The following is a 57,209-nucleotide window of genomic DNA, read 5'->3' on the forward strand; positions in this document are numbered from 1 at the left end:
GGGACATCCCCAGCTTGAAGTGGTTTCAGATTTCACATCCTATGTCACAGAAGCTCAGACAAATTACAGTACTACTGTGTCCGTGTGAACCAGGGCTATCTCTCAATGCAAGCCATTTCGATCTAGGGTACCCACAGATCAATGTATAAGCGAAAATATCTGTCGGAACCAGCTTCAAAGATACAGATTGAATAGAGCCTTATGTTTCTTAGTGAAACCTTATGAAGATTAAACTTAGTAAATAGGGACATTGTGTCTTCCAATCTATATGGATATGTATACTAACCCTAAAACGTATGCTCTTTTATAAATGTCTTTATTTTCTTGACAATACCAGACATCTACAGTTATACACATTGGCAAAATACAATGATTTGGCAAAAACCTTACAATGATTGATTCAACATCTCTTTCAGTAAACTGGCAGAAAAGTCATTGCCCAATTAAGATTCAGCAAAACATGAAGAATGCACTTCATGCAGAGATAACGTCCATGGACACCAACTTTGCACCAACTCGAATAAAAAACACATCCTACGCCACTCTCCTAATGTACTTACTCACAGAAAAGAGAATTGACATGTTTGTGCAAAGAACAAAGAAAGTTCAGACAACAAGAGAACAAACCTGTTGCAACAGATCACACTTAACAAGAAACCTCTGTTTCATACATGAAGTGAAACTGTACAATATGAAACCATACCTGGAAGTTTCATAGTCATATTCTGGGACAGTCTGGGACAATTCATGAACTCACAATAGCTCCATTTGAGACAGCCAATGAGTCATACATTTATGCGTGAATAAAAGTTATATATCTCTGCAAAATTTCAACAGGAGGGTTGAAATTAGGTCATGTCAACAGGATAAAAAACAAACTATCTGCATTCTCTTTTGTATAATTGCCTCACTTGAAGAAAAATGCCCTCTCCAAAACAGTATTACTGTTGTCTTCAACGCTGGTTCTCCGGTATAAGTGTCTCTTTTCTTTCCCCCTCATTCATAAAGCTGCTTTGAAGCACAAATCATTATTCAAAGCTGGCAACACTTGAAAGTTAAAAAGAGACTGAAACATAAAAAATATATACACATTATTCAAAAGTGTTTGGAATACCATTTGACGGTCTCGATTGAATGCATTTTATTTCATAATTTGAGAATAGGATTAGTTGACATAGCCAGAAGATCAACGCAAGAGATTGCCAGTGGCTGAGCTGAAGGCAAGCTTTTTATTAGCCAAAATCTTTGGCTGTGGCTGTAAAAATGTTATGGTTTGCTCACCCTAATAGGCTATGTGCTGCTGTTTTTTAGACTAGCAATATAGGTATTATTACCTACCTCAGCAAATTAATCAACTAGCTAGCTGTTGTTGTCAAAGCAGAGTTGGTCTACTCACAGGACACTACTCACTTTGTGCATCAATAGCTGGTGAAAATTTGTGTTAGCAATTTGTTATCAAAGCTTAGCTAGTCCATTAGTAGCTAGCTAGCTTAGTGTGAGTATAAATACAGTCCAACCAAGGTTAGCCTAGACATTACAGCTGCCCACAATATTATCTACGGTAGGTAGACTGATTGACTTAGCTATGGTCTGTGCAGCTCTCCCTCGACTGGCGGCAGGCTATAATGCACCGCTGGCGCTGGTCTGATTCAGTATTTGGAACTAGGCTATGTCCCAGCAGTATCAACCAATCACAGCCTGGAACAATGGGAGAAAAAATTCCATTCAATCAAGACTGTTGAATTGCTTTCTAAAATCTTTCTACGTTATTTAATTAATGGTAGAGCTGTGGGGTGTTTTTAAAAAGACAGTTATAGAATTCCGCTCGTCTACATGTCAGTGGACTAGTTTTGAGGATGGGACACATCATTACGAACGTCGGTCGTGTGCAGTAGATCTTCTGGGTGTCAACGAAAGTTGACGTTTCAACGTGAAGAATCGTTTGGGAAAGAAATGACAGCCGATGTTCTGTGGTCAGAGGCTATAGGGCTGCTGCCCGCTGCACACGGACGACATGCTTTATGTTGTGTCCTTGTCCCACCTTAAAATAACCTTTCAGTTTATACACATAGACTGATTGTTTTTTTTATTGTCTATATAACAAATATTTATAATCATCCTCTTTAAACTAATGGTCCCACTCACAGTAAATACAACAAAATGAAAACAACCTGAAAGTTGAGTATTTTCACCAGGTACAAACTAATCTTGCATACAAAATATTTTGAAAGTCTTACATACGTTTTGCGTTAAGATTCAACAGCAACTATTTAGGTTACTTTCTTTGAATGTTACATATATAACCGAATTGAATTGGTTAAACAAAGGTTTTGATTCAATCTGTATAGCGGAATATTCCCGGTATAGTGCGATTATAATTTAAATGCAATGTTTCCATGTTTGCGGAGACTGCATTCATGACAGACGCTGCTGCATATGTTAGATCAATCGGAAAATTACCTTTAAATTTCAATCGCTCTATACCACGGCTCCTCCGCAATACGGACTGTATCGAGCTTGAAACCACCATCTGCACCATTGCATTGGTACCTTTTTGGTGGCGCAGCTAGTTAAATGTGTTTCAAGAGGGCGAGCACGTGTGTTTGCGAGGCAGAGGTCCAAGGTTATGGTCTCGGGGTGTGCTGGAGCAGGTGGAAGTGGCACAGCTAGGCAAGCACAGGGATGTTCGTTACTGATACATAAAGCATTCACAACAACATAATAATACAAATTCATAACACATCCATGAAGGTGTAAGTAACATTTATAAAGACCTTCATAGTGTATTCATTCATAAAGCATCTACAGTAGGAATTTTAGAGATACGAAAATGTCAGGAATTGAGGTAGTTCGGAACACTGAAATGTCCTTAACTTTTAAATTCACCTTCTCAAACATTTATTATTATTACCTTAATTAACATTGATTGCATGTTACATGTGTTTTCCAACCATGTAGCCAGATACTATAAATATCTGATGTATTTTTAGAACATGTAAGCAACAGTTTGTTTGATTTAAAAAAAAGGTTAAATAAAATAAAATGTAAATGTAGTCTACAGAAGTTATATTGTCCATTCGGTTGACCGGTCAGTCTGTAACTCTGTGGTTCATATCTTTGATGGTCAGTAACCGGAAGGTTGCAAGTTCAAACCCCCGAGCTGACAAGGTACAAATCTGTCGTTCTGCCCCTGAACAGGCAGTTAACCCACTGTTCCTAGGTCATTATTGAAAATAAGAATTTGTTCTTAACTGACTTGCCTAGTTAAATAAAGGTAAAATAAATAAAATTGTGACAAGTCTTCATACAATCTATAGATTGTGTGAATCTATCTGGCTATACATTTTGGAAATTAATTTAAAAGTAAACTAAAAGTATCAATGATAACACAACATGCATAGTGATACACAAAATGGAAATAGTACAAAAATAAACAGCATTTCAGAACCAATAAAGTAACATAAGGGAATAAAACATTTTTTTGTTCTTCCCAAAATCTGCCAGTTCATAGGACTTTTATTTTCACATTTAAACAATTCAATAACGTCACTAATGACAAATAATATTACTGTATGCTTATTGAATGTACTCTTAAGGTCTTCGATGTTACTGATTTCATGGGTGTGTTATGAATAGTTTATATATGCTAATAAGAATGCTTCATGTATTCAACCTTCAAAGAAAGTGTTCCTACACTGTATTTGAACTGTAGCTACAACATACCAGCATCATAATATTGTCGTAAACATGACATACTGACAGGTATTATTAACATAAGTTTGTCACTTACACATCAAGGCTAAAATGGTTAGCTGTAGTGTAGGTAACCTGGCATTGTGTTATAAACAGAAGTGTAAAAAATCAAATAAAATGACACTCCTTGTGTTTATTTTGGTGAATTATGACATAATTATGTAAGGTATCTGCAGTTACAGTAAAGTGATCATTAATCCGTGTTATATCCTAGCACCTAATCATACCCTAATTCCAGTTGGCACATTCACATCTTATCTCTCCACTGCTGCTGTGCATGATCCAGGTGGGTGTTACACATTGCAGGTGGATGAGGTCAGAGAGCTTTTACTGGAAATGTGAAGTGCTTAGACTTGATGAAAGTGCTAAATGGCGCTAAATGTAAAAGGCCAATATCATAGATTATAGAAAAAAATGTAATGAAGGGTTAGTGGCTGGTAGGATAATGTTATGACAATATTAAACTAATGAAATTATGAATAGTTTACTTCATTAAGGTAGTGTTACCCTTTAGGAAAAACTGTCACAACATTTCTCATGGTTATGACACATTTATGTAGTCTTAATAGGTGTCAACAACTAAAAATTGCAAGTGACATTAACTGTTGTCATAACACTTGTTATAACCATTTCAGAAATGTTTGTTATATTATGACTCTTATTATGTACAGTTCAAATAAAGTGTTACCGATTCATCCATCATGCTGAGAGCTGCTTAGATGCATTGTTCAGTGGAGAAAATTTTGACAAAATTAGAATTTACACAGAATGGTATGAAAACTGAGCTTGGGGCATTTTAAAGAACTGCAATGCATTTAATGTGATAATGCCCACTAAGAAACCACTATTAGCATAATAAGTTCACTATTCTCCCCTAACACACTTTGTCAGTATTTTTTTTATATCTTTCCGTCTTTCTACAATGTATTACTGTACATACATGATCAAAGATGACTATCCATTTGTTTTGCAAATGCAACCTTGCAAAAATAAATTGAGAGTGATTTCTCAAAAACACACACATGTACAATATACAGTAGATAACAAAACTGAACTACTTTTACATTTGAAGTTCAGTAAACACTGCATAGATGACTGTATCACGATTTTTAGATGGTATTTTATCATACAATGTCTCAATTCAATAAATAGTACATAAATATTTTAATTGAAACAACTATTTCTTCAATTATTTACTGAATATTTTTTTTTTGTATTATTTAACTTTCATTTAATCTTGGGAGCCCATTGAGACCAGTGACTCATTTTCAATAGTGCCCTGAGGACAACAAATTCAACATGAACATTCCACAGAAAGAAAAAAAAATACCAGTTACCATTACAAAAACTACAATTTCAACACCACAATATTGTGTATACTGCCAGATGAAAGATGTGGCTTGTCAGCTTGATTCCCAAGTTACAGTACATCATAAAAAAACACATAGCAGCAAATGTGGTCACGTTCAGAGATTAAATATAAAAGTGTTATTTTATAAAACAAATATTAAATGCATTGCAAATGACTACAACATAAATACATGATTGAATGAAAATGCAATAGGCAAAGTAAGGCTGAGCAAATCTGGCTGGTAACAAAATAAAAAAAAGGGAATGGCTAATTTGGGCCCCTGTAACCACTGAGAAAAACATTGTTGAAGCATTGTCCATGACTGAAGATATTTTTCAAGCAATGCCTCCAACAGCAAAACAACAATTTCTAGACCTTCAAGGCGTTCCACCCCAATACCATTTATCGAGGTTATTGAATGCCTTGTACTCTTTGTGCCTTCTGAGATAATCACAAGCGAGGCATGTGTGTTCGGCCCAGAAGTATGCCTTTTTCACCTTAAAGTGCCGTCGCCACTCAAAGTACCTGAGGTACATTTCCTCATTTTTGTCCAAGAGCAGGAGATAGTCAGCCAACTCTTTGGGAGAGGTGAAGTCATCCACATGGATAAAAGCATCCCCCTGGACAAAGTTCTCATAGTTCTGTCTTGGCGGGCCTAAAACCACAGGCACCGTCCCTACAGAGAGTGGGTTATACAGTTTCTCGGTGATGTAGTCTTTGTGAATTGAGTTCTCAAATGCCAAGTAGAATTTACAACTGGCGATGGTAGGAAAGTAGTCTTGATCCGCAATGTACTCCCCAAAGGCTTGTCCGTAAGCGCGAACCTCAATGTGTTTGTATAGCTCGTTGTAGTACTTCACTCGCACATGATCCGGGTTCCAGTTGCTGACAATCCAGCAGATCAATTTGCTTTTGCTCGGAGGCACGAAATCCTCGTCCCCTTGGGCCGTCACGATCGACCCATAAGGCACTTCGATATCAGCATCCTGGCGATAGTTCAGAGTTAAATTGAACAGGTTTTCGATACCGGGCAGCTGAGAGGAGTGAGATGGTGACTCGAGATTCATCCATATCCACTTTTGGAAGGAGGGACGCTGAAGGGGGGGCAGGTTGGAGAGATCAGTACAGATATCCCTGTGATGTATGACGACACCATCTGACTTATTATATAGGTTCCGATCTGCTGTGATGAAACAGCCTTCAATGTTGAACAGAGAGCTGCAGACACCCAGGTCATAGGTCTGTCCAAAGGGCCAGAGCCAGACGAGTACAGTGGTCAGGTTTTTGTCACTCTTGGCGGAGAAGAGGTTTTTAACTCGGATTGTGGATGCTGTTGACTCTACGGGACCTGATAGCCAGCTAGTAGATGGTTTAAAGTACATCAAAAACAGAGTCACAAAACAGCCCAGTAGGAAGGTGCCAACTAGAAGGGGTCGTAGAATTCTGTGGAAAGGTGCAGATGGCATACTCTGTCCTATAAAGATACGTAAAAAAAACAAAAATTAAACTCAATAAATCTGTGAATTCCTTATTTAATCAGAATGACTCTTTCCAGTGAATAAGAGGAAGAGAGGAATGATGACAAAAGTTTGAGATTGTTTGTAAGTGTCTGTCCTTGCCTTTATACAGTACGAGAGGGCCAACAATGTTAAACAATAGCTTTTACATTCTCTTGTCACGTTCAATGAAATGTTTGGCAAACATTTTTGTTGTGGCTCGTGCAGTGTGAGAAGTGTGTTGAGGCAATTTGTGAATGGGCACACTAGATTAGCTCGCCCGGATTGCAGAGTCGGCAGAGATTCAACTAGGGACCGATAAAATGGCTCCAAATGTGAATCTTCGCTGGGCAAGGTAAATCAAGTGTGCCTTTCGAATACCTGCAATAACCAATGGATATAAACATAAACAAACTATGGTGCAAAAGGTACAGGGCCTATGAAAGTCTGCTCTGCTGTGAACCGAGTATGGTGATGATTCATAATATCTTCTCAGATGATTGTGAGGAGCAGCTGTCTTACATACCTCAAGTCCAAACTTCTCTGTCAAAGTGGAGAGACCACGTCCACAAATACTACTAACAGCCCTCTTTCTTAACTTGCACTTTCTTAACTTGCACTTTCTTAACTTGTACCATGTCGTGCAGTGTGGTTTGAATAAAGACAGAAGGACATGGAAGCTTTTTAAAGTACAGTGCTTCCCACTGGGCAAAGATTGGTTGCATTAACGTTGTTTCCACTCACTTTCATTTAAAAAAAATGTAATCTGATGACGTTGAATCAACATGAAAAATGGATTGGATTTTTTAAAAGTAATCAATGTAAGGGGATTTTGTCTTTTTCACCCAACTTTTAACTTAAATCCATTGACATGGTGAAATGTTTGGTTGATTTCACATTAGTTGACATCTCAAGCAAATGTTAATCAACATTAGACATTGAACTGACATCTGTGCCAAGTGGGTTGGGCTAGTTTGCGATTGGTAAAAAAGCATTGTCTCTCCCTGGCAGTCTTACAATTCTAATTTGCACTGAGAAGTACATATCTAAAAAGGTAATGTAACATTGAATCTGCATTAAATTGTTTTACTATTAGTTCAAAAGTATCAAAGAAAAAAATAACTATTCCACACCTGGTAGATTTGACTTTGTGCTGAAATCCAGGCAAGGAAAAAAGTCATGGGATTCTGAAGGGGCAGGTTCTACATTGGCTCAGTAGTAGTGTTTGAAGTAGTGTTTGAACGAGGTGTTGCTGCACACAGTTGGAATGAGGTCCTTAGTCATCTAGTGATTTTGGTCTGATGTTGAGTTCCCAGGTCATCTCATTGATGTATCCTTAAGAATAAAAAGAACAAAGTGGGGTTACAATAGTTTGTTAAAAGGGGGTATCCGAAAGCACCCTAACTGTTTCAGTTTTAACCATGTTTTGAGGCTATACAGTGTTTGTTTACAATCACATTGTTTACAAACAGAGTAAAACAAGCTTTCATTTTGGGTTCTGATGAGGTATGACAGATGAACTAAGCTGATGAGGCATGTATACATTATATATTCTTCAAGAATCCATGGGTAGATCATTCATTTACAAGTACAAAAATGGATAGCAACTAAGTATCCTAGCTTTAAAGGGATAATGTGTGTTGCTTCAAATACAAGCTTGTTTTTGTAGCAATCTCAGATTGCCCATTTAAAGTGCAAATATTGAATTGCTATATTAATATAATTAATTATATATATTAATTGATTCTTAAAGAATATAGAACTTATATGCCTCATCAGCTTAGTTCAACTGTCATAGCCCATCAGAACCTACAATATAAGCTTGTTTACACCAATGTTTGAAAACAATGTAAATGTAAAAATAAAAACTGTAAAGCCTCAAAACATGGTTAGAACTGAATCAGTTATAGTGCCTTCGGAAAATATTCAGACCCCTTGACTTTTCCCACATTTTGTTAGGTTACAGCCTTATTCTAAAATATATTAAATTGTTTTTTTCTATCATCAATCTTTTTTTTATTTCACCTTTATTTAACCAGGTAGGCTAGTTGAGAACAAGTTCTCATTTACAACTGTGACCTGGCCAAGATAAAGCATAGCAGTGTGAACAGACAACACAGAGTTACACATGGAGTAAACAATTAACAAGTCAATAACACAGTAGAAAAAAGAAGAAGTCTATAAACTTTGTGTGCAAAAGGCATGAGGAGGTAGGCGAATATTTACAATGTTGCAGATAAACACTGGAGTGATAAATGATCAGATGGTCATGTACAGGTAGAGATACTGGTGTGCAAAAGAGCAGAAAAGTAAATAAATATAAACAGTATGGGGATGAGGTAGGATGGGGATGAGGTAGGTAACTTGGGTGGGTTATTTAAATCTAAGCACAGTACCCTGTAATGAAAAAGCAAAAACTGTTTTTACTCAGTACTTTGCTGAAGAACCTTTGGCAGTGATTACAGCCTCACGTCTTCTTTGCACAACTGTATTTGGGGAGTGTCTCCCATTCTTCTCTGCAAATCCTTTCAAGCTCTGTCAGGTTGGATGGGTAGCGTTCCTGCACAGCTATTTTCAGGTCTCTCCAGAGATGTTCGATCAGGTTCAAGTCCGGGCTCTGGCTCGGACCCTCAAGGACATTCAGAGACTTGTCCCGAAGCCACTCCTGACTAGTCTCCTAGTCCCTGCCACTGAAAGATATCCACACAGCATGATGCTGCCACCACCATGCTTCACCATAGCGATGGTGCCAGGTTTCCTCCAGACGTGACACTTGACAGTTCAATCTTGGTTTCATCAGACCAGAGAATCATGTTTCTCATGGTCTGAGAGTCTTTAGGTGCCTATTGGCAAACTCCAAGCGGACCATCATGTGCCTTTTACTAAGGAATGGCTTCAGTCTGGCCACACTACCATAAAGGCCTGATCGGTGGAGTGCTGCAGAGATGGTTGTCCTTCTGGAAGGTTCTCCCATCTCCACAGAGCAACTCTAGAACTCTGCCAGAGTAACCATCAGGTTCTTGGTCACCTCCCTGACCAAGGCCCTTCTCCCCCGTTTGCTCAGTTTGGGCAGGCGGCCAGCTCTAGGAAGAGTCTTGATAGTTCCAAACTTCTTCCATTCAAGAATTATGGAGTCCTTCATTGCTGCAGACATTTTTTGGTACCCTTCCCCAGATCTCTGCCTCGACACAATCCTTTCTCGGAGATTAACAGACAATTCCTTCCACCTCGTGGCTTGGTTTTTGCTCTCACATGAACTGCCAACTGTGGGATCTTATATAGACAGGTGTGTGCCTTTCCAAATCATATACAACCAATTGAATTTACCACAGGTGGACGCCAATCAAGTTGTAGAAACATCTCAAGGATGATCAATGGAAACAGGATGCACCTGTGCTCAATTTGATGTCTCATAGCAAAGGGTCTGAATACTTATGTAAATAAGGTATTTCTGTTATTTATTTTTAATACATTTGCAAAAATTTCTACAAACCTATTTTCACTTTGTCATTATGGGGTATTGTGTGTAGATTGCTGATTTTATTTTATTTTATTCAATCCATTTTAGAATAAGGCTGTAACAAAATGTGGAACAAGTAAATGGGTTTTCATCAAAACAGAGGCGGGGGTATCTGCTTTGTTAAGGATTCTGGCTTTAAATCAGGGTAGACTTGCACCACTGGAATAACTTGGTGATACTACTTTACATGTTTGACTGGCCTGATACTGAACTTGATTCATCTCAGTGTTAACCTATTGAGTTAAAGCCTAGGCCCTAGGTATACGTTCTGGGAGCTAACACAATTCTTCAGGTCTTAGGCAAGAATGCTCATCACACATGCATACTGATAGTTCAATGAAGCACCTACTCCCCCACTACACATTAACTGAATCACTGTCAGAAAAATACAGTTTTCAAATATCCATGTCACACACATCAATAGCATGCATATGAGAATGCTGCCATCTTAAGGCTGAGTGAACACATAATGTTCCAAGCTCTTGTAAATTGAACACACACCTGTGACCTGCATGTTACATAAGAAAATAAAAAGCAAATCAAATAATGCCTGTGTAGAATTAAACTACTCTTTTCATATATTCCATATTTTCTTGAAACAGTTACAAACAAATGATTCTAGTTAAACCAGTAACTTTCCAATTTCCAGAGTCTTCACAATTTTCTAGCTTATTGCCTTATGGCAGCACTATTTTTCTATACAGACAGGCATTTGTGACTGAGCAGTGGTTAAGAGAGTATGTTCATCAGCCATTAATGGACTAGGATAGACAAATTCACCTCATTTTAAAGGCTTACAGTATCAATGCATTTTCATGTACACCAAATCCTCTTACATGACAGGAATCCACTTTCTGTAAGTATTAGAGTGATACGCTGTGCTTAAAAGGTTGAAATGCATAAAGTTGGATTTAAGGGAAAGCTATAGTATGCAAAATAGGACTGTATTCAAATGATAATGAAGAAGGTTGAATGGAAGCAGACAAATAAACTGTGAGGGTGAGACATTTAGAATAATAGTTCATCATTCACAGGTGGCATAGTTAGGTCTCCATGGTGATCAAAACTAAAGTTAAAGAAATACATTATATAGAGAAATTGCTATGGCTCATTGCGCATATTTTCATTTGGTAAATGTATAAGTTTATGCAGGGGTCAAAATGTTTTTTCAAACTAGTATGACAACTGAGGGGTGGGGGTGCAATGGTCTTGTGTAGGCTATTGGCTTTATCAGAGGGCGGGATAAAACAGGACCATTTGCAGATTGGCTATTATATTTTTTCCTGCATTTCTCGTTTGGTTTGGCTACACTGGCGAAAGGTTGAAACGAGCAGTATCAAAAGTATGAATTAATTTTCAGCAGGTGCAACTGAAGGTCATTTAAAACCCAGTTATAGCCTAAACACGCTTGCAATGAGTGTCATTCCACATTGTTGTTTGTGTGTAAAATCAAATCTATTGGTAAAAAATGTAGCCTTATATTATTGTAGCCCTATTCCCTCTGGTTAACAAACGCCCTTTTACGCACCAACAGAGCTTCAAATCATGTGGGCCATATATAAGCATCTTTGAGAACACTGACAGGCGTGTAAACATAGGCTACTCCTTATCGTCATTCATAGGGGGCAAATCATCGAAGACAAATGCCTATAACGTCAATGACCTTAATACAACAGTGTATTTTTCTTAATGCAAAAATGGTGACTTGAATAATGAGATATATGCATTTCCTTCGGATTCTTCTTGATGTTTTATTTATAATTAGCTAGCACATCTTGGCTTGCGAAACGAGGTACCACTGCTTTGACACGGTGCGGAGAAAAATCAATTTTACTCACCATCTCGACAAGCATGTATTAAAATATGCATATCTTCCCATTGCTTTTCCGGGTCGTTCCCTCATACATACAGTCCTACATGCCGAAAACGTTAAGGATGCAAATAAATATTTGCGCTGATGGCAATATTTGCAGGAATTGGCCAGGATTCATAGGAGCCGAAACCCATAACGTTCCCGCTTGCTTGCAATGTAAGGAGGCTATATAAAATCCCCCTCCCATGCGAACTAACTGAGGTTACCAGAATTCGAAAATGACTGTTATTCTCAATTCAGTAAATTTGAGCAAATGCATCGTTTCGTTAAATATAAGGACGCCATGTAAGGCATGTGATGCGATGTGGAATAATTCCTCACTGGCTGCCCATGCGCTACCTTCCTTGCCCCTATTTACCGACAATGCAGATATAGGCTGAAAGTGTATTCGTGATACCGAATGTAGGTAGTAGCCTAGCAGAGATTCTATCAGTTGGGCATGCGTTCTAAAAATGCATTATTGAATGTCATGTGTATCATACATTCCTCATCTTTCAATTAGGAATGCATGTGCAATATTGACGCTGCTCATACAATTATTTGTTCTCAGGTGACGTGGTTTTCCAAGTAAATTATTAAAATGACATATAGCCTACAACATAGGCATAACCTATATGTAAACCCATACTCATTAAATTGACAAGATTCGTGATCAATTAAAGTTCACTTGATTGGGGTTTATTAAAATAGACTATCTACATTTTTCGGAGATTCAGTAGTGATTCGTAGGACGTAACCCAGGTTGGTAATGTTAATATGACAATGTTTGCCCCTTTTGTTAACTGTCCTGTATTTAAAGAAATAAGGAAGGAAAACCATGAAATAACAATAGTAGCCTAAATGTACACAATGTTTATTTTAATTAAGGATGTATATATGCGTGCATTATGGTTTACAATTAACAGAAACTTAGCTGCTTAGTCATTGGTATGTACAGTGCCTTCAGAAAGTATTCACACACCTTGATATTTTCCACATTTTGTTGTGTTACAGCCTGAATTTAAAATGGATTATATAGATATGTTGTCATCAATGGCCTACAAAAAAAACATAATGTCAAAGTGTAATTATGATTTGACATTTTTACAAATTAATAAAAAATTAAATGTTGAAATGTCTTGAGTGAATAAGTAAGTATTAAACTCATTTGTTATGGCAAGCCTAAACAAGTTTAGGAGTAAAAATGTGCTTAACAAATCACATAATAAGTTGCATGGATTCACTCTGTGTGCAATAATAGTGTTCAGCATCATTTTTGAATGACTACCTCATCTATGTGCCCCACACATATCTAAGGACCCTCAGACAAGCAGTGAATTTCAAACACAGATTCAACCAAAGACCAGGGAGGTTATACAATTCCTCTAAAAGGCACCTATTGGCAGACAGTATATACAGTAGTGCAATAAAGTAGGAACTGTGACATTGTGGTGTTTTGTACAGACCCAGGTTAAGAATTTCCTAGACAAAAAGCATATTTAATTCAGACCCTCCTTTAAAAGTGCTTTTTAGCCCAGGAAGGGGTTTAAATCTGGGTAGCCCCTACCTACAGTGAGGGGGAGGAGTATTTGATCCCTTGCTTATTTTGTACGTTTGCCCACCCACTGACAAAGAAATTATCAGTCTATAATTTTAATGGTAGGTTTATTTGAACAGTGAGAGACAGAATAACAAAAAAATCCAGAAAAACGCATGACAAAAATGTTGATTTGAGGGAAATAAGTATTTGACCCCCTCTCAATCAGAAAGATTTCTAGCTCCCAGGTGTCTTTTATACAGGTAACGAGCTGAGATTAGGAGCACACTCTTAAAGGGAGTGCTCCTAATCTCAGTCTGTTACCTGTATAAAAGACACCTGTCCACAGAAGCAATCAATCAGATTCCAAACTCTCCAACATGGCCAAGACCAAAGCGCTCTCCAAGGATGTCAGGGACAGGATTGTAGACCTACACAAGGCTGGAATGGGCTACAATACCATCACCAAGCAGCTTGGTGAGAAGGTGATAACAGTTGGTGCAAATATTCGCAAATGGAAGAAACACAAAAGAACTGTCAATCTCCCTCAGCCTGGGGCTCCATGCAAAATCTCACTTCGTGTAGTTGCAATGATAATGAGAATGGTGAGGAATCAGCCCAGAACTACACGGGAGGATCTTGTCAATGATTTCAAGGCAGCTGGGACCATAGTCACCAAGAAAACAATTGGTAACACACTACGCCGTGAAGGACTGAAATCTTGCAGCGCCCGCAAGGTCCCCCTGCCCAAGAAAGCACATATATATGCCCGTCTGAAGTTTGCCAAAGAACATCTGAATGATTCCGAGGACAACTGGGTGAAAGTGTTGTGGTCAGATGAGACCAAAATGGAGCTCTTTGGCATCAACTCAACATGTTTGGAGGAGGAAGAATGCTGCCTATGACCCCAAGAACACCATCCCCACCGTCAAACATGTAGGTGGAAACATTATGCTTTGGGGTGTTTTTCTGCTAAGGGGACAGGACAACTTCACCGCATCAAAGGGATGATGGACGGGGCCATGTACTGTCAAATCTTGGGTGAGAACCTCCTTCCCTCAGCCAGGGCATTGAAAATGAGTCGTGGATGGGTATTCCAGCATGACAATGACCCAAAACAGATGGCCAAGGCAACAAAGGACTGGCTCAAGAAGAAGCACATTAAGGTCCTGGAGTGTCCTAGCCAGTCTCCAGACCTTAATCCCATAGAAAATATGTGGAGGGAGCTGAAGGTTCGAGTTGCCAAACGTCAGCCTCGAAACCTTAATGACTTGGAGAAGATCTGCAAAAGAGAAAGGGACAAAATCCGTCCTGAGATGTATGCAAAACTGGTGACCAACTACAAGAAACGTCTGACCTCTGTGATTGCCAACAAGGCTTTTTCCACCAAGTACTAAGTCATGTTTTGCAGAGGGGTCAAATACTTATTTACCTCAATAAAATGCACATCAATTTATAGCATTTTTGACATGCGTTTTTCTGGATTTGTGTGTGGTTATTCTGTCTCTCACTGAAAAATAAACCTACCATTAAAATTATAGACTGATAATTTCTTTGTCCGTGGGCAACGTACAAAGTCAGCAGGGGATCAAATATTTTTCCCCCTCACTGCCCAAATATAAGTTATACATTAAAGTACAAATCACTATAATCATATAAAGCAGGACAAATACCACACAATTCAAGGCTGCCCTTTCACTAGTTAATCCGTAAAACCATAATAATGTTACCATACAGGACAAAAAGTCAATATAAGTTTCTGTTTCATGCACTATTGTTGTCAAATTCTATAATCTATATTGTGTAAGACAATTTCTGGTCAGATTTAATGTTAGGCCCTTACTTTTTGTATCATTCTAGCCATCTCTTCCTTTCATTGCTAAATATTGCTGCCCATTTGCGAGTTACCTCTAAATAGACAACAGGCTTGTGTGGTAAGTAGTCTAGGTACACAGTCTGGCTTGTTTTTGGAATTGCCATCTCAATCTGGGTTCCCTCATGCCATTCATTAAATGATGTTATAGATATAATATCAGCACCTGCTTCTAGGGCTGCACTAAGGGCCATTTCATAGTACTTCCCATTAATGCGGTTGCGTGTATTCTGGAAATTCCAAGGCCTAATACTGGTGTCAATATAACCTGGCCCCACACTCGGAATGAACAACAGGTTGTTGTCTTCACAGAATGTTTTAATGGACTCCCAATTGCGGTGAGTGGAGCCATAGGAAAACCCATTAGTGGCAAAGTAAGTGTAGACTCCGTCGAAACCTGCCGTGACAATATCCCTCTTGTGTTTCTCTTCAACAAGAAGGGCTATGAAGATACCATCATAGGGAGTATCTCTAATGCTACTGCTTTTGGTGTGTTTAAGGAGTTTTGCCCACTGTTCTGAGTTGAGTAGATAGGAATCGTAGACGTAGAATAGAGGAAGAAACTTGCCAGTGTTTGTTCTTTGCCTGTAGAATGCAGGGTGCTCACCATATCTTCAGATAGAATGACAGGATTACAAATTAAGTACCATTTTACAAATACTTACAAAGATTAAGAAATAGACATGATCCGATTGAGTTAGGCATTGGGCTGTTCAATCATATACAAATTCATAAAGCTGGGGTAATATTTTAAACATTGCATATATAAGGTATTACTGAACAAATAAATGAGTTAACCTGGGGTAAAAACTTATGTTGAATAACAATATAAGTGGAACTCTATTGATACTGACAAGACGAAAGGCCAATCAGAAATATAAAATAAGGAATTATGTAATACTTACTTCTCTATGATGTACTTGACATTGTTAAACATACTTGTTTCATCTCTTCCTTTGTATGGTTCAATGTGAAAAGCAACCTGTATAGTAAACACAAATCAACAGTAATATGGAAAAAAAAGGCAATGGATTTGAGAACTGAAAAATTGCTTTCTTTTTATGTTGTCAAAGAACACATGTACATTGGGGTCCAAAAGTATTCACACCATTGATAAAGATGAGAAAAATGACTATTAAATCATTCAAATACTGACCTATATGGTGTGCTAAAAAAAATGCTCAGAGAAAATAGATTTAGTTTAACAAGTAATAATTTATTTCCTCAAAAGGTAGAAGTCGAAATGATTGACACACGTTTTCAATAACTCACCTAGCGAGGATAACAGCACTGAGCCTTTTTCTAAAATATTTTAGGAGTTAGTTAGCGGGGGGGGGGGATCTTCGACCATTCCTCACAGAATCCTTCCAGATCCTTGATATCCTTTGTCTGCGCTTATGGACTGCCCTCTTCAAACCACAGGTTTTCAATGGGGTTCAAGTCCAGAGACGGAGATGGCCATTGCAAAGTGTTGATTTTGTGGCCAATGAACCATTTCTTTGATGTGTGCTTGGGGTTGCTGGAAGATCCACTTGCGGTCAAGTTTCAGCCCCTTGGCAGAGGCAACCAGGTTTTTGACTAAAATATCCTGGTACTGGGTAAAGTTCATGATTCCTCTAACAAGGGCCCCAGAACCAGCGGAAGCAAAATAGCCCCATTTATTTGTATTTTGACAGGGAAGACATATTGAGACCTGAGTCTCTTTTCCAAATGCGCCCTGTATAATACAATATAAATTACACATTAAAAACAAAATATATATTACAATACAAAAGCACAACCATCCTAAGCACAAATAAAACATCACAAATCACTCAGAAAAACAGTTACATTCCTCCACAAATAAATTGCCAATCAATATTTTAAAAATTGCCCAAACGGCACCAGAACATCAATGTTAAATCTATTTCGAATTTTGTTCCAGCAATACGGTGCATTAAAACTAAAAAAGTATTGAACTAGCTCGGTGGAGACCCTAGGAACCAAGTGTTAACCAATCCTGTGAACAAGTGAGTCAACTCAAGTGATCCACCACCAAGCAAAATAGCCCCATAACATTAAAGATCCACCACCATATTTTAAAATAGGGATTGGGTTATTTTCTGCTCATGCATTCTCATTGACATCAAAGAGTTGTATTTTCTTGTCATCCAACAAATGTAAACACCTGGAGTTTGCTAAACTGCATTGGCATTTGCCACTTAGATTGGAACCGGTGCTGTGGTCAGATGACATGAAAATAGAGCTCGTCGGGCACGCACACTAGTGGTGGGTTTGGCATCAATGAGAAACCATGAGCAGAAAATAACCGCATAGCTACTTTAAAATTAGGTGGTGGATCTTTGATGTTATGGAGCTCTTGTTAAAGTCAACGGCATCATTGCAGCAACTTTTCCTGGACCCCATAATAAATACAAACGTCACCCAGTATCAGGATATTTTACCAAAACCTGGTTGCTGAAACTGGCCACAGGTGGATCCTCCAGAAAAACAATGACCCCAAGCACACAAAGAAATGGTTAATTGGCCACAAAATCAATATTTTGCAATGGCCAGCACAGTCTCTGAACTTGAACCCCATTGTAAACCTGTGGTTTGAATTGAAGAGGGCAGTCCCTAAGCACCAAAAGATATCCAGGATCTGGAAGGATTCTGTATGGAGGAATGGTCTAAGATCCCTCTCAATGTATTCTCCAACTCATAAAACATTTTCTAAATAGGCTCAGTACCATTTTCCTCACAAGGTGCGATATTGAAAGGTATTGAAAACAGGGGTGTCAATCATTTTGACCCCTATTTCCTCTAATCGCTTTCCTTAAGCAATTGTATTAGTACAAAATAGAATATCCCAATTTCTTTGAGCATAGAATATAGCTCAGTATTTTAATTACTTATTTTGTTCAGTCATTGATTTGATTGATTTCACCCTGTCGCTGGCCACCTTTGGGGAGGGTGTATAGTGTGAAAGGCCGAAACACCCTAGGAACCAAAGGTACACTACTGACGATGCGCTCCCCAAATTTCACCACGCTCACTGTTCATTAACTCTTGGAAGTGCTTGCACAAAGGATGGTAACATCTCATCCTGTGTTCTTGGAATCTGCTCATCTTTATAAAGGTGTCAAGAACTTTGAACCCCTGTATATGAGCAATGCTTGCTCTTTTCATTGATTATCATACACACCTTTACATGATATGCATGTGCCACCTCCAGTATCAAAGGCACAATGTCATCTGTTGGCTCACCGTTTTCATCCTTCATGCCAGGTGGATACCAGGAAACAGCAAGAACACCTAGAAATGCACAGACTGAGTTATTCAACTGATGAATGGCACGGCAGACTTGGGTCTTACCGTAGCAGAAAAATACTAAATTAAATGTATTACCAACATCAAAACCTTACCAATAGCTCCTGCTCGCAGTTGCTTCATGTGAGCTTCAATAACAGAGTGGTCCCTGGAACTATAAGCTCCTAAAGCAGGATAGAAGTTAGCCCCAATGTCATCTGGTGGGCTGTGTCTCCCTCTTGGGTATCCTGCTGCCACCTTTGAATCCCAGTGTGGCAGAAGAGGGTGGTCCCAGTGAATGTACTTTCCATCAAACTGTGTGTTGCCATACCATGTGTAGTAAAAGGCATGAATATTGTAGTTTGGAGCAGGGAATTGCCTGAGGGCAGCCTCTACGTTCTTGACCCTCTCAGAGTCTATGTCATTCATTTTGGTCAGTGCTTCAGGGACGACACTGTCAATATTACCAAGCATTTGAATGTCATTTTTTTCAGGTCCTTTGATATTAGGGGACAATTTGGGACCAAAGATGCTTCCAGATGGAGAATATGCTGGTGTAAAGGACTTTAAAACAACCGTTACTATGAATATGAGCAACACCAAACCAATAAATGTGGAGCAAGATCTTCGTCTAAACCTTGCCATTCTTCAGTTAATGCTTGTTGTGATCCACTGTCCATTCTTGGGAGACCTGTTAACATTAGGGGTTTTTGGGCTTATTGTTGTCAATGAAACTTGGCTGGTCCATTCTACAAACTGAAATGCAGAAACAAAAAAACAGGTTGACTAATTATCCATTCATGATAGGGCAGGAATAGCCTACTGACAACTAAAATGAAAGTGACAGAATAGGGACAGGACAGTGTTCCCCCAAAAAGAGTGAGGATTGTTTCTAAAATGAAGTTTAATGGTGGCAGACAATGGCACGCTAACCCAATGTTAACTTGTATGCCTTTCCCTAACTCTTACTGAAACTATACCTGACTATAACTTTCATTAATTCTGACCCCTATGTCTACACTTTCTGCAGGTTAAATATCCACTTCCTTATTATTATCTAGTGTCTACATTAGCAGGCCTATTAGCATGCATGAATGCTACAATTAAATAAAAACAACAAAACAGGTCCCTGCCACTTGTGTTGGTGTACAGCTGGGGTATATTGCTAGGGAAATGTAACAGACGTGTAATGGAGGTAAGGAATGTGACTTTCTTCTACAATTGTCCATGTAATTTTTTATTACCTAAATATTGATTTTCAGTTTTAGCGTGAGAAAGAATCAATAGTCAAATTCAACACCACTAAAATGTACCGACAGTGCTCTCTAGATCCAAGGACTGACTGTCCATGAGATCCAAAAGGTATCCATATTTTGACGATACTTACATTTGAGTCATTTTGCAGACGCTCTTATCCAGAGAGATAAGGATTACGTGCCTTTCTCAATGGAATATCGACACTAGCAGAAGCTTTTTTCCAAGAGAGATTTACAGGGGCAATTAGGATTACGTGTCTTGCTCAAGGCCACAGGCAGATTGCGAAATTGATCTGTTTGTGGATTCGAAAAAGCGACCTTTAGGTTACTGGCCCAACGCTCTTAACCGCTAGGCTACCTGCCGACCCGTTTAATTACATTCGTGTTGCTTGTAAACAATGAATAAATAAAATCGTATATTTTGTGTTATGATGAAGACAGAAAGTTGTAGTAAAATCGTGAGCCATACTTGTATTCTTCAAGAAGCAATGGGTAGCCTAAATATCAAGAATTGAAAGAACATTGCAGCTTCCCAATTCACAGACACTACGTGCAATGTGCTAACGTTAACAGTTTAATAGTTTCTTATTGCATGTCAAGTGATATGCCGGGAAGGCAAGATTGCAATGTGAAAGTATTTTGTTATGATTATTGTTTAGTTACATTGTTACAACAACCAACATTTCAGTGCGCTATGCGGAAATCCTCATTGAAATTATACTACCGGAAGATTACTAAGTAAGAAACGCATTTGCCATAAAGTCGAAATGAAGCTATGTTCTTGCAAAATACGACAATTCAACTAGCAAGGTTAACATTACCAACATTCATTTTCTTGCTGTTGTTCTCTCCGGACATTGCTGCTGTTGTTCTCTCCGGACATTGCTGCATTGAAATTTAGACTGGGCAGGACAGCAGAAATCCGAATGAGCTACATAGCGTATTATCTATTTTGTCCGAAGCACACTAAAATGTTGGTTTCACTGAATTCGACATTAGGTCACAGGGTACCTACATACGCAAGACAATCTACTTGTGAATTGACGCTATGCATTGTTCCTGTTCAAGATTTGTCATAGCCTACCTTTAACATTGTGTTGGTGACATGTGACGGGTTTCACGTGCTGCGTAAATAGACGGCGTATAGATCTACAAGTCATCTTACCTAATGACAAAGCACTCTATGATCCATCTATGTTATTGAAGATTTGTGAGTCTGCGCTGCGCTCAAGCTAACAAAATTGAACTAGCAAATGAAAAACAGCAGTCAAGAGTGCATTACCAAAGCATGTCGCCCTCAATCTTTCAAGAAGACGTATTGCATTAAACCAGCCGGCAAAATATTAGTTATGAATAAATATTCTATTGTGCATAGTGTATGTAAATGGTTTGTTTACTTCCACGAGCAAACGTTTCTCTGTGATACCACAGAGAACCCTCTACATTACGCAAAAAATGACACCATCTTTGTGGCGTCATAAAGGAAAGACAATATTTTCGATCCTCTCATAAGAATACTATCCCATTTTGCCAGCTAAAGCCAGTGGTGAGTAAAAGCATTGATATATTCTAATGTACTTCACCAATGTATTTGGACTAGGGACACATGTAACTAATTATTGAAATACGGAATTATCAAGAATCAAATGCATTAATCCACCTAGCCCCAACTGTGAATCCGATTCCACGCTGAATACAGTTTTCACTCTGGTGCAATTTTCCCAAGTAGCCTACATTGTCAATTTTCCATGGCTTATTATATGTTAGAATGACTTACTAGGCAAACAAACAAATTCACCAACTCGTTCACTGAACCAAATCACTTGTTCAATTAGAACACATTTTCTTCTTTTAACAATGCAATACTCACATGATTTTGTTGCCTTTTGATAAAATACATTTAAGGCTAAATCCAACTCCGGAATCAAAATTGTATAATGCCTTCCATTGAGTAAAATGACTTTGAAAAGTCATTTTCGAGACTTTGAAATCCACTCATTTTCAGTTTTGAATGAAAGTTGGAAATATGTATTTTTCTGAACTTTGCGACGATTATTTTTTTGAACTTTTGCGACCATTGCCACATTTCAGGCTTCAAACATAAAGATATAAAACTGTATTTTTTTGTGAAGAATCAACAACAAGTGGGACACAATCATGAAGTGGAACGACATTTATTGGATATTTCAAACTTTAAGAAATCAAAAACTGAAAAATTGGGCGTGCAAAATTATTCAGCCCCCTTAAGTTAATACTTTGTAGCGACACATTTTGCTGCGATTACAGCTGTAAGTCGCTTGGGGTATGTCTCTATCAGTTTTGCACATCGAGAGACTGAAATTTTTTCCCATTCCTCCTTGCAAAACAGCTCGAGCTCAGTGAGGTTGGATGGAGAGCATTTGTGAACAGCAGTTTTCAGTTCTTTCCACAGATTCTCGATTGGATTCAGGTCTGGACTTTGACATTCTAACACCTGGATATGTTTATTTTTGAACCATTCCATTTTAGATTTTGCTTTATGTTTTGGATCATTGATGGAAGCTATACTGTTACACTGGCAATACTAAAGTGCCTACAAAAACATCCAATCGTCAAAGGTATATGAAATACAAATCGTATAGAGAGAAATAGTTCTATAATTACCATAATAACTACAACCTAAAACTTCTTACCTGGGAATATTGAAGACTCATGTTAATAGGAACCACCAGCTTTCATATGTTCTCATTTTCTGAGCAAGGAACTTAAACGTTAGCTTTCTTACATAGCACATATTGCACTTTTACTCTCTTCTCCAACACTTTTTTTTGCATTATTTAAACCAAATTGAACATGTTTCATTATTTATTTGAGGCTAAATTGATTTAATTGATGTATTATTGTCAGGACCCGGTTACAAACCCGGGTCTCCGGAGTGAGAAACAGTCACTTAACCAACTGAGCCACGAATAGTCGGCAGAACCCAGAAGATGAGGCAGACACAGCAGTACTTGAGACGGTGTATTTAATGAAGTAAAAAGTTCTTCAGGAAAACATGTAACTCCACAACCTCAAAAGGAATCCTACAAGAACAAAGGTAATCCTCCAAGACAAGCACAAAAAGCCTCAAAAGATACTCAAAAAACAAACAAGAACAAAAAACAGAATTCCACAAGAGAGTCCACCGGGATCAACAAGAGTTCTCAGAGTACTAGGGCTGGGTGCTAACATACAAACACAGAGCAAAGAACGGAGGAAAACAAAGGGTTTAAATACAATCAGGGGAAACGAAGCACAGGTGCAAATAATAATGGGATCAAGGGAAAACAAAAGGTCAAAAGGCACAATGGGGGCATCTAGTGACCAAAAACCGGAACACTGGCCAAATCCTGACATTATATTAAGTTAAAATAAGTGTTCATTCAGTATTGTTGTAATTGTCATTATTACATTTTTTTATTTTTTTATTATTTTTTTTTTAATTGGCCGATAAATCGGTATCGGAGTTGAAAAATCATAATCGGTCGACCTCTAGTGTACATATATATAACACAGGGATGTAACCCAAACAAAAGAGTGAGGTGTAAACCTCTAAATAATACACTGGGCGAGACCCATAATAACAAGTGCACAATAACAGGTAGCACAAACTCCGATACAACAGCGCACAGGTACTCACCAACGGACATGGGACAATAATCGACAAGGACAATGGGGAACAGAGGGCACATTTATAGACATAATAATCAGGGGAAATTGGAACCAGGTGTGCGTAATGAGACAAGACCGTCTGGGGTTGGTGGTAATGAATCCGGTTCAGTGATGCCTAGAAAGCCGGTACGGAGCTGGCAACATAATGAGCAGCAGTACCGGGTGATCCATGACACTAGGGCAATGGGTCTGCCTGCTCTGCTCTGCTCTGAGAAGATGGGGGAGGAGCAGACGGGCCGAGAATGGAGAGGAGAAAAAAACACAAGGATGTCAAAAGATAACAGTGGCAGCTGTACAGATAACTCATCCAAAGGGTTTTAACTTCTCAAACACGGCAGAAAGCTAACACATTATGATGCCCCGTCACCTTATTAATTCAGCCACTAACTTAGATAACTAGCAAGTTAAACTTAGGAAATCTTTGTTTTTCACACAGGAAAAATAAATTAATGCATAACAAATATCTTGATGTGTTTTGTAAATGCAGAACTAAAATGCTTCATGTTGGAATTTCTGCTCCGCATCAGACTAATTCTGTCCTTCAGTTACACTTCCCCACAGATGAGAATTCAGGAACGGGCATTCTATCAGCCGACAGCACTCTGACTGATGTGTAGTTACTTTTCTCCAATACTTTTCTCATGTAGTCAGCCTTTATTTCTCTGGAAATTTCACGATTAATTTAGAAGATTAACTTGTATCTGGCTACATTCATTCTATGATAAACATTGGAAATATGATGCCCATGCATAATTTTGGCAAAAAAAATACTTTGCTTTTTCATTGTTAGCTCATTTACTCTTGTGGTTGCCAGGAAAATAGCATTGCACTTCAGTTGTCATCTGATGAACATTTAACAATTTTCTAGAGAATGTGTTGCACTAATGTATTCTCTGTGAAGTGAAAATATAGTTGCACGTCCCTGATCACTCTTATTGAAGCAAAACAACTCTTGATATACTCTCCCAATATAAAACCCTGTCAATACACAGCACAACTCACCTGCTCCCACTTTCTTCCGTTGTGCTATTTACAAAAAGACACGTGACTGGCTCAACTGTTCTGGGGAAGCTTCATGATGTAAAATAATGTGACAGGTAACGCATTCCAGATTTTCAGATTTTCCTCAAAACGTTAAATGGATTTCCCAAATAGCATTGATCCAAAACCCTCACTCCGTCTAAACATGATTGTAGTGGTTTCCTATTTTCTACCACAGCTTCACTACTTTTGTTTCCCTTTTTTTAGCTACTGTAACCCACTCATTCTTGCAATTTCAAACAAAACCTCAGATTCCGCCACCTTTTCCCTAGCCACCCCTTTTCTCCCATCAGCCACCACTACTTAATAAACTCATCAAAAAAAGAAACGTCCTCACTGTCAACTACGTTTATTTTCAGCAAATTTTACGTGTGAATATTTTTATGAACATAACAAGATTCAACAACTGAGACATAAACAAGTTCCACAAGACATGTGACTAACATAAATTGAATAATGTGTCCCTGAACAAAGGGGGTTTCAAAATCAAAAGTAACAGTCAGTATCTGGTGTGGCCACCAGCTGCATTAAGTACTGCAGTGCATCTCCTCCTCATGGACTGCACCAGATTTACCAGTTCTTGCTGTGAGATGTTACCCCACTCTTCCACCAAGGCACCTGCAAGTTCCCAGACATTTCTGGGGGGGAATGGCCCTAGCCCTCACCCTCCGATCCAACAGGTCCCACACGTGCTCAATGGGATTGAGATCTGGGCTCTTCGCTGGCCATAGCAGAACACGGACATACCTGTCTTGCAGGACATCACGCACAGAAGGAGCAGTATGGCTGGTGGCATTGTCATGCTTGAGCATCATGTCAGGATGAGCCTGCAGGAAGGGTACCACATGAGGGAGGAGGATGTCTTCCCCTGTAACGCACGGTGTTGAGATTGCCTGCAATGACAACAAGCTCAGTCCGATGATGCTGCAAAACACCACCCCAGATCATGATGGACCCTCCACCTCCAAATCAATCCTGCTCCAGAGTACAGGCCTCGGTGTAACGCTCATTAATGTGAATCTGACCAAATCCCCTGGTGAGACAAAACCACGACTCACGCCAGTGAAGAGCGTTAGGCAATGTTGTTGCCGGTGATGTCTGGTGAGGACCTGCCTTTACAACTGGCCTACAAGCCCTCAGTCCAGACTCTCTCAGCCTTTGCGGACAGTCTGAGCACTGATGGAGGGATTGTGCATTCCTGGTGTAACTCGGGCAGATGTTGTTGCCAACCTGTACCTGGCCCGCAGGTGTGATGTTCGGATGTACCGATCCTGTGCAGGTGTTGTTACATTTGTTCTGCCACTGTGAGGGCGATCAGCTGTCCATCCTGTCTCCCTGTAGTGCTGTCTTAGGCATCTCACAGTACAGTATTGCAATTTATTGCCCTGGCCATATCTGCAGTCCTCATGCCTCCTTGCAGTATGCCTCATGCACGTTCACGCAGATGAAGAGGGCATCTTTTTTTTGTGTTTTTCAGAGTCAGTAGAAAGGCCTCTTTAGTGTCCTACGTTTTCATAACTGTGACCTTTATTGCCTACCGTCTGTAAGTGGTTAGTGTCTTAACGACCGTTCCACAGGTGCATGTTCATTAATTGTTTATGGTTCATTGAACAAGCATGGGAAACAGTGTTTTAACCCTTTACAATGAAGATCTGTGAAGTTATTTGGATTTTTACTAATTATCTTTGAAAGACAGGGTCCTGAAAAAGGGTTGTTTCTTTTTTTGCTGAGTTTAGTTAAATATATTTGTATATATATTTTTTAGTTCAAGTAAATAGTAACGGTATTGAAAAAACATTTCTTGGCTATTTCGAAATACCCCAGTAAATCGCCCCAGCCTAGAAATGAGTAGCCCTTATGCTACAACCGCAACAACCAGATTTTTTGGACTATTAGAGAACATGTGGTCAGATGAAGAGAAAGCAGCTGGAGTAGCAGTGTTCTCTGAGTAATCCATGTCTCCCATCAGGACCAAAAGGTCTAAATCAAATAAAAATTGTCACATGCGCCGAATACAACAGGTATTACCGTGAAGTGCTTACTTACAAGCCCTTAATCAACAATGCAGTTAAAAAAATAGTTAAGAAAGTATTTGCTAAATAAACTAAATTAAATGATAAAAAGTAACACAATAAGATTACATAACAATAAACTGTTTCAATGTGCGGGGGTACAGATTAGTCGGGTTAATTTGTACATGTAGGTGTCATGCAGGTGAAAGAGGACCCAAAAGCGACTTGGCGAAAACAGAGTCTTTAATCCAGTAAAGTAAATACAAACAAAAACACAACTTTCACTCGAAATGACGAGGACAAACTGGAGACTCGATCTTGAACAGCAGGTGAACAGCAGGTTGCCTCGGGAAGGCACTTGAACCAGACAGACTCAGACACCTGCTCACCACGCAGCATCTGAGGAAAACACGACACGACAGGGCGATACACAAACACAGCACGGTGAATTCTAGACAAGGAACCGACAGGACAGGAACGGAACACAAAGGAAGAAATAGGGACTCTAATCAGGGGAAAGGATCGGGAACAGGTGTGGGAAGACTAAATGATTGATTAGGGGAATAGGAACAGCTGGGAGCAGGAACGGAACGATAGAGAGAAGAGAGAGCGAGAGAGTGAGAGAGGGAGGGGGAGAGAGAGGGATAGAAAGAGGGAAAGAACCTAATAAGACCAGCAGAGGGAAACGAATAGAATGGGAAGCACAGGGACAAGACAAGATAATAAATGACAAAACATGACAGTAGGTAGGGGTAAAGTGACTATGCATAGACAATAAACAGTGAGTAGCAGCAATGTAAAAACAAAGGGGGGATCCATGTAAATAGTCCGGGTGGCCATTGATTAAATGTTCAACAGTCTTGTTTTTTTAATATATTTTTTTTATTTCACCTTTTTTTAACCAGGTAGGCTAGTTGAGAACAAGTTCTCATTTGCAACTGCGACCTGGCAAAGATAAAGCATAGCAGTGTGAGCAGACAACACAGAGTTACACATGGAGTAAACAATTAACAAGTCAATAACACAGTAGGAAAAAAAGGGGAGTCTATATACATTGTGTGCAAAAGGCATGAGGTAGGCGAATAATTACAATTTTGAAGATTAACACTGGAGTGATAAATGATCAGATGGTCATGTACAGGTAGAGATATTGGTGTGCAAAAGAGCAGAAAAGTAAATAAATAAAAACAGTATGGGGATGAGATAGGTAAAAATGGGTGGGCTATTTGCCGATAGACTATGTACAGCTGCAGCGATCGGTTAGCTGCTCAGATAGCAGATGTTTGAAGTTGGTGAGGGAGATAAAAGTCTCCAACTTCAGCGATTTTTGCAATTCGTTCCAGTCACAGGTAGCAGAGAACTGGAACGAAAGGCGGCCAAATAAGGTGTTGGCTTTAGGGATGATCAGTGAGATACACCTGCTGGAGCGCGTGCTACGGATGGGTGTTGCCATCGTGACCAGTGAACTGAGATAAGGCGGAGCTTTACCTAGCATGGACTTGTAGATGACCTGGAGCCAGTGGGTCTGGCAACGAATATGTAGCGAGGGCCAGCCGACTAGAGCGTACAAGTCGCAGTGGTGGGTGGTATAAGGTGCTTTAGTGACAAAACGGATGGCACTGTGATAAACTGCATGCAGTTTGCTGAGGAGAGTGTTGGAAGCAATTTTGTAGATGACATCGCCAAAGTCGAGGATCGGTAGGATAGTCAGTTTTACTAGGGTAAGTTTGGCGGCGTGAGTGAAGGAGGCTTTGTTACGGAATAGAAAGCCGAATCTTGATTTAATTTTCGATTGGAAATGTTTGAGTCTGGAAGGAGAGTTTACAGTCTAGCCAGACACCTAGGTACTTATAGATGTCCACATATTCAAGGTTGGAACTATCCAGGGTGGTGATGCTGGTCAGGCGTGCGGGTGCAGGCAGCGAACGGTTGAAAAGCATGCATTTGGTTTTACTAGCGTTTAAGAGCAGTTGGAGGCCACGGAAGGAGTGTTGCATGGCATTGAAGCTCGTTTGTAGGTTAGATAGCACAGTGTCCAAGGACGGGCCGGAAGTATATAGAATGGTGTCGTCTGTGTAGAGGTGGATCAGGGAATCGCCCGCAGCAAGAGCAACATCATTGATATATATACATAAAAAAAGAGTCGGCCCGAGGATTGAACCCTGTGGCACCCCCATAGAGACTTCCAGAGGACCGGACAGCATGCCCTCCGATTTGACACACTGAACTCTGTCTGCAAAGTAATTGGTGAACCAGGCAAGGCAGTCATCCGAAAAACCGAGGCGTCCAGATTGTCAAGCCCAGCTGATTTGTACGGGTCCAGGTTTTGCAGCTCTTTCAGAAAATCTGCTATCTGGATTTGGGTAAAGGAGAACCTGGAGAGGCTTGGGCGAGTAGCTGCGGGGGGGGCGGTGCTGTTGGCCGAGGTTGGAGTAGCCAGGCGGAAGGCATGGCCAGCCGTTAAGAAATGCTTGTTGAAGTTTTCGATGATCATGGATTTATCGGTGGTGACCGTGTTACCTAGCCTCAGTGCAGTGGGCAGCTGGGAGGAGGTGCTCTTGTTCTCCATGGACTTCACAGTGTCCCAGAACTTTTTGGAGTTAGAGCTACAGGATGCAAACTTCTGCCTGAAGAAGCTGGCCTTAGATTTCCTGACTGACTGCGTGTATTGGTTCCTGACTTCCCTGAACAGTTGCATATCACGGGGACTGTTTGATGCTATTGCAGTCCGCCACAGGATGTTTTTGTGCTGGTCGAGGGCAGTCAGGTCTGTAGTGAACCAAGGGCTATATCTGTTCTTAGTTCTGCATTTTTTTGAACGGAGCATGCTTATCTAAAATGGCGAGGAAGTTACTTTTAAAGAATAACCAGGCATCCTCAACTGACGGGATGATGTCAATGTCCTTCCAGGATACCCGGGCCAGGTCGATTAGAAAGGCCTGCTCACAGAAGTGTTTTAGGGAGCGTTTGACAGTGATGAGGGGTGGTCGTTTGATTGCGGCTCCGTAGCGAATACAGGCAATGAGGCAGTGATCGCTGAGATCCTGATTGAAGACAGCGGAGGTCTATTTGGAGGGCCAGTTGTTCAGGATGACGTCTATGAGGGTGCCCTTGTTTACAGATTTAGGGTTGTACCTGGTGGGTTCCTTGATGATTTGTGTGAGATTGAGGGCATCTAGCTTAGATTGTAGGACTGCCGGGGTGTTAAGCATATCCCAGTTTAGGTCACCTAACAGAACAAACTCTGAAGCTAGATGGATGGCAATCAATTCACAAATGGTGACCAGGGCACAGCTGGGTGCTGAGGGGGGTCGGTAGCAGGCGGCAACAGTGAGAGACTTATTTCTGGAGAGAGTAATTTTCAAAATTAGTAGTTCGAACTGTTTGTGTATGGACCTGGAAAGTATGACATTACTTTGCAAGCTATCTCTGCAGTAGACTGCAACTCCTCCCCCTTTGGCAGTTCTATCTTGACGGAAGATGTTATAGTTGGGTGTGGAAATCTCAGACTTTTTGGTGGCCTTCCTGAGCCAGGATTCAGATACGGCAAGGACATCAGGGTTAGCAGAGTGTGCTAAAGCAGTGAGTAAAACAAACTTAGGGAGGAGGCTTCTGATGTTGACATGCATGAAACCAAGGCTTTTTCGATCACAGAAGTCAACAAATGAGGGTGCCTGGGGACATGCAGGGCCTGTGTTTACCTCCACATCACCCGCGGAACAGAGGAGGAGTAGTATGAGGGTGCGGCTAAAGGCTATCAAAACTGGTCGCCTAGAGCGTTGGGGACAGAGAATGAAAGGAGCAGATTTCTGGGCATGGTAGGGCATAATGCACAGACAGGGGTATGGTGGGGTGCGGGTACAGCGGAGGTAAGCCCAGGCACTGGGTGATGATGAGAGAGGTTGTATCTCTGGACATGCTGGTTGTAATGGGTGAGGTCACCGCATGTGTGGGAGGTGGGACAAAGGAGGTATCAGGGGTATGAAGAGTGGAACTAGGGGCTCTATTGTAAACTAAAACAATGATAACTAACCTGAACAACAGTATACAAGGCATATTGACATTTGAGAGAGACATACAGCAAGGCATACAGTAATCACAGGTGTTGAATTGGGAGAGCTAGCTAAAACAGTAGCTAAAACAGTAGGTGAGACAACAACAGCTAATCAGCTAGCACAACAACAGCAGGTAAAATGGCGTTGGCTAGGCAGGGAGGGTCGGATTAACTACACACAGAGCCTGAGTGTGGCTGGGGCCGATAGATAAAACATAAACAAGCAGAATTGAGTACCGTGATTAATGGACAGTCTAGCATGCATCAGCTATGTAAGCCAAGTGATCAGTGTCCAGGGGGGCAGCAGTGGATGGGGCAGGGAAGCTGGACTGGCGAGTGTTATCCAGGTTAAAAAACAGTTAGCAGTGGCTAACAATGACTAAATAGCTTGTAGCTAGTTAGCTGGTTAGCTTCTGGAGGTTCTTGAGTGTGTTCTAAAAATTAAAAATAATGGCGATTCCGTATCACATTGGGTGAGGCAGGTTACCGGAAGGTATAAGCAAATTAAAAATCGAAAAGAGTTAGAAAATAAATATGGGTCCAGTGAGTGTTTGGGACGCAGCGATTCAGACGGTTAGCAGGCCTGTGCTAACAAGCTAACAGTTAGTAGGCCAGGGCTAAACAAGGTAGCAGTTAGCGGACCGGGGCTAAACAAGCTAGCAGTTAGCAGGCCGAATTAGCAAGCAAAGAGATAGCAAGGGCTAGAAAGTTAGCCTTTGGGGGACGTCGCGATGGGGTGAGTCTGTATATTCCTCTTCATGCGGTGACATCGATAAACCGGTCATGGGTCCGGATATTGTAGCCCAGGAGTATGCTTCGGTGGTAGTACAGGAGCTCTGGCCGGGCTAGCTTCAAGCCAAGTGGGTGGAAACGCTAGCCAGGAGTAATCATCTGGGGTTGCGGTTAGCTAGATAGCTAGTTGTGAGGAATCCAGCTGAAAATGTTCAGTTTGCTTTGGGAATCCGGTGGGAATCCGGGGATAAAAAATAATAGGTCCGTTATGCTCTGGTTAGAGTCGCGTTGTTCGAACTGGCGAGAGCTTTCCAAGCTAAAGGTTAGCTGAAGACCGCTAGCAATGGTTTGCTGACTGATAGCTGGTAGCTAGCTGGTAGCTAGCTGGCTAGCTTCAGTTGAGGGGTTCCGGATCCAAAGTAGATATAAATACTTTAGAAGAAAATAGCTACATTGGGTGAGGCGGGTTGCAGGAGAGTATTTAGAAGTTGAGGTTTAACAAAATGTTTTAAAAGATATGCCAAGAAAAATACGTTAAAAAAATATTTAAAAACGATATATACAAGGGACACGACACGACAAGACGTTCGACTGCTACGCCATCTTGGTGGTAGAATCTGTTAAGGAGCCTTTTGAACCTAGAGTTGGCGCTCCAGTACCGCTTGCCGTACTGTAGCAGAGAGAACAGTCTATGACTTGGGTGAGTCTTTGACCATTTATTTGGTTCTTCCTCTGACAACGCTTAGTATATAGGTCCTAGATGTCAGGAAGCTTGGGCTCCCGAATGGTGCAGCGGTCTAAGACACTGCACCTCAGTGCAAGAGGCGTCACGATAGTCCCTGGTTTGAATCCAGGCTGCATCACATCCAACCCTGATTGGGAGTCCCATAGGGCGGCACACAATTGGCCCAGCATCATCCGGGTTTGACCAGGGTAGGCCATCATTATAAATAAGAATTTGTTCTTATCTGACTTGCCTAATTAAATAAAAAATATATTTATATTTATTTATAATAAAAAAGTAAATGAACAGAATTCTCACATAGGTGTTCCTTTTATCCAGATGAGAAAGGGCAGTGCGAAGTGCGTTTGAGATTGTGTCGTCTGTGGATCTGATGGGGTGGTATGAGAATTGGAGTGGGTCTAGGCTTTCCGGGATGATGGTGTTGATGTGAGCCAGGGCTACTCTAGGGACTGAAAGGCAGCAAAGGCTGAGATGAACTTTGTGTTCTTGACCGCAGATTGGCAGCTCCAAACACTGGCTGTGCGAAGGGTCTGCTAAATTAGAAGGGTTGCAGTAAAGGGGTGGGGAGCATCTTTAAAACCTACATGGAGAGGAGCGAAATGTTAAAAAAATAAAATAATAATAACTAGGTAAGACACTTAAGTGAGAGAGTAGAGCCTTCCTCTCTTTCCTTCCTTGAATAATCAGCAGAACCGTGTTAGTTTTGGCAAGGAAACAACCGCTGACACATCCGCTGCTGAAAAACAGGTGAGACTGAGGTACTTACAATAATTGCTAATTGCCTAGCAGAGGTGAAGAGAGCACACCTCCCGGTACTAATTGCTGATTGCCTAGGAGAAGAGAAACCACTCCTTCTCCAATACAGCCACTGATTACCAAAACAACAACGATCACAATTACCTTGCCCCTTAATCGTAGTTGATGTGTCAATAATCATCTGCAAGTTATGAGAAGTCAGCAGTTCACACACCAAGTAGGCTACTGGGAAGTTAGCAATTAACGTAGATGACCCTAGATAGACAACAATTCTACTGGAGATAACAGGAGTCCTCTACTATAGATTGATGCAGGTACATCTGCTTTTATTTTTTTTTGCACGTTACTTGTGGAATAATCTCAAACTTTCTAAGATTCAATGAATTGGTGCCTCTAGGGCAATTCAGACTGCTGATTTGAGAATCGTTTTACGTTAATTAGTATGTATTGATATTTATTTGGGGGGGTAATTACAGGGCTCATCTGTAAAAGAGAACTTGGCCTCAGCATGACTCCCTGTTTAAAATAAAGTAGAATTTTTTTTTTTTAATAAGTGTACGACTTATAACTTAGGTTGTTAGCCCTATAACTAAAACTAAGTTCTTTACAAGCTTGACTAAAACTACCATCCAGTGACCTGCACTGTATCTGTGTTAAGATACTAAAAAGTGATTTGTATCTCGTATTTTTTTATTCCATGTACTGTGCTAACAGGGGCAATGGAGGTCAGAGTGCGGAGAAAGTCACTGCCTGCAACGCTGAAGAGCGGACTGGCCAAAAGAAGTTGCTCTTTTCGTGAGATCGAAATGGGTCCCCAAGTGTCTGAAAGTTTTGAAAACCTTGTGTTTGGTGGAGTGGACAATGGGCAGGTGGGTCAGAAAATAAAGTACAAGTGTACTGGATAAAAAAGAGACAACCCACTGGACACATGTCAGTTCAATCCGTTTTCCATGTTGATTTACCTGAACCACATTGATTATTGTTTGTTGAAATGATATGGAAACAACATTGATTCAACCAGTTTTTGTCCAGTGGGAATGTTGTCTGGCGATCACTGATATTTTCAGCACATCTCAGAATACTGATCTTATGTTTAAATACTTCATCTATAATAATGTAGCGTATTCCTCTCCACAGTGCTTCCCTGATTGGCTGAAAACCTGTGACCTGCTGCGCTGGCTATTGGACAGTGGCCTGGGCCGACGGCTAAGGAGCAGCACCCTTGTCAGCTGGATCCAGACTAGTGACCTGGGGTTGTGGTTAGGCTCACACTGCCCAGCCCTCACCAACCTCCTGCTCCTCAAGGTGACACTGTGGCTCATCCTGGTGTGGATTCTCGCTGACCTCCATCTGGGGTTGCCATGTTTCCTCCTTGCCATCACCTACTGGCTGTACGACGGGCCGCTACGGAAAGCTGTAAATAGGGCCAGGAGCCAACTCCAGGGCAGTGCACATGCTGTCCCTGAGAATGCCACTGGCACAGTGCAACGGAGGAGTGAGACACCACATTAGGCTAGACAGGGGAACATTGGTAGAGGACTTCCAATCATTGAGCTTCAGAACGGTGTGTGCCAATAGCCTGGCGGAAATTAAAAGTGCCACCGCTTGAACATGTGTACTAAGGAATATGCTTCTCAATATCCACACTCAGCTGTGAATTTCAACATTTTAACAGACGGGGATTTGTTTTGCAAGAGAGCAAGCAGCTACAACAACTAAAACTAGAAAATGTCAACATTCTTTTAAGAAAATGTCTGTGCTTGCTTTAGTTTTAAATTGTCTTAGATTTATAGTTAGATGTTTAGGTAGTATAATCAGGTAGTATAATTACTCTATTTAGATGTTTAGGTAGTATAATTACTCTATTTAGAGGTCAACTTGCATTCAAATAGTCTGGAATTATTTTTGACTGGGTAGCAAATTTGTTGAAATAGATGCTCTATCAGTCCTTACCCACCTCCTTTTGCCAAGGATGCACAGGAGTATCCTTTGTCGAAGCGTTTATGATGATAGTCTGCAAAACTCTGCCAAGAGATAATGATTTTTTTAGTTCAAATAATTCCGGGGGATTTTCTGAAACGTTTGCTTAAAGACGTCCTCCAGCGATTTTTTGTTGTTGTTGACACAACTGCAAACTTTGAGAAGTAATTTGGGACCAGACCCATGTTCCCCTCAGCCCAATGAACAAATGTATGTATCTCCTAAATGTATCTCCTAAACCAGGGGTTGGCAACCCAAAGTCATTTTTCAACTTCCGGCCACATATATTTCAATAAAAAAAAAAATCAAAATAAACCTTATGGAATAGTGAGAACTATGAAATGACACACACAGGCACAGACACACATAAGACATGCACTGTTACAAACACAGATTTTGTATTGTAGCTATGTGATAGTAGAGTAGTAGCCTGTTGGAACACAATGTGTTATGAAATGTAATGTCAAGTAATATTTTTTATACCTGCCTTAATGTTGCTGGACACCTAGAAGTGTAGCTGCTACCTTGTCAGCAGCTAACGGGGATCCTTAATAAATACAAATACTTTAGTGGGTCTTATGTCATATAATTTTACATATTTGAGACAATAATTTGAAAAAAGGACCTGACCAGATGCTGATTTTATATATACAGTACCAGTCAAAAAATTTGACACACCTACTCATTCAAGGGTTTTTCTTAATTATACAATTTCTGCATTTTAGAATAATAGTGAAGACATCAAAACAATTAAATAAAACATATGGAATCATGAGGTAACCAAAAACGTGTTAAACAAATCAAAATACATTTTATACGTGAGATTCTTCAAAGTAATCAGCTTTGCACACTCTTGGCATTCTGCAGTAGTGAGGTAGTCACCTGGAATGCATTTCAATTAACAGGTGTGCCTTGTAAAAAGTGAATGTGGAATTTCTTTCCATCTGAGATATTAACAAAAATTCAAGATCTTAGTGATTTAACATAATTCAGTAGGTACCATATAGTATATACAATGTACCCTTACATCTTCGTGTTTAAGTAATCAGCTTTCTCTACCTTATAACAATAAGCATTTGTGCCAATTGCACTGCCTTTGCACTCTGCCATGGACCATATACAGTATGTTAAAAGGGCCAGCTCCTATTTAGCAGTTACATCACCCTTATTCTAGTAGTTGTTGTATTTGCCCAACACCCCTTATTTTCACCTAAGTACAAGTCACGCTACTTGTATCAGCCAATCACAATTCGCCATTCCCTGTGCACCTCACTGAACCCTGCTGTCAGATTGAGTTCGCGGTCAGAAGTGAATGGACTCGCTGGACTGTTCCTTAAGTTTACCTGTATCTGACTTGTGATCAGTGCGTGCATTTAAGTGTATGTACTGTCTGATATGTCATTACTTCTCGACCTCTGAATGCTCAGCTATGAAAAGCCAACTGACAGTTACTCCTGAGGTACTGACCCTTTACAACCACTGTGATTATTATTTGACCCTCCTGGTCATCTGTGAATGTTTGCACAAGAGTCACTATAGTTGAGTTATAGTAATAGGCATTAATTAAATATCTGAGAATGGATTTCTAAATACAACCGTATTTAATTACTTTATAAAATGAACAGATTCACATACAAGACATAAAGCTTAAACAGCCATCACTAACATAGAGAGGCTGCTGCCAACATAGAGACTCAAATCTCTGGCCACTTTAATAAATTGACTTAATAATGGTATCACTAGTCACTTTAAATAACGCTACTTTAATCATGTTTACATATCCTACATTACTCATCTCATATCTATATACTGTATACTATACCATCTACTGCATCTTGCCTATGCCGCACAGCCATCGCTCATCCATATATTTATATGTACATATTCTTATTCACCCCTTTACATTTGTGTGTATAAGGTAGTCATTGTGAATTTGTTTGATTACTTGTTATATATTACTGCAGTGTCGGAAATAGAAGCACAAGCATTTCGCTACATTCGCATTAACATCTGCTAACCATGTGTATGTGACTTTGATGTAAGATATGTAAACATTATTAAATTGGCATTATTTAAAGTGGCATTGTTTAACTGACTAGTGATCCATTTATTAAAGTGCCCTGTGATTGGATCTCAATGTAGGCAGCAGCCTTTCTGAATTAGTGGCCTTGAGATAGAAGCTGTTTTTCAATCTCTCAGACCCAGCTTTGATGCACCTGTACTGACTTCGTCTTTTGGATGATAGCGGTGTGAACAGGCAGTGGCTCGGGTGGTTATTGTCCTTGATTATCTTTTTGGCCTCCCTGTGACATTTGGTGCTGTACGTGTCATGGAGGGCAGGTAGTTTGCCCACCGTTGATGTGTTGTGCAGACCCGCACCACCCTCTGGGGAGCCTTGCAGTTGAGGGCGGTGCAGTTGCTGAATGAAGTGGATTTAACAAGGGATCATACAGTGGTTGCTCCTTTAAAAGTTGATGTGTTGTGCAGACCGTACCACCCTCTGGGGAGCCTTGCAGTTGAGGGCGGTGCAGTTACTGAATGAAGTGGATTTAACAAGGGATCATACAGTGGTTCCTCCTTTAAAAGTTGCGTAATACTGCGGCACACCTTGCATGCTGCCGCAGCATTCTGTGGCACGTCATTTAATTCTCAGACATTTTTTGTTATTGCAAGTTATTGTTAGTTTGACCACCAGAGGGCATCTTTGAGAAGCATTTGATAATATTCCATATTGGCATTACCAGAGAATTTGAAACCTTTTTTGTAATAACATAGTATTTGGGATTGATTTTAAGACATTTGGCTTAATTAATTAGATTAATATTATGGTGTTTCTATTCCGAAATCCCTTTTCAACGCGTGTGTTATTCAATGACGATTCAAGCCATTGACTCACTGATGAATGAAGATGATGAGCGATCGGTACAGGCAATCTAATCTGTGGGCATCAAGGCTTCTGTAAGAAATGTTTTATTTATATGTATATATATATATATTATTATCTTTTTAATTCTCAGAACATTAACATGTGTGTTTGCTTATTTTGTACTGTTCTGTAGTTTCGATCCAATGATTTGTCTGACAAACAAAGAACTTTGCGTGCTGCAGGCCCAGGCATGGATCAAAGCTGGCGAGACGTTCAATTAACGTCATCTTCACAGACTAATCAACCATGGCCCTTGAGCAATTTGCTCAAAATTGCCACAGAAAAAAGGAATATCAAGAAGATTAACGAAAGCATACAGATGTTGATGAAGAAATGCTGTTTTGAGTTAGAAATGTAACACTTTAGAGTACTTAAGCAACGAATACATTGCAAATTGAGGGATTTTCACAACAGTAGCTGGGCTAGAGTACGACCCTGCCTCACACAGGAAGCGGCGCAGGTCCTAATCCAGGCACTTGTTATCTCCCGTCTGGATTACTGCAACTCGCTGTTGGCTGGGCTCCCTGCCTGTGCCATTAAACCCCTACAACTCATCCAGAACGCCGCAGCCCGTCTAGTGTTCAACCTTCCCAAGTTCTCTCACGTCACTCCGCTCCTCCGCTCTCTCCACTGGCTTCCAGTTGAAGCTCGCATCCGCTACAAGACCATGGTGCTTGCCTACGGAGCTGTGAGGGGAACGGCACCTCAGTACCTCAAGGCTCTGATCAGGCCCTACACCCACATAAGGGCACTGCGTTCATCCACCTCTGGCCTGCTCGCCTCCCTACCACTGAGGAAGTACAGTTCCCGCTCAGCCCAGTCAAAACTGTTCGCTGCTCTGGCTCCCCAATGGTGGAACAAACTCCCTCACGACGCCAGGACAGCGGAGTCAATCACCACCTTCCGGAGACACCTGAAACCCCACCTCTTTGAGGAATACTTAGGATAGGATAAAGTAATCCTTCTCACCCCCCCCCTTAAAATATTTAGATGCACTATTGTAAAGTGGCTGTTCCACTGGATGTCATAAGGTGAATGCACCAATTTGTAAGTCGCTCTGGATAAGAGCGTCTGCTAAATGACTTAAATGTAATGTTAAATGTCTATAAAAAGTCTATTGTCCTGCTAATAGGAATCATTTGCATGATGGGCTACATTCTTTATTGTAACCACAATGTCACACAATTCGTATCTACCTGTACCTACCCAATTACTTTTCGAGTTTGGGAATTACAAATGTGCGCTTTCTTTTTAGTTACATTGTTTTAGTTCGAACATGCAAACTTTTTCTTAAAATTATTTTTTTTATGTAGGATGCTACATTTTGACCAGTTGGAATTGTAAGTAGGCCTAATAAAAAAAAATCATACTTCTATTAGGCTGTTTAGCCTCATAGTCTACCTCAGCCAGTTAAGTTATTTTATATAGTTCTAGGCTCCGAAAGAAATAGACTCCAATTAAGCCCTCCAAATTCAAAAGGCACTCGCACATCTGAGCTATCTTTTTTGCAGGGGCATGGCAACAGGCAGATAAGATGAGGAAAAATAGGAAGGAACCCGCACCCTGCTCTTGATCGTATCACTGATCTTTAATAAGCTGTACTTATCGGCCTCACTGCCTTCGTCAGAGCTTTTGTGAGTTTTTGAAATTAGCACCCTTATGTAGACCTAGCCACACCCACATCCGTTCCACGCATTGAAAGGGTTTGGAGGTGAAGGAAAAACAAATAATTGCTACCAAATATAACAATATGCATTTCATAAATATTCAAATAAAGTGTGTACATAAAACATTAAACACATATGTACAACCACAATGAGGACACCGACCTACCAAGCAAGTTTTTATAAATCAGTGGGTACAGTGTAAAAAAAAACATCAGAGTAATCTGAAATAGGAGCATCATTTATGTTCAAATTTATAACATAACATACATAGGCATTTCATCATTAAGACCTTCTGGAAATAATGTCTGGAGGGTAAAAATCCCAGAACATTCTCTTATAGAGTATTATTTATATCACCTCCCCTGTCTGATATCTTAACTTTCTCTATGCCACAAAATCAAAAGGTGGAAATGTCATATTTTAGGTCATTAAAATGTACTGCGACTGGATAATCCCTGGCGTTTCTTTTAATTGAACTCCTATGTTCACTGATTCTCTGTTTGAGAGAACGAGAGATTTTACCTACATAGCACAGCCCACATAGACATTTAATGATGTAGAAAACAATGGTGGTGGACCACGTAATAATGTCATTTATTTGGAACCGTTTTCTTGTATATGGGTGGCAAAAATATTCACACACATCGTATTGTTGCACTGTGCGCAACCTCTGCATTTATAGCTACCATTTGGAAGACGGCGCCATTTTGAGGGCTACCATTTGGCTGATTTTCTTTTGTGGCTGGCAGTTGGCATGGACCAATTTATCACTTAAATAAAACATGCTTGTGTTTCTTGATCACATCTCCCAATTTTCGTGAGTTCAAAGTATATGTAGTTGTGAACATTACGGAGTGTTCTTTAGCTTTAACGGGTCTCTTTTGTAGTAGTTCATCTCGTGTTTTCCCCAATGCCAAATTAAGAGCCTCATCCACACATTGTGGAGAATAGCCTCTTAGAAACCTGCATTTTCTAGTTAGTCCTGAAAATTATTTGTTGCAAGTTTGGGGGGGTCACACCTAGCTCGGTTATTAGACAATCCTTTAGTAAAGGTTGAATATTCTATTCTATTCTATTCAGCTAATAGCCCCTCCTGCTATGCTTGTGAAAAAAAAAAAAAATATTGTTCCCCTTTCCACGTTAAAGATTCCAAAGTTTTTTTAGCCACAAATGGCTCCAACCCCAATGACTACATTTGGGCACAGGCTGGAATGTTGCGGGTTCAAAACCTGCTCCCTGCTTACTATAATGAATGAGTTCGATAAACCTGGTATTGGATGTTGCTGGAAAAAAGCTAAATAATGATTTTGGTAACTTAACTTTATGACAAAAACAATATGCACAATTGTTTTTCTCTACATTAACTAACATATTCCTCTCAATTGTATTTTTTTTGCATGACTCGTTATGACATTATAACAACGTACATTTGCTTCTCCGTAATGTTTTGTCAGCCATTTCTGCTGAGAGGGACGGGTGGCCCGCGTCAAATTCGTTGTTGGAACCACTCAATATGATTGGTAATATAAAAACCTTGGGACCCAAATAAAAACCTTGGGACCCAGTCCATAGCATCAATGCCTTCCTCTTGCAGGAACTGCTGACACACTCCAGCCACATGAGGTCTAGCATTGTCATGCATTAGGAGGAACCCAGGGCCAGCCACACCAGCATATGGTCTCACAAGCGGTCTGAGGATCTCATCTCGGTACCTAATGGCAGTCAGGCTACCTCTGGCGAGCACATGGAGGGCTGTGCGGCCCCCCAAAGAAATGCCACCCCACACCATGACTGACCCACCGCCAAACCGGTCATGCTGGAGGATGTTGCAGGCAGCAGAACGTTCTCCACAGCGTCTCCAGACTGTCACGTCTGTCACATGTGCTCAGTGTGAACCTGCTTTCATCTGTGAAGAGCACAGGGCATCAGTGGCAAATTTGCCAATCTTGGTGTTCTCTGGAAAATGCCAAACGTCCTGCACGGTTTTGGGCTGTAAGCACAACCCCCACCTATGGACGTCAGGCCACCCTCATGGAGTCTGTTTCTGACCGTTTGAGCAGACACATGCACATGCTGGAGGTAATTTTGCAGGGCTCTGGCAGTGCTCCTCCTGCTCCTCCTTGCACAAAGGCGGAGGTAGCGGTCCTGCTGCTATGTTGTTGCCCTCCTACGGCCTCCTCCACGTCTCCTGATGTACTGGCCTGTCTCCTGGTAGCGCCTCCATGCTCTGGACACTACGCTGACAGACACAGCAAACCTTCTTGCCACATCTCGCATTGATGTGCCATCCTGGATGTGCTGCACTACCTGAGCCACTTGTGTGGGTTGTAGACTCCATCTCATGCTACCACTAGAGTGAAAGCACCGCCAGCATTCAAAAGTGACCAAAACATCAGCCAGGAAGTATACCTCACACTCAACGTCAACAAAACAAAGGAGATGATTGTGGACTTCAGGAAACAGCAGAGGGAGCACCCCCCTATCCACATCGACGGGACAGTAGTGGAGAGGGAGGTAAGTTTTAAGTTCCTCGCCGTACACATAACGGACAAACTGAATTGGTCCACCCACACAGACAGCTTTGTGAAGAAGGCGCAGCAGTGCCTGTTCAACCTCAGGAGGCTGAAGAAATTTGGCTTGTCACCAAAAGCACTCACAAACTTCTACAGATGCACAATCGAGAGCATCCTGTCGGGCTGTATCACTGCCTGGTACGGCAACTGCTCTGCCCACAACCGTAAGGCTCTCCAGAGGGTAGTGAGGTCTGCACAACGCATCACAGGGGGCAAACTACCTGCCCTCCAGGACACCGACACCACCCGACACCACTAACATTGAGTGGTGTACTCGATACTATCTACTGCATCTTGCCGATGCCGTTCTGTACCATCACTCATTCATATATCTTTATGTATATATTCTTTATCCCTTTACACTTGTGTGTGTATAAGGTAGTAGTTGTGGAATTGTTAGGTTAGATTACTCGTTGGTTATTACTGCATTGTCGGAACTAGAAGCAAAAGCATTTTGCTACACTTGCATTAACATCTGCTAACCATGTGTATGTGACAAATAACATTTGATTTGAGGCAGTGATTGCTGAGATCCTCTCTCTCTCTCTCTAAGAACCTGAGCCCTAGGACCATGCCTCAGGACTATCGAGCCTGATGACTCTTTGCTGTCCCCAGTCAACCTAGTCATGCTGCTGCTCCAGTTTCAACTGTTCTGCCTACGGCTATGGAACCCTGACCTGTTCACCGGACCTGCTGTTTTCGACTCTCTCTCTCTCTCTCTCTCTCTAACACTCTCTAACTCTCTCTAACTCTCTCTAACTCTGAATGATCCGCTATGAAAAGCCAACTGACATTTACTCCTGAGGTGCTGACCTGTTGCACCCTCTACAACCGCTGTGATTGTTATTATTTGACCCTGCTGGTCATCTATGAACATTTGAACATCTTGGCCATTTACTGTTGTAATCTCCACCCGGCACCGCCAGAAGAGGACTGGCTACCCCTCATAGCCTGGTTCCTTACTAGGTTCCTGCCTTTCAAGGGAGTTTTTCCTAGCCACCGTGCTTCTACATCTGCATTGTTTGCTGTTTGGGGTTTTAGGCTGGGTTTCTGTATAGCACTTTGTGACATCGGCTTTATAAATAGATTTGATTGGTTGATTGATTGATTGTAGATGCAACTATTAAAGTAAATGCCCAGTTTTTATAGATTTCTACCTAGAATGAATTACAATATGAGTGAAATAGTTTTCCTTCCAAAACATGTGAATGAAGTATTTTAAAAATCAGCTTTTCTGTATTATAATGGTGTGGGAGTACCCCAACAACAGAAAGGTGTGGGCATATACCAGTCATTGAAAATATTAATGGAGTAGACCACTGATTGGCCAGCTCATCCTCCAATAGACCACTGATTGGCCAGCTCATCCTCCCGAGTGTCACGCCTTAGTAATTTGTGTTTTCTTTAATTATTTGGTCAGGCCAGGGTGTGACATGGGTTTATGTTGTTGTATTTCGTATTGGGGTTTTTGTATTATTGGGATTGCGGCTGAGTAGGGGTGTTGTATGGGCTTGGCTGCCCGAGGCGGTTCTCATTCAGAGTCAGGTGATTCTCGTTGTCTCTGATTGGGAACCGTATTTAGGTAGCCTGGTTTCGCTTTGTATTTTGTGGGTGATTGTTCCTGTCTCTGTGTAGTTTCACCAGATAGGCTGTAATAGGTTTCACGTTCCGTTTGTTGTTTTTGTATATGTATAAGTTATTTCATGTATCACGATCTTTGTTCATTAAAGACATGAGTAACCACTACGCTGCATTTCGGTCCGACTCTCTTTCCACAAACGAAGAACGACGTTACACCGAGGAGTATTACATCATACTACATGAGGAAATAGCAAGCATTTTTAAACAATCTGTTTAAGATAGAAGTTTGAGGTGGGGTGTTTTTTAGTGTTTTTTCTTCCAATTTATGTTTTGGCCACAAAAATGGGTATAAGATGAGTCAACAAGATAATTTGGGTATGAGTTAGCAGAATATTAACTTTTAAAAGTGCAATTTGCACAGAGAAGATACTTTTTAATTTATTTTGATTTTGATTGAACTGGTTCATTAACGTATTCCAGAATCCAAGTCAATGATTTTAATGAATGGGTTCGAGCATTCTGCACTTAAAGCATGTGGCCACCGTGGAGCAGTGTTACCTCACAACTTGTTACACTTCGCTTACAAAAGGCTTGAATTCAATCATTGTGGAGAGAGGTCTGTAACTTTGTGTGTGCTTCCATATGTGGGAGCTTTTGTGCATTTGTTATTTTTCATAGATTTTTCATTGAGTATAGTGAGTCATGAATAATATTTTCAGTGTTGACTGAGAGCTCTTTTGTGTGCCTCTGTTAGGTGTGTATAAGGGAGGCGAAGTCAGGTGCAGGAGAGCAGAGTGAAATAAATAGGCGCACTTTAATTCCGTTCTACAAATGACATACATGAAAACTCTATGTGCACAGAAACAATAATCAAGTATAGCGCCAGACAAAATCACCATCTAACAATAAACAATTACACACAAAGACAAGTAGGGGAACAGAGGACTAAATACATTCAGTATGATTAGGGAATGAAAAAACAGGTGTGTATGGGACAAGACTAAACAAATGTAAAGATAAAAAATGGAGCGGCGGTGGCTAGAAAGCAGGTGACATCAATCGCCGAACGCCGCCCGAACAAGGAGAGGAGCCGACTTTGGCGGAAGTTGTGACAGCCTCACAATTCTGATGGGCTATTCATTTCCATGTTGTATTTTGTGATCAAAGAACTGACTTGGTTATCCGTTTGTTGTTACACATCTCAATTCAATCAAACCTGATTAGCACAATAAAACATTTTTGTAGAACGGTTTGGGTACTTCCCCTTACTTACAGGTAGATGCTTCCAGTTTTCAGCGCAAGACACGTGTACACTAAGATATTGTACAGGCACAAACATTGCTATGTCACATTGTAATCCAGCAGTGTTTTAACCAACATACTGTAGGAGGTAGGTCAATGTTCTAAAAACATATGTAAATACTGTAACCTAAAGTAATTGCTCAATTACTAAAGTAATTGCTCAATTATTAATTAAGTGCCTAAAAGGATACATGTACAAATATTACCCTGTTCTCATAAGTTAAACTATTATGAATGATTTATATAAATATCTTCAATGAAGTAAAAAGTTTCATTTGTGGTAAATAAAATTACTGTCTTGTCTAAATGTTCATTATAGTGACAAACATCTGGGATGATGTAATCAAACAGGAGTAGTTGTGCTGAAAAAATCTGCAAACTGTGTGTGTAATTGTTTGCATGGAAGCTAAACTAAACCAAACTTGGAACACACACTGTTAGAATATCTGGTGTTATACACTTTTGCACAGTTCAGTCACCGAATTTATGGCAAGTCGAACTGAATAGAAATTAAGAGGGGTCTGACATGGTTGAGAGCTTTGCTTGATCGGTTTAATGTGTCTTGGTCTCACGCCCTGACCATAGAGAGCCCTTGGTTCTCTATGGTGTCGTAGGTCAGGGCGTGACTCGGGGGTGATCTAGTATATCTATTTCTATGTTGGTGCTAATATGGTTCCCAATTAGAGGCAGCTGTTTATCGTTGCCTCTGATTGGGGATCATATTTAGGTAACTATTTCCCCACCTGTGTTTTGTGGGATTATGATTGTTTGTTAATGTGTTTGGGCACTACGTCCGCACAGTCTTTGTTATTAACAAGTTTTGTTATTTTGTTTTGTTACACTTAAATAAATATGTGGAACTATACTCATGCTGCGCCTTGGTCCGCTCATTTCCAGGATCGTAACAGAATATCCCACCAACAAAGGACCAAGCAGCGTGAAGTGCGTGTCTCCAGTCTAGAGAGAAGTGCGTGTCTCCAGTCTCCAGAGAAGATTAGTTGTGTGTCGTCTGCATAGCAATGATAGGAGAGACCATGTGAGGTTATGACAGAGCCAAGTGACTTGGTGTATAGCGAGAATAGGAGAGGGCCTAGCACAGAGCCCTGGGGGACACCAGTGGTGAGAGCGCGTGATGAGGAGACAGATTCTCGCCACGCCACCTGGTAGGAGCGACCTGTCAGGTAGGACGCAATCCAAGCGTGGGCCGCGCCGGAGATGCCCAACTCGGAGAGGGTGGAGAGGAGGATCTGATGGTTCACAGTATCGAAGGCAGCCGATAGATCTAGGAGGATGAGAGCAGAGGAGAGAGAGTTAGCTTTAGCAGTGCGGAGCGCCTCCGTGATACAGAGGAGAGCAGTCTCAGTTGAATGACTAGTCTTGAAACCTGACTGATTTGGATCAAGAAGGTCATTCAGAGAGAGATAGCGGGAGAGCTGGCCAAGGACGGCACGTTCAAGAGTTTTGGAGAGAAAAGAAAGGGATACTGGTCTGTAATTGTTGACATCGGAGGGATCGAGTGTAGGTTTTTTCAGAAGGGGTGCAACTCTCGCTCTCTTGAAGACGGAAGGGACGTAGCCAGCGGTCAGTGATGAGTTGATGAGCGAGGTGAGGTAAGGGAGAAGGTCTCCGGAAATGGTCTGGAGAAGAGGGGAGGGGATAGGGTCAAGCGGGCAGGTTGTTGGGCGGCCGGCCGTCACAAGACGCGAGATTTCATCTGGAGAGAGGGGAGAAAGAGGTCAGAGCACAGGGTAGGGCAGTGTGAGCAGAACCAGCGGTGTCGTTTGACTTAGCAAACGAGGATCGGATGTCGTCGACCTTCTTTTCAAAATGGTTGACGAAGTCATCTGCAGAGAGGGAGGAGGGGGGGGCAGGGGGAGGAGGATTCAGGAGGGAGGAGAAGGTGGCAAAGAGCTTCCTAGGGTTAGAGGCAGATGCTTGGAATTTAGCGTGGTAGAAAGTGGCTTTAGCAGCAGAGACAGAGGAGGAAAATGTAGAGAGGAGGGAGTGAAAGGATGCCAGGTCCGCAGGGAGGCGAGTTTTCCTCCATTTCCGCTCGGCTGCCCGGAGGCCTGTTCTGTGAGCTCGCAATGAGTCATCGAGCCACGGAGCGGGAGGGGAGGACCGAGCCGGCCTGGAGGATAGGGGACATAGAGAGTCAAAGGATGCAGAGAGGGAGGAGAGGAGGGTTGAGGAGGCAGAATCAGGAGATAGGTTGGAGAAGGTTTGAGCGGAGGGAAGAGATGATAGGATGGAAGAGGAGAGAGTAGCGGGGGAGAGAGAGCGAAGGTTGGGACGGCGCGATACCATCCGAGTAGGGGCAGTGTGGGAGGTGTTGGATGAGAGCGAGAGGGAAAAGGATACAAGGTAGTGGTCGGAGACTTGGAGGGGAGTTGCAATGAGGTTAGTGGAAGAACAGCATCTAGTAAAGATGAGGTCGAGCGTATTGCCTGCCTTGTGAGTAGGGGGAAGGTGAGAGGGTGAGGTCAAAAGAGGAGAGGAGTGGAAAGAAGGAGGCAGAGAGGAATGAGTCAAAGGTAGACGTGGGGAGGTTAAAGTCGCCCAGAACTGTGAGAGGTGAGCCGTCCTCAGGAAAGGAGCTTATCAAGGCATCAAGCTCATTGATGAACTCTCCGAGGGAACCTGGAGGGCGATAAATGATAAGGATGTTAAGCTTGAAAGGGCTGGTAACTGTGACAGCATGGAATTCAAAGGAGGCGATAGACAGATGGGTAAGGGGAGAAAGAGAGAATGACCACTTGGGAGAGATGAGGATCCCGGTGCCACCACCCCGCTGACCAGAAGCTCTCGGGGTGTGCGAGAACACGTGGGCGGACGAAGAGAGAGCAGTAGGAGTAGCAGTGTTGTCTGTGGTGATCCATGTTTCCGTCAGTGCCAAGAAGTCGAGGGACTGGAGGGAGGCATAGGCTGAGATGAACTCTGCCTTGTTGACCACAGATCGGCAGTTCCAGAGGCTACCGGAGACCTGGAACTCCACGTGCGTCGTGCTGAAGTAGGCTAGCTGGCAGTGGGTGCGTTGTTGACACTACACTAATCAAGTCGTTCCGTTGAGTGTAATAGTTTCTACAGTGCTGCTGTTCGGGGGCTAGCTGGCTAGCTAGCAGTGTTGATTACGTTACGTTGCGTTAAAAGAACGACAATAGCTGGCTGGCTAACCTAGAAAATCGCTCTAGACTACACAATTATCTTTGATACAAAGACTGCTATGTAGCTAGCTATGTAGCTAGCTACGATCAAACAAATCAAACCGTTGTACTGTAATGAAATGAAATGAAAATGTGATACTACCTGTGAATGCGACCGGGTTGTTGAGTTCTATTCAGAAGACGTTGGCTAGCGTTGGCTAGCTGTTGGCTAGCTAGCAGAGTCTCCTACGTTAAGGACGACAAATAGCTGGCTAGCTAACCTCGGTAAATTAAGATAATCACTCTAAGACTACACACTCTAAACCTAAACAACGCAATTATCTTGGAACGAGATAATACCAATCAATCGATATAATCGAGAACTATGGTTGTTGTTGTTTGTTGTCTTTTTCATGTTACTTTTTTCACAGAGGGCCAACCATTTTCATTTCAGAGGTCCGAATTTCTCCATGCAACCCTATATATTGTTTTCAAATGGTCTTAAAAGTGTATAATTTAGCAATTTGATTAGGTATAAAAAATATATTTTAAAAATGAATTGATGAAACATTGAATTTGGCCTTCACTGCTATAGCCCATAAAAACCCATTGAATAACACATTCATAAATAGCAAACAGACAGTGAAAAATGTTTCATAACGAACAAGGTTTTCAAGAGTATGTCCTATGCATTTTTTGCTACTTTTAAAGTGCACGTGACTCACTCAGTTGATAAATGGTCATCAGAATCAGAGATTATGCTACAGGACTGCACAAATCAACTGGCAGGAATATTCACAGTAATTTTCAACCTCTCCTTGTCTAATCTCCACGTTTTAAAATGACTACCATCATTCTATGCAAGAACTCTAAGGCATCATGCCACAATGACTAGCACCCTGTAGCACTCACATCTGTAATCAAGACATGGTTTGAAAGGCTGGTAATGGCACACATCAACTCAATCATCCCAGACACCCTAGCCCCACTCCAATTTGCATACTGCCCCAACAGATCTATAGACACAATCTCAATTGCATGCTGCCCTCACCCACCTAGATAAAAGGAATTGTTGAAATGTTGCTCAGCGTTCAACACCAAATTGTATATCCAATACCCTACTCAACAAATTGGATGCAGTCTATCACAGTGCAATCCGTTTTGTCACCAAAGCCCCATACACTAACCACCATTGCGACCTGTACGCTCTCGTTGGCTGGCCCTCGCTTCATACTCGTCGCCAAACCCACTGGCTCGATGTCATCTACAAGACCCTGCTAGGTAAAGTCCCTCCTTATCTCAGCTCGCTGGTCACCATAGCATCTCCCACCTGTAGCACACGCTCCAGCAGGTATATCTCTTTGGTCACCCCCAAAACCAAATCTTTCTTTGGCCGCCTCTCCTTCCAGTTCTCTGCTGCCAATGACTGGAACGAACTACAAAAATCTCTGAAACTGGAAACACTTATCTCCCTCACTAGCTTTAAGCACCAACTGTCAGAGCAGCTCACAGATTACTGCACCTGTACATAGCCCACCTATAATTTAGCCCAAACAACTACCCCTTTCCCTACTGTATTTAATTAATTTATTCATTTTGCTCCTTTGCACCCCATTATTTTTATTTCTACTTTGCACATTCTTCCATTGCAAATCTACCATTCCAGTGTTTTACTTGCTATATTGTATTTACTTTGCCACCATGGCCTTTTTTTGCCTTTACCTCACTTATCTCACCTCATTTGCTCACATCGTATATAGACTTGTTTATACTGTATGTTTGTTTTATTCCATGTGTAACTCTGTGTCGTATGTGTCGAACTGCTTTGCTTTATCTTGGCCAGGTCGCAATTGTAAATGAGAACTTGTTCTCAACTTGCCAACCTGGTTAAATAAAGGTGAAATAAATTTTTTAAAACATACACATGGTTAGCAGATGTTAATGAGAGTGTAGCGAAATTTTTGTGCTTCTAGTTCCGACAATGCAGTAATAACCAACGAGTAATCTAACTAACAATTCCAAAACTACTACCTTATACACACACACACGTGTAAAGGGATAAAGAATATGTACATAAAGATATATGAATGAGTGATGGTACAGAGCGGCATAGGCAAGATGCAGTAGATGGTATCGAGTACAGTATATACGTAGACATATGACATAAATAATGTAGGGTATGTAAACATTATATAAAGTAGCATTGTTTAAAGTGGCTAGTGATATATTTTACATCAATTCCCATTATTAAAGTGGCTGGAGTTGAGTCAGTGTGTTGGCAGCAGCCACTCAATGTTAGTGGTGGCTGTTTAACAGTCTGATGGCCTTGAGATAGAAGCTGTTTTACAGTCTCTCGGTCCCAGCTGTGATGCACCTGTACTGACCTCGCCTTCTGGATGATAGCGGGGTGAACAGGCAGTGGCTCGGGTGGTTGATGTCCTTGATGATCTTTATGGCCTTCCTGTAGCATCGCGTGGTGTAGGTGTCCTGGAGGGCAGGTAGTTTGCCCCCGGTGATGCGTTGTGCAGACCTCACTACCCTCTGGAGAGCCTTACGGTTGAGGGCGGAGCAGTTGCCGTACCAGGCGGTGATACAGCCCGCCAGGATGCTCTCGATTGTGCATCTGTAGAAGTTCGTGAGTGCTTTTGGTGACAAGCCAAATTTCTTCAGCCTCCTGAGGTTGAAGAGGCGCTGCTGCGCCTTCTTCACGACGCTGTCAGTGAGTGGACCAATTCAGTTTGTCTGTGATGTGTACGCTGAGGAACTTAAAACTTGCTACCCTCTCCACTACTGTTCCATCGATGTGGATAGGGGGGTGTTCCCTCTGCTGTTTCCTGAAGTCCACAATCATCTCCTTAGTTTTGTTGACGTTGAGTGGGAGGTTATTTTCCTGACACCTCACTCCGAGGGCCCTCACCTCCTCCCTGTAGGCAGTCTCGTCGTTGTTGGTAATCAAGCCTACCACTGTTGTGTCGTCCGCAAACTTGATGATTGAGTTGGAGGCGTGCGTGGCCACGCAGTCGTGGGTGAACAGGGAGTACAGGAGAGGGCTCAGAACGCACCCTTGTGGGGCCCCCGTGTTGAGGATCAGCGGGGAGGAGATGTTGCCTACCCCCACCACCTGGGGGCGGCCCGTCAGGAAGTCCAGTACCCAGTTGCACAGGGCGGGGTCGAGACCCAGGGTCTCTGGTTAGGGAATGTTTTTATCGTTGCTATGGGAACAACATCTTCAACGCACGTTCTAATGAACCCGCACACCGAATCAGCGTATTCGTCAATATTTTTATCTGACGCAATACGAAACATGTCCCAGTCCACGTGATGGAAGCAGTCTTGGAGTGTGGAGTCAGCTTGGTCGGACCAGCGTTGGACAGACCTCAGCGTGGGAGCCTCTTGTTTAAGTTTCTGTCTGTAGGCAGGGATCAACAAAATCGAGTCGTGGTCAGCTTTTCCGAAAGGGGGGCGGGGCAGGGCCTTATATGCATCGCGGAAGTTAGAGTAACAATGATCCAAGGTTTTACCACCCCTGGTTGCGCGATATGCTGATAAAATTTAGGGAGTCTTGTTTTCAGATTAGCTTTGTTAAAATCCCCAGCTACAATGAATGCAGCCTCCGGATAAATGGTTTCCAGTTTGCAAAGAGTTAAATAAAGTTCGTTCAGAGCCATCAATGTGTCTGCTTGGGGGGAATATATAAGGCTGTGATTATAATCAAAGAGAATTCTCTTGGTAGATAATGCGGTCTACATTTGATTGTGAGGAATCAAGGTTCTCCCATTTCCACAGAGGAACTCTGGAGCTCTGTCAGATCGACCCTCTTGGTCACCTCCATGACCATGGCCCTTCTCCCCCAATTGCTCAGTTTGGCCAGGCAGCCAGCTCTACGAAGAATCTTGGTGCTTCCAAACTTCTTTAATTTATGAATGATGGAGGCACTGTGTTCTTGGGGACCTTCATTGCTGCAGACATTTTTTGGTTCCAATCCCCAGAGCTGTGCGTTGACACAATCCTTTCTAGGAGCTCTACGGACAAGGTCCCTTTGACCTCATGGCTTTGTTTTTGCTCTGAGATGCACTGTCAATGGCAGGACCTTGTATAGACAGGTGTGTGCCTTCCCAAAGCATGTCCAGAAAATTGAATTTACCACAGGTGGACTCCAAGTTGTAGAAACATCTCAGGGATGATCAATGTTAACAGGATGCACCAGCACTCAATTTTGAGTCTCAAATTTCACAGTGGGTGCGAGACCTGGAGAGGCATACAAGCCACAGTGTCTCGCACCTACTGTGAAATTTGGTAGAGGATCGGTGATGAAGTCACCCAACATCAAAGTGAAAGACTGGTGGAGAGCATGCATGAAGATGCATGAGTTATTCCACCAAATATTGACTTCTGAACTCTTCCTACGTTAAAACATTAGTATTGTCTGGTTCAAAAATGAATATGATCTTTCGAGGTCTGACAACACTTGATATTGTGTTTATTTAGACCAATTGTCATTTTCTGCAAATAAATGCTCGTATTAATTAACTAAATTATTTAAATTTGGAATTTGGGAGAAATGTTGTCAATTGTTTATCCAGTTATGCATTAGGGGGCACTATTAAAATTTTGGGATGAAAAACGTTCCCATTTTAAACAAGATATTTTGTCTCGAAAAGATGCTCGACTATGCATATAATTGACAGCTTTGGAAAGAAAACACTGATGTTTCCAAAACTGCAAAGATATTATCTGTGAGTGCCACATAACTGATGCTACAGACGAAACCAAGATGAAATTTCAAACAGGAAATGCCCCAGATTTTGGAGGCGCTGTGTTCCAACGTCTTCTTATATGTCTGTGAATGCGCAAGGAATGAGCCTACACTTTCTGTCGTTTCCCCAAGGTGTCTGCAGCATTGTGACGTATTTGTAGCCATATCATTGGAAGATTGACCATAAGAGACTACATTTACCAGGTGTCCGCTTGGTGTCCTCCGTCGAAATTATTGCGTAATCTCCAGCTGCATGCATTTTTCCATGTGGTTCAGAGGAGAAACCAAACTTCAACGGATGATATATCCTCGAATAGATATGTGAAAAACATCTCGAGGATTGATTCTAAACTACGTTTGCCATGTTTCTGTCGATATTATGGAGTTCATTTGGGAAAAAGTTTGGCATTGTAATGACTGAATTTTCGGGGGGTTTTTCTTAGCCAAACGTGATTAATCTTTTTGGAAAAACTGAACATTTGCTATCTAACTGAGAGTCTCATTGAAAACATCCGAAGTTCTTCAAAGGTAAAAGATTTTATTTGAATGCTTTTCTTGTTTTTGTGAAAATGTTGCCTGCTAAATGCTAGGCTTAATGCTATGCTAGCTATTAATACTCTTACACAAATGCTTGTGTAGCTATGGTTGAAAAGCATTTTTTGAAAATCTGAGATGACAGTGTTGTTAACAAAAGGCTAAGCTTGTGAACCAATATATTTATTTCATTTGCGATTTTCATGAATAGTTAACGTTGCGTTATGGTAATGAGCTTGAGGCTATAATTATGATCCCGGATACGGGATTGCTCGTTTCAAGAGGTTAAACAGCTTGGAAAATTCCAGAAAATTATGCCATGGCTTTAGAAGCTGCCGCTAGGAGAATTGACATAATTTAAGTCAATTGGAGGTGTACCTGTGGATGTATTTCAAGGCCTACCTTCAAACTCAGTGCCTCTTTGCTTGACATCATGGGAAAATCAAACGAAATCAGCCATCTTGGAAAAATAATTGTCGACCTGCACAAGTCTGGTTCACCTGTACAAACAATAGTACGCAAGTATAAACACCATGGGACCACGAAGTCGTCATACCGCTCAGGAAGGAGATGCATTCTGTCTCCTAGAGATTAACGTTCTTTGGTGTGAACAGTGCAAATCAATCCCAGAACAACAGCAAAAGACATTGTGAGGATTTTGGAGGAAACAGGTACAAATGTATCTATATCCACAGTAAAACGAGTCCTATATCGACATAACCTGAAAGGCCGCTCAGCAAGGAAGAAGCCATTCCCCCAAAACCGCCATATAAAAGCCAGACTACGGTTTGCAACTGCACATGGGGACAATGATCGTACGTTTTGGAGAAATGTCATCTGATGAAACAAAAATAGAACTGTTTGGCCATAATGACCATTGTTATGTTTGGAGGAAAAAGGGGGAGGCTTGCAAGCCGTAGAACACCATCCCAACCATGAAACACGGGGGTGGCAGCATCATGTTGTAGGGGTGCTTTGCTGCAGGATGGACTTCACAAAATAGATGGCATCATGAGGAGGAAAATTATGTGGATATATTGAAGCAACATCTCAAGACATCATTCAGGAAGTTTATAGCTTGGTCACAAATGGGTCGTCCAAATGGACAATAACCCCAAGCATGCTTCCAAAGTTGTGGAAAAATGTCTTAAGTACAACAAAGTCAAGGTATTGGAGTGGCCATCACAAAGCCCTGACCTCAATCCTATAAAAAAGATCTGTGTGCAGAACTGAAAAAGTGTGTGCGAGCAAGGAGGCCCACAAACCTGTTGTCAGGAGGAATGGGTCAAAATTCACTCAACTTATTATGGGAAGCTTGTGGAAGGCTACCCGAAAAGTTTGACCCAAGTTAAACAAGGCAATGCTACTAAATACTACTACTAATAATAATTCTCACTATTGTTCTGACATTTCACATTCTTAAAATAAAGTGGTGATCCTAACTGACCTAAGATCAAGAATTTTTACAAGAATTGTGAAAAACATAATTTATGCTAGGGTTTGTGGAGATATTCAAGGATTTTGCGAAATCCAGAATTAGACTGATAGAAGGGAAGCAAGAGTTAACCTCTTGGTCCTACCTGGCACGCAGGCATCCCATCTAGACATCTGGAAATGCAAATGCGCTACGCTAAATGCTAATAGTACTAGTTAAAACTCAAACGTTCATTAAAATACACATGCAGGGTATTGAATTAAAGCTACACTCGTTGTGAATCCAGGCAACAAGTCAGATTTTTAAAATGCTTTTCGGCGAACGCATGAGAAGCTATTATCTGATAGCATGTAACACCCCAAAAGACCCGCAGGGGACGTAAACAAAATAATTAGCATAGTCGTCGCTACACAAACCGCACAAATAAAATATAAAACATTCATTACCTTTGACCATCTTCTTTGTTGGCACTCCTAGATGTCCCATAATCACTATTTGGTATTTTTTTCCGATTAAATCGGTCCATATATAGCCTAGATATCGATCTATGAAGACTCTGTGATAAACTGAAAAAAATAGCGTCTTATAACGTAACGTCATTTAATTTTTTTTTTTTAAAGTAGACGATAAACTTTCACAAAACACTTTGAAATACTTTTGTAATGCAACTTTAGGTATTATTAAATGTTAATAAGCGATCAAATTGATCACGAGGCGAAGTATATTCTTTAGCTGTCCGTCTGGAAAAAATGTCCGTGTAATTCTCAACCAAAATATCCGGTCGGAGACCGGAGGAAATGCGTTGCCTTGTCTGTTTGACCAAGAAACAAAGCCTAGGCAAATGACAAGACTCTAGACAATGTGTGGAAGCTGTAGTTATTGCAACCTCAGCCCCATTAAATGTGGTTCACCTTTATCAATGGGTTCAAGTCGCGCATGGATATATATTTCCATTTTCAGTGATCAGATTTTCCTGCGCTTTTCGATGAAATGCACGTTCTGTTATAGTCACAGCCGTGATTTAACCAGTTTTATAAACGTCTGAGTGTTTTCTATCCACACATACTAATCATATGCATATACTATATTCCTGGCATGAGTAGCAGGACGCTGAAATGTTGCGCGATTTTTAACAGAATGTTCAAAAAAGTAGGGGGTAGGATTAACAGGTTAATGAATTGACTGTGACTGATGTAAGATATATTTAGAGTTTAGTTGGGAGATAGTTAGTCGATAAATAACATTTTCCGTGGTGCCCCAGATTACTACATAATTGTTACATGAGTAATTTAATCACTTAATTGTTTACCGTGGTATGTAATTATGTTATAGAATAACAGTCATTCACATTAATGAGTCAAGACACAACATATTGATTCCACCGTGCGAGGAATCTAAGATAGCATGAGGCCTTAATGTTGGATTCAGCCTATATGAAATTGAAAAGCAGATTAAATGATACACCCAGATTATGTTATACACCATAGGAGTTGTTGAAAGGAATTGTTGGTTGTGTGTGTTGGAGGGTGCCTCCGAGTTGTTTCTCTGACGTAGTCAGTGTAGGGTCGATTACCGAATGCTACGATCCAAGCCATACATATGGGCCAGTCGGTTTAGGTAGTCATTTAAATAGAGTGTTTGGTCAAATGTGCCTTCAGGATGCAATGGGCTGTGAAAGCGCACCGGAGACACTGTGCATAGAGCCGGCGTACTCCAGCTCGACAAGTGGGAGGAACTAGCACAGAGCGCACCGGGCTGTACATGCGCACCGGAAACACACTGCGCACAGCCGCATAACATGGTGCCTGTATAGTCACACTCTCCCCACGTGAGCACAGGGAGTTGGCTCAGGTCTATAATCTGACTCCGTCAATCACCCCGTGCCCCCCGCCCAAAAAAACAATTTGGAGCTGCCTCTCGTGCATGCTTCGCTGTTCCACTTTTGCTGCTTCCATTTCCTCCTTAGGACATCGATATTCTCCAGCCTGCGACCAGGGTCCCTTACCTTCCAGTATCTCCTCCCATGTCCACTCCTCCAGAAAACGCTGCTTGGTATTTTTGTGGTTGGATCTTCTGTAACGAACGTCGTTGGTGGAATTAGACCAAGATGCAGCCTAGGTTAATCATATTCTTTAATGAATAATTAAACAGGAACGAGCGCACCAACGAAATGTACAGCCTTGTAGGGCTCAACAGCAACAATACAAGGACAAGATCCCACAACATAGGTGGGGGAAAAAAAGGCACCTAAGTATGATTCCCAATCAGAGACAACGATAGACAGCTGCCTCTGATTGGGAAACACACTCGGCCAACCACAAAGAAATACAAAACATAGAATGCCCACCCAAATCAC

General features: G+C 41.3%; 2 protein-coding genes across 7 annotated transcripts; both read right to left on the minus strand.

Annotated features, from left to right (window-relative positions):
- Positions 1–300: 300 nt before the first annotated feature.
- On the minus strand, positions 301–12,331 carry LOC124035936 (4-galactosyl-N-acetylglucosaminide 3-alpha-L-fucosyltransferase 9-like). Of its 2 annotated transcripts, XM_046349900.1 has the most exons (3): positions 11,959–12,331; positions 7,734–7,935; positions 301–6,578 (listed from the first exon to the last, which is right to left on the minus strand). In XM_046349900.1, exon 3 carries the CDS (start codon positions 6,568–6,570, stop codon positions 5,482–5,484), a length of 1,089 nt encoding a protein of 362 aa, XP_046205856.1. In that variant the 5' UTR covers positions 6,571–6,578; positions 7,734–7,935; positions 11,959–12,331; the 3' UTR covers positions 301–5,481. The 2 variants fall into 2 exon arrangements, with proteins under 2 accessions (XP_046205856.1, XP_046205857.1); XM_046349901.1 differs by having other exon boundaries at positions 301–7,935.
- A 2,339-nt stretch (positions 12,332–14,670) lies between these two features.
- Positions 14,671–21,127, minus strand: LOC124035937 (glycoprotein endo-alpha-1,2-mannosidase-like). Of its 5 annotated transcripts, XM_046349902.1 has the most exons (6): positions 20,942–21,005; positions 20,058–20,219; positions 18,787–19,426; positions 18,567–18,676; positions 16,288–16,364; positions 14,671–15,994 (listed from the first exon to the last, which is right to left on the minus strand). In XM_046349902.1, exons 3-6 carry the CDS (start codon positions 19,313–19,315, stop codon positions 15,361–15,363), a joined length of 1,350 nt encoding a protein of 449 aa, XP_046205858.1. In that variant the 5' UTR covers positions 19,316–19,426; positions 20,058–20,219; positions 20,942–21,005; the 3' UTR covers positions 14,671–15,360. The 5 variants fall into 5 exon arrangements, with proteins under 5 accessions (XP_046205858.1, XP_046205863.1, XP_046205862.1 ...); XM_046349907.1 differs by lacking the exons at positions 20,058–20,219; positions 20,942–21,005 and adding an exon at positions 21,011–21,127; XM_046349906.1 differs by lacking the exon at positions 20,058–20,219 and having other exon boundaries at positions 20,942–21,012.
- Between the last annotated feature and the right edge of the window lie 36,082 nt (positions 21,128–57,209).

Source organism: Oncorhynchus gorbuscha, linkage group LG05 (assembly GCF_021184085.1).
Source record: "Oncorhynchus gorbuscha isolate QuinsamMale2020 ecotype Even-year linkage group LG05, OgorEven_v1.0, whole genome shotgun sequence".
NCBI lineage: Eukaryota > Metazoa > Chordata > Actinopteri > Salmoniformes > Salmonidae > Oncorhynchus > Oncorhynchus gorbuscha.

Excerpts from the sequence above, each read along its gene's own strand:
- LOC124035936 (XM_046349900.1), bottom strand. The coding sequence starts at position 6,570 with ATGCCATCTGCACCTTTCCACAGAATTCTACGACCCCTTCTAGTTGGC.
- LOC124035937 (XM_046349907.1), bottom strand. The coding sequence starts at position 19,315 with ATGGCAAGGTTTAGACGAAGATCTTGCTCCACATTTATTGGTTTGGTG. Across the intron at positions 18,677-18,786 it reads ACTGCGAGCAGGAGCTATTG|GTGTTCTTGCTGTTTCCTGG; the intron begins GTAAGGTTTTGA and ends GTGCATTTCTAG. Across the intron at positions 16,365-18,566 it reads CACATGCATATCATGTAAAG|GTTGCTTTTCACATTGAACC; the intron begins GTGTGTATGATA and ends TTTACTATACAG.